Below are 71238 nucleotides of genomic sequence, written 5' to 3' on the forward strand. Positions count from 1 at the left end.
GAGGATGAGATAGAGAGAGAGAGAGAGAGGAGATGCTCATCCTGAACCATGTTGAGCAGGTGAACTTCTTCCTCCTCCGTCGTCTCCTCGGTGTGAGGACCAAGGGTACAGAGAAGCAAGGGAAGGTGTCAAAACTGACCAAGGCTGAGATACTCATGCTGAATATAGGTTCTATGTCGACTGGTGCAAAAGTGGTCGCCGTGAAAAATGATTTAGCTAAGCTTCAGCTGACCTCACCTGTTTGCACAAGTAAAGGAGAGAAGGTGGCCTTGAGTAGGCGAATCGAGAAGCATTGGCGCCTTATTGGTTGGGGTCAGATCCAGGCTGGACTCACACTAGACGTTCCTCCTTGCCTCATCTAAGATAGAAAGAAAGCAAGGCAAAGATAATCAGAACTTAGAAAGAGAAGCCAAGAGAGAGTTTAGAGAGAGAGAAGTGGGTTGGGAGAGAACAGTTGGGGACTATTTTCGTGAGGTGGAGAAGAAAACCTGAGAGAAAATTTGAGAGGACTACGTTTTGATGGTGTGATTTAGTTATCTTTTTCTATTGCAGATTTTGGTTTCGTGGATTTTTGAATGATTTAAGAGTTAGTTTACTGACGGGAATGCCTAGAAGTTCTCACATCTTTTTCTTGAGATTTATTGCACCTACATTTTTTAATGGTTTTGGTCAATGTGACATGGCCATGGTTTTTGGTGCTAGTCGATGTAAAAGGACCCGCCACCCATGTTTGATACTTTCATTAAATTTTTTTTATTGAAATGTCATCACATATAACATATATTTTTAAAATTTAACCTAAAATTTCTCCTCCTCCCTTGTTTAAATGAGGCAAATCTACAAATTTTTTTGTTTCAAAAGCTAATTTTGGAGTAAATGATTTGACATTGACACTCTTATACATGCATATCCAAGGGATTAAACTGATGAGCCGCACTATGAAATTGTAGGAGAGAGAAGTTGAGCAAGGATTAAGGCGTGAAACAAGCGTATCAAAATACGAGTTCGGTTTTATGTTAGGGAGGTAAGCTATTAAAGCTATTTTCTTACTTAAGTAATTGATTGTGAAATTTAAGGTGAAGGGAAAAGATTTTTACATGATCTCTATTAATTTTAAAAAAGCATATGATAGGGTACCTGAAGTTTAATTTGGTGGGGTGTTGAAAAGAAAATGAGTTACTGGAGACATAGTTTTGATCGATGAGAGTAGAGGCGTCGGCAGTACAAAGTTAGAATGTGGGAGGGATACTCTAGAATCTAAATGGTTCAAAATTAATTGGATTAAAATAAAATATATAAAATATAAGTTTAGTAATAATAGGAGTAGAAACGATGGAGTAGTTAAGGTTGATGGTGAAGAAATATCTTACGATTGAAGAAGATGTATATACAATTAGAGCTGGGTGGACAAAGTGGAGATGCACATTTAGAGTTTTATGTGATCGTTGCATAGCATTGTGACTTAAGGGAAAGTTCTATAAAACGGTTGTAAGAATAGTCATATTTTACGGGATCGAATGTTGGGCGGTCAAGAAACAATATCCATAGGATGAGCATAGTGAAGATGATGATGTTGAGATAGATGAGTGACAATACAAGGAAGGATAGAATTCATAATGAGTACATACGAGGCAACTTAGATGTGACTTCAATAAACGATAAAATGAAGAAAAGTAGATCTATATGGGTTGGCCATGTACATTGTAGACATAATATAGTACCGGTTAGGATGTACAATTTAGTTCAAATAGAATGGCTCTAAAAGGGCAAAGAGAAAGTCTAAAAAAAATTGATAGAAATGATAACTTTTAGTCTTATTGAGAGTATGACCTTTGATAGAGAAAAATAGAGAAACATAATTAATGTAACCGAAATAATTGAGATACAACAGGATGATGATGATAATAATATATGCAGGTCCCATGTTGATATATGTATATCTTCGTAATATAGGTTTTAGTACACAAGCATACATGGACACAAATACTTGTGCGTTAGGGATAATAAAACTTCCCTTTCTTCAATATCCTTGGTGAATTCACTATTATGAGAAGGAGAAGTTTTATGAGTCGATGGACCCGCAAGCATCAATCTTTAATATGAACGTTGTGTGCACGGTTTTAAAATAACATATATACCGAGTGTCAAAAACCCCTAAAAGAAGCACATTTTTTTTTAAAAAAAAAAATTTAATTTTTTCATATTCATGATCACCTTGGCCTAGATCGTGTATCCCTAGAATTTTGAATAAAAAATCCATCTTAAGGGGCACATGTGTACATATGAGTTGTCCCACTCATAGAAACTCCATCCCTTTTGAAAATGGCCATGATAATTTTGGATGGTTCACAATTAATCATAACCATTAGATGTTAAATTGGATGGTTGCATTTATTCAATTGACTAAGCTCAAATTTTGGAAGAAATTTTTTTTGAACTTTGTGGCACACCCAAGCTATCAGATTTCGCATCCGATGTTTATAAGTAATTGTGACCTTCTTGTAGCAAAAGTAAATAGTCTCATTGTATACAATCCCTTATTTTATGTTTAGAAGAGGTTGTATACAATGAGACTATTTATAAAAGAGATCTGGAATGCTCCCATTGAAAATGTGAGGCCCAATTTAAGAAAATATTCTGTTTCATCAATTTACAAAGGGTGAGGTTTGTATAAGGCATCAATCATAAATTATCAAGGCTTACCTCAAAATTATGTCAAAAGATGCAGTTTCAGTACTTGAAAGTCATGGAATGGCATGAAAATCTGTTGTTACTTCTAATTGTGAAATTTAAAGCTCTAAAAACGATGCACATTGAACATATTTATAAATTACTAGAATTTTTTAAAATGAACTGTCTAGATAATAAGATACACCATTTTTATAACTTAAAATCTTTTTTTTTTTTATACATCCATACATTTCAAGGACGATATTATCAATTCGAGGGTTATCTAGCATGAAACATATTTTCCGGTGCGACTTTAGTTCAATAGTATAAGGTTACCACCTCATATAAACATTTTCCTTTTACAAATGGCAGTTGTTTTTCTTGAGAGCCTTGCTTGCTGTGAGAACCTTCCTAATAAATAAAGTTTGAATTTTGAAACACGGTGTGAGCCATCATTTGTTTCTATTTCTATTGCTTCTACTCATTGCTATGGAACTTTGTTTAATCAATTGGTGGAGAATGAGAACCAAATCATAATTTATTCCGTGGGGAATTGGACAACTCCAAAGGACAATGGAAAAGCCATAATCCTTGGGTTAATTTTTTTCCCCTTTTGTCTATAATTCATTGTAGGTCATTAACACATGAGAAGTAGAGGGAATGAAAAGAAACTTTTATTTACTATGAAACAACAGAGAGAAAGAAAATTACTTTTCAAAATCCATCAACTTAAATTATTAACTTTTCAAATTAATAGGCTTCACAATATAAAATTCTAAAAAAATAAGTGTGGTTTTTAATCTTGTAAATGCAGGAAAATTTATATAGACAGATTCCTATTTCGTGTTTAGGAGAAGAATCATCATCATCATTATCCAATTCTTAGTTCAAGTATTTGAGGTTGGCTATATGAATTTTGTTTTTTCATTTTTTTTTTATTTTTTATCAATAGGTTCAAAATTCATAATAACATGCAATATTTTTGGACTTGAGATTGGTTAAGAAAGAAGGATATTAACCAAAATTTCCATTTACTTCTTGATTATGCTTCTCATTTGGCTAGTAACCTTGGATGCGGTTTGTATAAAGCCTAAGCCATATGAAAAAAAAGAAGTAAAACATCACCTCAAAACCTCCTCAAGAAAACACTTTAGGCATGGAAGGAAAACTGTTATAATGGCTCTAAAATCAATTTCTACCACCAATTATAGCTTAAAAAGCGATATAGATCTTCTAGATCCATGGACACTTGAAAATTGGCGATTTACCTAATTTGTAATATAGACATTTTTTTCGGGTTTGAACTCGTTGTTTTTCACATCCATAATAATCAAAGTTGATATGCTAAATTTGAAGGCTTTTCGACACCGAACAACAATTCTAGTGACATTTGAAAACGAGGATTTGTAGTTTTCACAGGCCTTGGTTAGCATTTGTTAAGATAAGCTCCGACCCTATTTCTCAATAGTGGTGAAAAAAGCCATTGATATGAAAAACTATTATAGGATTGTATATTATAAGACTATTGATCTTTCTTAGAGGGTTAAAACTATTATAGGATTGTATATTACAAGACTATTGATCTTTCTTAGGGTGTGTCACGAAGTTCGAGATTTTATTTTTATTATAAAATTATTATAGGATTTTTATTTTTATTATATGATTGTATACAATCACCCGATTTGAAATCTGAAGGACAAAAGTAATTGTGACGAAAGTAAACGATCTCTTTGCATATTTATCCAACTATTATGACGATGACACACATCTTAAGATCTTTCTATTTTTATTATTGTTTTTCCTTTTGGAAAGACAAGGCAAAGCCTAATATCCCTATAAAATTACCCAAAATGATATATATATATATATATATATATAGTAAACAAATCTCTAGTAAAATTATGACATGAGTGTGAGACTTGACTTTGCTAGATATTTGTACCAACTTTAATTGTGATCCTTTGGGGATCCTACATTCGTGAGTGGAAGAGAGTCCTATAGGATCATTTCTCATATATATATATATATATATATATATATAGGGAAATGACCTTGTGAGACCCTCCCACACCCATGTATGTAGGACCCCAAAGATCACCATTAAATTTGGCACAGATCTCTAGAAAAATCAAGTCCCACACCAATGTGATAACTTTTCTAAAGATCCGTAACACATTTAATGGTGATCCTTTGAGGTCATACACACATGGGTGTGGGAAGGGTCTCATAGGATCATTATATATATATATATATAAACTCTTGAGTGTTGCATAAAAAGTCCCTTTATTTTCTTTTCCCAAATAAATGTTTGAATTGTTTCATGATCACCAGCTGATGAAACGTTTGGTGACTTAATGAGAAGAGGGTATTCTGCCAAAAATTTTCAGAATCACCAGTAATCCCCACAAGAGCAGATCCCATCTCTGAAACGATGGAAGCGATTTGCATCCCTCACGACGATCTCCCTCTCTTCCACCTTCGAAATGAACTTGGTGGCATTGTGGCAATCTCCACACACACGCAAGTTCTTAAAAATTTGAATCTGCATTCCATGGGCTGTGCTGATGATCCCGAATGCGATTGCCAACCTTTCATTGTGGCTATTGAGAATGTTCTCCTTCTCATCTTCCTCGACATCCTGCAATACATAGCTGAAATCCGGGACATAACCGATGCTCTTGATCCGTCCCAGCAATGATTCGAGCTTGTCATATATCTCTTCGAATCGAGGGTGAGATCTACTTCCAGTGAAGAAAACATGGACATGGCTACTCACCTCGATTGAGCTCCAACCGGGGGTTTTCTTCAGTCCTTGCTCCATTGCTAGAGACCTCACCTTCGCCACCCCCTCCCATTTAGAGGCAGTGGCATAGATATTTGACATTAAAACATAGTAGCCGACATTTTGCGGGTCTAGTTTAAACAGTTTTTTTGAAACATGCCCTGCCAATTTGAGGTCCCCATGAATTCTACAAGCCCCAAGGAGAGCACCCCAGACACTGGCATCGGGCCTCATCGGCATGCTATTTATGAGGTCATGGGCGGCCTCGAGCCGCCCTGCCCGGCCTAGAAGATCCACCATACATGCATAGTGTTTGCATGTGGGGGCAACATTATGGTCATGTAGCAACTTATCAAAGCAACGTTGGCCTTGATCGACCAGTCCGGCATGGCTACAAGCTGAGAGCACGGAGACAAATGTGACATGGTCTGGTTTCACGCCTTCTTTTTGCATCTCTTCAAACAGTTTGAGGGTTTTGTGGCCATGGCCATGAACCCCATGTCCAGAGATGATGGCGTTCCATGGGACCGAGCTCTTCTTTGGAACATGCTCAAATAGACATGACGCCTCATTCAATCTCCCACATTTCGCATACATATCAATGAGGCAGGTGCCCACAAAAAGGTCAGACTCCAAGCCCATTCTAACTGCGAGTCCATGGATTCGTAGCCCTTGTTGGAATGCCCCAACATGGGAGCACGCAGGAAGAACACTCACCAGTGTACCCTGGTCTGGTGGAAAGCCACTGCATTGTAACATTCGATTGTACAATTCGATAGACTCCTCGGCCAGCCCATTCTGCGCATATCCGGTGATCATTGTATTCCACGATACTACGTCTCTACGAGGCATCTCCTCGAAAGCTTTTCTCGCGTCTTCAGTCCTTCCAGCCTTCGCATACATATCCACAATCGCATTGCCAACAAACACGTCCTCTCGCTCAAACCTATGCCTCATGATGTAACCATGAACCGACCGACCCCTTAAGCAATCCCCAATCAGCACGCATGCTGAAGCCAGACTTACGATGGTCAGTTCGTCAGGCGAGAATCCATCACATTTCATCTCAGCATACAAATCAAGGGTGGAGAGCGGGTCACCCTCTTGCTCATAGGCCGATATCAAAGCATTCCAAGAAACCACATCTCTCTGTTCCATCTCATCAAATACTTGTTGGGCATCAGCAAGAAACCCACATTTCGCATACATGTCAATCAGAGCGTTAGAGACGTATATGTCTCCCACCAGGCCGCACTTCTCGCTGCACCCATGCACCAATCTGCCCCTCATAACATCACCTATCGGGGGGAATGCAGGGAGCACAGAGGCGACCGTAACTGAATCCAAGTGCAGCCCACTGGACAATGCTGCTGCCCTCATCTCCTCAAACAGTCCGACAGCCTCTGCTGCCTGCCCATTCTGGCAATACGCAGAAATCATCGCATTCCAAGCACCAATATCCCTCACAGGCATCTCATCAAACGCTTGGCGTGCATCATCGAGTGCCCTGCACTTTGCATACATGTGCACAAGCGAGGAGGCCACGAATACATCTACCTTGCAGCCCGCCTTGAAAGCCCAGGAGTGCAAGGCACTGCCATGACGGAGGTCGAGCAATGCAGCACAGGCCTTGAGGACCGCGGGGAAAGTGAAGCGGTCGGGTGATGGCGGAGCGAGGCGGGAGAATATGCGGAGGGCATCGAGGGGGGAATTGAGGCGGACACAAGCAGAGATGGCGGAGTTGTAGGTGAAGACGTTCTTGTCCGGGAGGGAGCGGAAGGAGAGGAGAGAGAGGGGGAGGTTTCCGAGGAAGGCGTAGAGGCTGATGAGTTTGGTGGCGACGATGGGGCTGCGGGAGCGGCCGGAGACAAGAAGGAAAGCGTGGAGCTGGCGTGCATGGTGGGTGGTGCTGCATGCACCAAAGAGATCCATGGCTCTCGCGGTGGTGGGGGCGCCATGTGATGGTCGTGGTGGCGGTGGTGCATGGGAGGTGAGTAGAGAGAGAGAGCACGAGGCATGGTGCTTCACCGCAACCATAAAAGCCTCATTGGAAGTTTTGGAGCTAGTAAAACCCCTATTCTTTATCTCATGCAGTACTAATAAACTTATCGTAGATAAATTTTTTATGTTGTAAGCCTTATTCTAGATTAATCCATATGATTTATAAGTATGCAGGGAATAATGGGTTAAACTTTTAATAATATGAGCAATTTATAAGTATGCAGGGAATAATGGGTTAAACTTTTAATAATATGAGCAAATTATGTCAAGAAACTTGTGGTTGTTGCTGTAAATTATGAGTACCACCAAGACGGCTTAATTTTTTTTTCCTTAGTTGCCTTTCTATCTGGCAATCGCAACACCGGACAACATATCTAATTCTAATTTCAAATGTAAGGAAGTGCTCGTATTATTGAACAACTAGCTTTATTTCAAATGAAATGAGGGCTCGTATTATTGGACAACTAGCTTTTTTGTTAAGCGGTGTAATTATGATAAGAGTTGTAGTTCCTTGCTGTTTGGTGTTTGTATTACTGAACAACTCTCTGAAATACATCGACGTGTTTGTATCACCGAACAACTCTCTAGAATCTCCCAAAGCCGAGCAACCATCTAAATCCACAACCACATGCATTGGGCCCTTTGATCACGTAGGTTTAACATGGCATCATTTTCAATTCATTTTGTTATTTTTTTTAGGGTGCAGTTTGTGAAGAGCCAAAGTTCTAAACAATCAAAGTAGAGCACACCTTTAAATAATGTCGAGAAATGTAGTTTCAATACTGAAAATCTTTGTGATAGCCTTAAAATATATTTTTATTCTAATTATAAAATTTAAAACTTCAAAAAATGTTGTAGATCGAGCATATCTATGAAAACTTGGAAATATTGAAATTTGACAATAAAAAAATGCATTAGAAGATGCACTATTTTCAAAACTTGAAATCCATTTCTTTCTCATGTCCATGCATCTTGATGTCGAGATGATCAATTTGAGAATATTTGGGCATCAAAACAACGTTTTCTATTGAAATTGCATCTTGATGTCGAGATGATCAATTTGAGAATATTGACGCATCATAACAACCTTTTCTATTGAATTTTTTTGAGGTGAGTTCTAATTTGATTGTTTAGAGTCTCGGCTCTATGTAATTTTTTTTTTTTTTTTTTTTTATTAATCAGGAAGAACACTAAGAAGAATTCACCAAAAAATAAAAAAATAAAAAATCACGAAGGCGTTCCCTGCGAATGTTCATCATCTTCATTTCCTACAGAACCACCCCATTTCTTAATTCGGTTTTCCGCAACAGAAGCCTGCATATATCCAAAGTTTACTAAAATTACTGCAAATCCGATCCTTTGCACCTCGAGGGAGACAATTAAACAGTTTGTATGTCTGTGACAATCAAAATACTTAATTCTTGATCTGGGTTCATGATCTAAAGAAATTGGGTAATTTTGCTGTTTGCTAAAACATGAGATATTCCTTGCATGTTGTTTGGAACTCTATGACAGTAAACCATCCACCTAATCTATTCCATATTATAAATGATTCTATAGTTCAGCCTACCCAAGTTCACATGAAACAGTAGTGAACCCCTTTTATTATGGGGCAAATTCTAGCATATCTTATGTTATATAAGATTTGCTTATTTGTTTTCAGAAATCTTAGTAGAAAACTGACCTAGTATGGGTTACTTCATACCAACTTCCAAAGGTATTTTAGCGGTATTTAAACTTCCACATAATATATTTCAATATTTTCAGGAAAATCAATCAATATATAGATTGTCTCCACATTATTGGAAAAATCATCTGTTCTAACCGGTAACCACCCGGTTAGATCGGAACCGGCCATTGTTTTGGCTGGTTTTGGTGACTGACTGGGTATTTTTTAAAAAATTACATAAAATCCCAAAAAATAAGAGATTTTGTTTGTAATGTATTTTTTAATGTTTTTGATCACTATGGAAAAAAATGGAAATTGTTGTGGTCATTAATATTTATTTTTATATTTTCTCTGTTTTTTTAAATTTTTTTAAAAAATACCTTTGGGTACAAATCAATTATTTAACATTTTTATTTTTTTTCATTAATTTTCAACTTTATTTGGATGTACATTGTTTAATGATCCTTTAAATATACTATTCATAATCTATTACATTTTTTTTTGTGTATTTTTTTAACACCTTTTTAACCGCCCGGGACTTGCCTTGTTATAATGGTTGAACTAGCCGATTTACCGATTAGGCCGGTTGAACCGCTTCCATGCCATGTCCAGTTAACTGTACCAGTTCGATTTTTCCTACACTGGTCTATCCTCTTTTCTATTTTCCTTAATGAAAACTGAAAGCAACTTAATATAGATTCACTATGAGAGAGAGAGAATGGTCCGGTTGACTTGACGAGGTCGACCTAATCTGGATCCATATGTGGACCTGGATATTGGATCTGGTTGGTCGGGCTCAGGTCTATTTGACGTGGGTCCATGTCCATCCTAGACCTCATTGGGTAGGTTCAGTGAACTCCAACCAACAGGACCTGATTACACAGCCGGGACAAGGTTGACTCGAGCCCGACCCGACCCGACCCATATACTCCACTAAGATAGAGAGAACATTAGGATTAAGAAATTAATGCATCACCTCTTTCTTCCAGTCAGTGCATGCTGTCAATATTGCCAAGATTATGGTCTGCAAGATTGTCCCACCAATCAGCCCTCCCCAGAGACCCTAACAGAGAACCCAAAGTTATGACATGAACATACTTAATATCTTGTAATATCAGAAAGAAATGGAGGAAAAACTCATAATCACTATATTTTGACTGCTATACCAGCAACCCAAGATTGAATTTATAGCCCAAGATGCAGCCAAGAGGCAGCCCAACAATATAATAGCACCCCACATTGATATAAGCAATCAAAGCTTGCCAACCAGCTCCAATGGCAACCCCTGTCCAATGATTAAAACACTCATCAATGCATAAAAAACTGCTGAAAATAAGGCAAACTATCTCTACTTCATTTGAGAAAGAGAGAAATGAGAAGTGGACTTTTAGGAACCTGCTAGAACTGGTTGCAAGCTGTTTAAGATCAGTGTGGATGCCAATAAGCCTGAAATCTTTGTGGCTTCCTTCTTTACTGCTGAGCTATTAGTGAAAAGTGAAGGAAATTCATTTCTGGTTATTAAGATCACAGCCATACATACAATGCCTACTGCAATTGAGGTCACAGAGACCACATAAACCGCAAGTTTAGCCTTTCTGTAATTTCCGGCCCCGAGCTCATTCGATACTCTCACTCTAGGACACAATAAACACCAAAATATCAGTTCAATATTAGAGAATTACCAAATGTGAATATTAAGGATGACTTGTTCTATATCCAAATTGGTATATACTTTTTGTGATTATCTTTCAGTCAATGAAATAACTTAATTACCAATTAAGAATGTAAGTTGAAAGCGGAATTATCAGTCAGATAATCAGGAGACTGAGTGTTATTGTGAGATTTCTTTTGTATTAACTTTTGAAATCATTTCATTTCATTTTTTTATTAATAATATAATGGAATAATCGTCCTTTTAAAAAAAAATCAATTATGTGGCATTTGTATGACTTCGAATTTTCTATAAACACTATTTTCATCCCGACAATCAATGCCAAAAAGATAGAAATTGAATTTGCACTCTAAAGGTCGAATTAATCCTTTTAAACCATGATTCCAAACCATCTATTGGGTAGAAATTGCGATTGATGCTTTTAAGAAATTGTCCATCTACTGATGAATTTACCATCTGTAAAGTCTGGAATAAAAAGAAAATTCCCGATAAGGCATAGATCTAATTGTCCCAGGATGCATTTCTGAAATTTTTTTTTTTTTTTAAAGTGGTTCATTATAGTGTACTTTAGAAAAATAGGCTCATACCGATGCCCCTAGCATAATTTTTGAAAGTGTATTTCAAGATATTAGTATAAAATTATTGCATAAAATCAATCTCCCATATATGTAGGGTGTGGTTTCTATAAGGATGCAACCTTAAACAATCCAATTAAGGTGTACCTCCAAATTTTGTCATAACAACTAATTTTGGTGTAAGAAATTATTAGGATTATCTGAAAATCTATTTTTATATCTAATTATAAAATTTTAAATTCCAATAATGGTTAAAATCAAGTAGATCCGTAAACATATGAAAATCTTAAAAATGGATGGTTTAGATAATGTGTTGTAAGATGCACTATTTTTGGTACTCAAAATATATTTTTTTGTCGTATTCATACATTTCCATGTCGAGATGATCAACTAGAAGGGTTTTCAATATTAAAACAACCTTCTCCAATAGAGTTCTGAGGTGCATCTATATTTCTACATTTTAAGGTTACAACCTTATATAAACTTTTTCCTTTAGAAAATCATGTTTGTGGTATTTGTATGACCTCAAAACTTGAACACACCCTATCTTCATCTTAATAATAAATGTAAAAAAAAAAAAATTCAATTTGCACCCTAGATATTCTCAAAATGAGTATCCTTCAACAATGAATCTGGACCATCCATTTCATGATTTCCATGATCAACACTTTTAAAAATCCAAAATTATTTTTTTCTTTTAATATTGTTCATCTAATGATAATATAGCCATCTAAGAAATTTAGAAAGGGTGAGAATCCTTCTAAAACCTAGATCTAAGCGTCTCACTTAAATTGAGCTAAATAAACACTTTTGAGTGTAGGTGTATTTTCAATTTTTTCTTCTTTATGATTTTTCATTGGAATGAAAAAAGTGTACATTTAATAATGGGAAAAGATGTTGAGCGCTCAGGTGCGTACTGCTACAGTAAATGCCCACCACCCAGATTGAATCTGCGCCAATCTGACGATCACAGATGTCCGATAGTGTTTGAATTTTAAATTTTTTTTTTCTACAATTCCAAATCATTTGAAATTTTAGACGTGTGTTATTTAAAAATAGGTAAATCTACTAAAAAAATATCAAAATAAATTTTTACATGAAAGAAATTGACCAAAATACCTCAAAAACGTTTCGTGGGGTATTTTGGTTAATTTCTTTTCGCCAATTATTTTTGTTTATATTTTTATTAGGTGAGTTTTAATGAGAAGAACACACGTCTAAAATTTCAAATGATTTGGATTTGTAGGAAAAAATTAAAATTCAAACACTATTGGACATCCGTGAGCGTCAAATCGACCACAAAATGCATATGGGCGTACAGTAGTGACTCCCTTTAATAACTGGGGCCGAACAATTGGTCCTAATATAGTTTCCGAATGCTTTTTCATTATATTGCTATAGAACCGTTGCACGAAATGGCTCTCATATATATATATATATATATATATATATATATATTTCTCCAATCCGGGTCAGGCTCAAACCCTATCGGTTCACATCCAACCCGACCAGGATCCCAACCCGTTTATTGGCCTAGTTTCGAGTGGGTTACCCTATAGCTGCATTGAATCCAAGTGAAATCATCATATGCCATCCAACAATGTTCATGCTGCCAAAACAATTAAAGAAAGTCAGTGGAGATAATAAATCTCTAAAGATATAATCACAATATCAGTAAGAAAAAAGGAGTGGCGAGTTTTTACCAGACAGACATGGCATCGACTTCTATCTCAGGGTTCGAAAGGTGGCCAACCAAGACAACGAGTATCATCATGTACCAGAATTCCAAACTAAACATTCATACAAGAAGTTAATCAAGACCCAAAATAAATAAGTAAATAAATTGAATTAGACATTAGTAAAAAAATTTATTTTGATTTTGAAAAAATCTCTCTCTCTCATATTCTTATTTATGTTAGGTGCATAGTATACAATTCATGCAAGCAAAATAAGGAACATTAAGCTGGCATTGGCTAGGTGGCTTAGGCTACAAAATGCTGCTTGAGGGTTGGGAATGGGCCGGGACGGCCTTGGCCCTAGCCCTGCCCTAGTCCCTATGGAGCGGGCCCATCTGATCCTGACAAGGCCAAAGAGGCCGGGAAAATAAAAAAGAAAATAAATCAAGTGAATGTAAAGAAAAAGAGGGTCTGGCTATGGCCCGGCCCGGGATAGTCATCTCGTGGCTATGGCCAGACCCGCCCCGATTGGCCATTGGGCCACATTTTATGGCTGAAGCCGTAGTTTTCTAGAGCTGGGCCGACCAGGTCGGGCCCAACTACCCAGCCCATGGCTTCCTAGGAATGGCCTCTAGGCCTGGGTCGTCAAGGTGGCAGATTTATACATCATAACATCCAGAGTTTCATTTCCTACCAAGATCCCAAGTTAACCTTTAATGAGAAAAAAACACAAAAAAGAAGAAAAAGGAACAACTCCATAAAATTGCTCACCATAACATAACACCAGAAGCTAAGGACAATTTGAAAAACCCAAAAAGATCTCGAAAGGCTAGCCATGAAAATCCAGTCCAAGAACCAGGGCAATAGCCTGCAACTATGTAGCTGAATTGGCCTAAAACATGAATCCACCATGCTAGATTTAGACTGATTGCTCCTCCAGCTAAACTCCATTTCAGCTTTAATATAAGCAACCAGCTAAGAAACACATGAAACACAAGCACACTCCCTGCCATAACAGCCATGACCATGACCTTCCTTTGAGATTGAAGAAACTTTTGTATTGGGAAATAGACTGCATAAGCATACAACTGAGGAAGCATCCATAAAGCGAATTTGCCTGCAAATTATGGGAAAATTAAATTATAATTGGTTACAGTGCCAAATGACATTTTTTGTCATTTTTTTGTATTGCATTTTTTATTGGGGACAGTGATCTATGAGACCTTTTATCATTATTATAAGGAGTTTACAATCACTTCTAGCTATTAGATATCAAATTGGATATGACTTGAGGTGCGTCATGAAGTTCAAAAAATATATTTGGATTTTGAATCTAGTCAATCACACATTTACCTCTACCAATTTTAAATCCGATGGACAAGAGTAAATGTGATCTTTTTGTACTAAAAGTAAATAGTCTAAATTAGGCTCTTGAGTTCATAGTTCAGGTTCTTTCAATAGATTGGGAGGCGGGGGAAAGAGAGTCTATCAAAGAAGGTATCATCTGAATTATTATTTTTGAAAAAATTTGCTTCGTAGAACAAATATCAATCTCTAATCGAACAAATATCAATCTCTAATCGATGAAAAATGTTAATGAACAGTTGAAAATTGCTACTTCCTAGGATCGAAAATATAGTTTCCCAGATATGTTTCCTACAAAAAGAAATGAATTCTCCTAGGAATCCCAAGTGGGTTAGAAAATAAGGGAAATGCTTTCCTAAGAACTCATTTTCCTGTTAAATCAATTTACTTTAGAAATACGTTCCAGAAAATATTTACCTCGCTCTCCTCTATGTACATTTCTGTTTTGGAAAATATCAACAGGTCAAAACCCTTTACAATATCATTATGTCAAATGATTCAAATTAACGTTACTTTAATTTTCATTTTACTCAAGTATCTCCTCAAAACATATTTTTAAAATATTCAAATTTTTTTTATTTATGGCTAGAAATCCTCAACAAGTAAGAGCATTTTAGTAATTTGATCTATCCTAAACAAGCAAACTTATTCCTGTTATTTAGTTGGGCCTTTTAGGTGTAATAAATTATTAAAATGTCCCTACTTTTTTTAAAGTTTCAGACCTTGATTATGCCAGAAAATAATTGGATTTCCGTAACTCGAAGCATTGGATTTGATAAAAACAATTTGTTTTCTTGCAAGTAGATCTAAGAAGTGGTTTTTTATTTTTTTCAACCTCAATTTTGAAAAGGAAAAAGTTTATATAGTGCCGATGCTTTAAACAGTCAAATTAAAGCCCACCTCAAAAATTTCACTAGAAGAGGTTGTTTTGATGCCCAAATATCCTGAAATTGATAATCTGGACATCAAGATGCATTGACATGAAAAATAAAAAGATTTCGAGTTTTTGAAATAGTGCATCTTGAAATGCATTTTTGGACCGTCAATTTTCAATATTTTCAAATTTTTATAGAACTACTCAATCTACATTAGTTTTGAAGCTTTAAATTTTATAATTAAAGATGAAGATATATTTTAAGGCTATTACAAAGATTTCCAATATTGAAACCACATTTTTCAATACTATTTGAAGGTACGATTGTTTAGAGCGTCGGTACCCTTTTGAAAAACTTCGCTTTCTTCAAATCTGGTCTATATTTGACGAAATATTAAACCCTGGGTGTATCTTTGCATTCGTGATCTAAGTCTAACCATAGGCTAGTTCTTTTACAAAAACAAAAAAAAAAGGGGTGGTTTATAGATTCTAAATTCAAAATTTCCATTAATTTTAAAAATTTGGAAACGAAAACTATTTTGGGGAGTTTCTATTGGGGTTGCATGAGGAAGGTTTAGCAAGGATTTCAAGTCTCAATTCGTAAATAGCACAAAGATCAGGAAATTGGCCTCGAATTTCATGTACATTCCTCTTTTTTCAATTTAAAGCCATAAATTTATTTATTTTTGTTATTTCAATTATAATGATTTGTACTTTATTTGATATTTTGCTTTAAGTTTTTTAGAGTTTATGATTTATTCTCTTTTTTATCTTTATTTTCTTCGTACTTTTCGTTGTTTTACAAGCCAATAACGTCAACTTTTTTATTTCATATTATATATATATTTTTCAATTTTTAAAAATATTTTCTCATGTTTGCAATTCTTTTTCATTTACCTTTTAGACAAGGTTTCTATGAGGCCGGCGACTCATCTATTTAAATGCGGTCTCTCTCCAAAATCTATTTTAGAGAGAGATTTTGGATTCAAAACTTTAGGGAATAAAAATCTCAATTCTCAAACACGATGAGTATGAGTTCTTTAAAAAAAAAAAAAAAAAAAATTGATGTAGTTCTAACACCGTCTATCTGAAACTTAGATGGGATGACCGGTTTTCAACATCCATCTTGTAGATGAATGTTTAGTGCACTAGGGAATGCTACTGTAGAAGTGAGTCCCTTAAATGCGCACACTTCTTTCTCTCATTTTTTTGGCCTTTTTCAAGCTCTCCTCTGTTTGAATGTTGGTTTGTTTGTTTTTTTTAAAATGACCATATTGCCCCTGTTCAGGAGAGGGGCATATTTGAGAATGGGGTGACCAAAACTTGCCTGTTAATTCTGATATCTCATTAGATTGTCCGAAAAGTCTAAGTATTGGAGGAGAGAAGATATAGATGAAAGTGAGGAGTATGCTAGTCCCTAGAAGTATAATCCATGATCGTTGCATGTATACTCCAAGCATTCGTGGTCTCCCTGCTCCAAACGCTTGCCCTGACAATGTCTCTAGAGCACTTCCCATACCCAACTGCAAAAAATGAATTAAAAAATAAGAAATAAAAATAAAAAAACAATTCATGAACTAAAACTACAAATAATTTTCTTTTATTTTTTTAGCAAGATCATGAATTTTATGGATCATAGAAAAAGACAATGATTACAATGGCAGCGAATCACCAGCTACAACCTTTACGGAAAGCATACTCTGATCCACATGAACATGATATAATATGGTCATAAAGGCTCGTCATCACCATCCAATCAATGGGTTGGAGGGTGGTGGAGTGAGAAACTTTCCCTGATAATGTCTCGGAGCACTTCCTAGCCAACTAAAGAAAAACAAAACTAAACTAAACTAAAATAATAAACTAATTTTGAGTCTATCCTTATAACACCCATGATCATGGTAATAAAAAAACATATAGGTGATCACCATCAAATTAATGGGTTGGATGCTGATGGATTGGGAGTTGGGTGTACATAGCGAATAATAGATTTTATGTTTAGATAGACTTGTTCTCTCACCATCATCGTCGAACCTATTGATGTGATGATGATGGACCCTTTCACCATATGGTTTCGATAATCAATGGGCTTATAGTATACATTCCCTTGTTTATAATACCCAGTTAGTTGAAACAATATTTTCAAAATAATCAAAAAATATGAAAACTAAAGGAAAAGTATATAATGAGATCATTTACCTTTGGTACAAGGTGGTCATAATTAATCTTGACCATTGGATGTGAAATTGGGTGGATGCATTTATTTCATTAGCCAAGTTCAAAGTTCAAAAGAAATTTTTTCGAACTTTGTGATAGATCCAAGCTATCAGATTTTTCGGATGGTTGTAAATACTTATGACCTCCTTGTACCTAAAGTAAATGGTCTCATTGTGTACTATTCCAAAACTAAAATGTTGTGGAATTGATGTTATCATTAAATAGATGTGTGGTTCGATTCCTATGGCTTGCAAGCATTTTATTTAAGTTAAAATATTACAAATGTTAACGTGCTAGTTGAGATGTACTTAAAATTGTAATATTTTTGGATTGCAATTCAAAAATCTTGTGAAATAGATTTGAACTGTTTGGACAACCATAAGATTTTACTAGATTTTTAGATTGAAATAAAAAATACTGCAGTATCAAAGCAAAAGTTACCATAAAAAAAAATTCAAGTCAGACTTGAATTTTTTATTTTATTTTATAAAAGTACTGCTCTCTCACCCCTTGCAAACCCCACCTTGTCACTCAACAACCCACACCGTGAAACCTCATAAGCTCCAAATTTACTCTCTCCCTTTAAACTACTTCAGTCCGAAATCTACTCTCTCTCTGAACTACTTATAGTGAGAGAGCTCCTCTTTTTCTCTCTTGAGCTCCTCTTTCTCTCTCTAGAACCAATCTCTCGAGAGCTCATCTTTCTCTATCTAGAACCCGTGTCTAGAGAGCTCATCTTTTTCTCTCTAGAACTAGTGTCTTGAGAGCTCCTCTTTCTCTCTCTAGAACTAGTGTCTTGAGAGCTCCTCTTTCTCTCTTTAACACCGTAAAACATATTGCATTGTGACCTGCCACATTACTGGGAGAAACAAGCTAGGGTTTCCAGGTATCTTGTATTGATATCTGAACGGGTTTCAAGGGCAGAGTCTTGAGAAGAATCGAAGTCTGATAGCTTCACAATTTTACAATCGAAGCATTATAAAAAGGTTGTTTTGAGCTTCGATGAAGCCATTCATGGTGGGAGTTCAAAGCTTGCAAAAAGATTTCCAAGATCATCCGGATATTGTTCCAAAAATAATTGTTTTCGAAAACATCTTGTTTTTACAAAAACAAACCCCTTTAGGAAAGCTCATGTTTTTGCAAAAACAGTGGAGATCATCTGGAGCTTGCAAAAATAATTCAAAAAACAATTCCAAATTTATTCTCTCTCGATATCATTCTCTACCTATAAATTCTTTTTTGTAAAAAGATTGTTTAAATTTTTTTTTGTAAAGAGATTGTTTTCCACTGAGCTTGCACCTCGTCTACCTATAAAAAGATTTCTTTCCAATGAGCTTGCGCCTCCTCTACAGGTAAATCCCCTTCTTGTTGAGGAAGAGAATCGCAGAGAGAAAAATAGACTTTAACACCCAAACGGCTTTATAGGAAAATAAAAAAAAGGCTTGGTATTTTTTGCAATTGGTATTTGAAAAACTGTAATTTTATTGAATAAAGGTTTTTTTATTTCAAAACAGCTTTATAAGATAAGAAAAAAGGCTTGGTATTTTTTGTAATTGGTATTTGAAAAACTGTAATATTATTGAATAACGGTTTCTTTATTTCAAAAAGGACAAAAATATTATAGCACTAGAGTTTGCAATGAGGACCTTGTGTGCAATAGGTCACACGTTCAAACCCCCAATAAGCCTAATTGCCTGCTTGGATGACAACTAATTTTATCTAAAATGTAGTATCTTATCTAAAATTAATTTGGTATGAGCAATGTTATATTATTAGTTGTTTAGTATATATCTTGGATCATGTATAATGTTATTTAAATATTTAACCTTTCAGTGATTTCCATCTGCTTTTAAATTTGTTTTTTCCACGAACATATGATATTAAAAAATTACTCTGAATATAGTAAAAGCAAATTTTTTAAAAAAATTGACTTATATATAAAATTGCATATAAGTTTTATCCCACATAACTTTACAATGAACACAGCCAAACAATACATAACTTGTTATCGGGATTAACCTTATCGAAAGAGTCTTACCAACGATGACAAGTACATACAAATAGAACCTTAAGTAACTAAAGCCCTAGAACTTGATACAATTTTGTTGGTTGCAAGGGCAAAAATAGAGTTTAAAGAGTCAGACCCAGAGTCGAACATATCATGGGTCCAAGCCTAAGTCCACCTTCCTTTCACGAGGAGATTGGAATCCGCAACGTGACAAGTACATTTTACCTAATAAGAAATTTAAACATATTCTTTTTTTAATTTATAAAAATAAAAAAGACTGAATACAAAAAGAAACATCAAGCGGGGTTCATGAGGAGATTGCAACCTACAACATGACGCATTCTACTCAACAGCAAGCAATTTAAACATAAAACTAAACTTGAGTGTTTGAAGGAATGCACGAAATGACGAGCAATAGCCGCATATTAAGTAAAGTAAAGAAGCACTTCAAAAATCTATCGGAAAAGGTTGTTATAATGTTGAAAAACCTTATAATCGATCATCTCGATGTCGAGATGGATGAATATGAAAAAGAAATGTTTTGAGATTCAAAAATAGTACATCTTGCAACACATTATCTAGACCGTCTATTTTCAACATTTTCATATTATAAAAATAGATTTTCAGGTAATCTTAAAAATTCTTTACACCAAAATTACATACATATTATGATAAAATTGAGAGGGACGGGTAGATTGTTTAAGGTTGCAAGCTTATAGAACCAGACCATACCATGACACCAAATGAGAAGCCGGCTATAACGGAGTTTTCAATAGAGAAGACGGCGAGCTCGGTTGTGCCAACATGGCCCAAGAATGTTTGGGTGACTGCTCCTAGAGAGAATTGGCATATGCTTGTGAATATAATTGGCCCTGCTATCTTCCATAGTCTCTTTGACTCTTCCACTGATTTTCTCACGACCCTCTCTTCCCCCACCAACAGTGGACTTTCCATTCTCTCTCACTCTCTCTGTTCTGTGAACTTCAAACTTCAAAGTGGGTTTTCTATACTGGAAAAGTGTTTCATGCGGGTTTTATTTGTAGGGGTTATATGTCTGGTCTCTCAAAAGTAGATTTGATTTATTCGCTTTGGCAGCATGGACCTTTTTAGTTTTGGCCTGACATGGCCAGGGAAAGGCATCAAAAACAATTAGGTTGTATCTTTATTTTCATTTACATTCTTCCCAATGATTTAATGCCTAAACATTTATACCTCTCTCCTAAGTTAATTGTTAAACATCTACACCTCTCTCTCTCTCTCTAGATTGTTCTCAACTGCAGTTCTTATCAGATGACTAGTCGTTGGCTTGCGAAAGAGGAGCAATACGACGTTTTCTCACTCGTTATTTCCTTGGCTGGTTTTCTTTCCATTGTCTTGTCACAATCAAAGATTCATCTCTCTCTCTCTCTCTCATCAGTATTTTCTCTCTCTAAACAATGGATGAGATTCGCCTTTCATTATCTACCTCCGTTGCAGAGTGTGGAACGTTAGATGGAATCACTATTGGAACAACCGGCCCATCCAACTGCTGCTGACTGCCCCCGAATCGGACACTGTTTGGTTTTGGTTTTAAGCGATCTTGATGATCGATCGGTATTTAAAAAAAAAATTCAAAAAAATATATATCAATTTTTAAAAAATAAAGAATTTGATTTGTAATGTATTTTTTTTTTTTTTACATTATGGTAAATAATAAAAAGGGTGTGGTTTCTATAAGGTTGCAACCCGACCCAACTAGGTGCACCTTCAAATTTTATCATAAGATATAATTTTGATGTGAAATGTTATTAGCATTATCTCAAAATCTATTTTTATATCTAATTATAAAATTTTAAATTTCAAAATTGGTTAAAATTAAGTAGATCTACAAACATATGAAAATCTTGAAAATGGACGGTGTAGATAATATGTCGTAAGATGCACTATTTGAGACTCAAAATCTTTTTATTTTTCATAGTCATACATTTTGATGCCGAGATGATCAATCACTGTGTTTTTCAACATTAAAATAACATTTTCCGATGGATTTTGAGGTGCATCCGTAGTTCTAATATTTTAAGGTTGCAACCTTATATAAACTTTTTCCATAATAAAAATAGTTTTAGTTTTTAATACTCACTTTAATTCAAAAATTGATTCGTTAAAATCCATTTTTTCGTTAATTTTCAACTTCATTTGAATGTGTTTTATTTTAATCATTTTTTATAGGGTACGTATGTATAGAGTCAGGGCTCTAAACAATCCAATCAGAGCCCACCTTCAAATAGTATCTAGAGAAATGGTTTCAATATTCAAAAGTTTTGTAATAGCCTTAAATTATATTTTCATCGTTAGTTATAAAATTTAAAGCTTCAAAAATAGTGTTAGATCGAGCAAATCTATATAAATTTAAAAATCTCGAAAATTGACGGTCCAAAAATACGTTACAAGATGCATTATTTCCAAAACTTAGAAATCCATTTTTTTCTCATGTCCATACATCTTGATGTCGAGATGATCAATTTTATGGTATTTGGACATCAAAACAACCTCTTCTAGTGAAAGTTTTGATATAGGCTCTAATTTGATTATTTAGAGTCTAGGCTCTATATAAAATTTTCCCTTCTTTATATGGTTTTCATATTTTAATAGTTTTTTTTTATCTTCTTAATTTTTTCAATTTTTGACTTCGCAGGACATGCACAATTGGAACCGTTGAATCGACCGGTTTACCGGTTAAACCACTTCCAAGCCCATATTCCATTAACCGTTCCGATTCAATTTTGTGAAACACTGAATGGAATGCATAACGTGACTTCTGGATTGATGAGATTCACGGGATGGGCTGCGCCTTTGATTATGTACCTCCGCTGCAAGGCGTAGAACGTTGGATGGAATAAATAACGGGACTTCCAGTGGATGTAATTCCCATTTGAGAATCTTAATTTTAAACCACTGCCTTACCGTCTAGTGATTTAAAAATCGTTGTATCCATAGATTGGGAGTCGATTGTGATTGAATAAGCTTTCTAGAAGGTATCCGTACCGACTAGTCATCTTAAAATTTGACTGATATGTTTTTGAAGCTTTTTTAATGCTTTTAGAGATAGTTTTAGTAGATCATCATCATTATCAAAGTTTTTTTCCAACTAATTGAAATCGGCTACAACAATCTTGATTGACTATTTTGTTTTACTAAAGGCTATACTCTCAAATTAGGGCTGATAATGGACCCAAACCAGACCTAAACCCAACGGGTATACTCGACAAGAGTCCGGGTATGGGTCCAAGTTTTGAATCCTTGGGTACGGTCCAGGTTCAATAAATGATACTCGAACAGTCCCGGGTTTGGGTACGGTTATAGCGATACCCAATCTATGGGGACCCGGACCGTAGTTATTATATATAAATTGGTTTTTGCTTTATTATTTTATATGATTTAATTTTTAGGAAAAATAGCCTCTAATTATGTGTTTCTTTGTTCATATTAGCCCTTTGGATTAACCAAAATCCCTTGCACCCCCTCAAGTTTAAAACTTTGAAATCATTAGCCCCCTCTAATTATGTTTCTATTTGTTCTTTTCACAAATTTGATTTCTTTCTTTTACAAAATGCCAAACCTATACATTAGTCATCTATATTTTTTTTTTGCTACTAGATTTACAAATTTTATTGATGATAATAATAATAGTTATTATAATTAATTAATAATTATAATAATAACAATACTAATAAAAATAATATATTAATTATTAAATATTTCATCTCTTATAGGTATTTTGATATTTTTTTTAATAAATAAATAAATAATAATAATTCATTAACGATGGTAACAAATATCTTGATTAATCATGTTTCAAGTTCAAAAGATATTGATGTAATCGTAAAATAGGTCATAATATTAAAAAAAAATTCAGTTTCCTTTCATGCCTAAATTTATAGAGTGGGATCCAAGGAGGTAAGATTAGTTTTAGGCAATGGAAGAGAAAGTGAAGGGAGAATTTTGTAAAATAAAAAGATTAAATTAGTAAAAAAACAAAAAAAAACACAATTAGATGACTAATGGATCCAAAAAATTAAATTTGTGGAGGTACAAGGGATTTTAGTAAACCCGTTGCCACCCCTACTCTCAATGAGATCATAGATCCTCTATCTTTTCTATCGCACCAACAAGCTCATTTTTGTTCTAGCAAAAAGGCATTTGTAGTAAATACACAACCTAGGGTGCGTTTGACACGGAGTGAAAGGGACTCTCCCATAAATTATAAAAGACTACAAAATTTGTGAGGGGGGTGAATAATATGTACCGTCCAATTTGAACGTTGCAAATATTGCGACATGGGGCCTTGACAAAAAATACTTTTCTATAAATTAAAACAATTGTTTTTAAAAAGTGAACACCAATAATAATTTATCTTCAGTATATAAAATATGAGCAGGTTCGTGACTAGGTGGCAATCAAAAAATTCATCTTACGTTTAGAGTTTGGTTCGGATGAAAAATAAAGAGAACTAAGTTAAGTTGGGATGGAAAGAATTAGCATGACACCATTTGCGTGATTCAAATTCATGGTATACACATTGCATATAATGTAGTGAGCGAACTAATGATAACAACATAGCATAGAAGCTAACCAAGGGTATATGATCTCTCATCACAAACTTTTATCAAGAACTCAAATTTTAATTTTTTTTTTTTTAAAATATAATTTTAAAGGTAGATCCCCATATTTAGTATATATAAAATACTGTTAATAAATTTTTTTCTTCACGAATCAAGTATATATGGTTGCACTTTTGACAGTATATATTCATATCTTCCATCTTCCACGTGTTTGGGGGAGTGGTATACAACAATAAATGAACTATAAAAATTAATTTTCATTATTCCAAAGTAACTATTATTATTTTGAGAATATTGTAAAAGACAATATTCTCCTTATCTTTAATAATATACAAGTATATACTATTTGATTTCGCATTCTATTGTTATTATCATATTGATTCATTATTAATTTTGTATAATAATTAAAATCGAGAATATAAAATGTAATTACAAATTTTATGCAATTAAATTAAGAAAGGTGTTAAATATATTATACTTTTGAAATTCAAATTTTTATTTAAAAGCCAAAATAAACTAAAATTTATAATTTGGTATTAAAAATTATAGTCTCATTTTGATAGAATATTTCACAAATTTTAAATGAAACAATATAATGATCCTATGAGACCCTCCCTCACCCATGTGTGTAGGACTCCAAAGGATCACTATTAAATTTGGCACAAATCTCCAAAAAAGTCAAGTTTCACACCTATGTAATAACTTTTCTAGAGCTATGTGCCAAATTTAATGGTGATCCTTTGGGGTCCTACACACATGGGTGTGGAGGGTTTCATAGGATCGTTACTCTTAAAAAAATTATGCATGTTATAAATTTTTCATTCATGTTACTTATCACTGTATCATTTGAAAGCTATAAATTTTATATAAACAGTTTATATTTATTCATTTTTATGTTATTTTTAGGGAAACTTTTGTATATAATCCTAATTTCTCGTATTATTTCATGGTAGATCATTTTTCTATTTTTCTTTCAAGCGACTTTTGATCATAAAAATTAGCTCCAACAAATCTTTTTATACCATTTCAACCTAAAAACTTTTTTTTTATGGGTAGAAGGGAAAAAGATGGCTAAAAAAGTTTTTGAGATGAAATGGTATAAAATGATTTGTTGGGACTAATTTTTATGGTAAAAAAGTCAATAAAAGTGGGTGATAAGAGATGAGGGGTAGAGTGAATCCTTAGGGATTCCTTATGCAGCTTGAAAGAAAAACAGAAAGATGGTCTGGCATAAAACAATATGAGAAATTAGGGTTTTATATGAAATTTTTCCTTATTTTTAACCTTTATAATTTGAAGGTTGTGAATTGTATATATGGTCAAAATGTGTCTCCCAAATAATGAATCTAGACCGTTCATTTGATAAATTCAAGATCTTGGCATTTATAAATTCAAATTCAAAATTTTCTTTTTCACCGTTATTAATCTAATGATAATAAAACTATCTAAAAATTTTGATAAGAAAAAAGATTATTCTAAAGCCTAGATCTACACATCACCAAAATAGACGGCCTATGTTAATTGGGCTAAAAAAACACTTTTTAGGTTGTGTTTTCATTTTTTTTTTTTTTTTTGTGATTGTTCATTAGAATGAAGAGAGTATATATTTGAACATTTGGATCAAACAAATGTTCAAACAAATAGTCCTAATGAATTTGTCTAGAGTTAACAGCCCTCAAAAATACAAATGTTAATGTTTATTTGGGTCATTGATCTCCTTCAACATGGCCTTTGAGAATGGGGTTGAGGTGGTAATACTAATACCACATGTGCCTCTACTAAGGTATAGGCTTCTCACCTGATGCATTAAAAAAACCGCTAATGATTTGAAAAAGGGGTAAAAACTCATCATCCCCACTAAATTGCCAAAAAAAAAAAAATCATCCACCATATCCACCGTCTATTTAGGGAAATGGACTATCAACATTTGGAGTGGCAATTCCAGGTCAGACCCGATCAAACTAGGTCTAACATAGACCAGGCAGGTCCAAGTCATGTGGACCTAGACCCGACTTGTCGGGTCAAGTTGGATGTAGTTATATATTTTATAATATATATTTCATATTTAACATATTTTAGACACCTAGTTGGGCTGGGTTGGTTTGACCCCAACACAAACCCAAACCCAACCCAACAGGGTCCATGCTGCACCCAAACCCAGACCCAAGCCTGATTTGCCAAGTCCAACACTTGGAACAAGACCAAACCCAGTTTGGGTCGACTAACCTGATTGCTAATTCATATCACCATGATGAACGCCCACAACCACCATTAATGATCAGTGAATGCCCATACCACGTACCACGCACCACATACCATTTGTGTATCATATACTCCCCTCGATGTTATTTAACAAGCTTCTAAAGAAAAGAAAGGGATTGTATACTATAAGACATTTTGTTTTGAAGAGGTCACAATTGTTAAGAGCCATCAACTTGGATAGCTTTTAATGTATCACAAAGTTTAATATTTTTTTGAAACTTTAAGTCTAGTCAATAACACACTCGCTTCCCCAGATTTGAAATCTAAAGAACAAGGGTCATTGTGAACACTTTGGATTAAAAGTTAACGGTCTCTCTGTACTTTTCCCTAGAAAAATACCAAGTAATAATATGAGAAGCACCCTAAACTTCAGCATTGAGTTTAAAAGGCGAGAAAATCCAAAGAGTGAAGATCATTTGTTCAGTAATGTAAAGCATATGATTTCCACGAGTCGATAAAAATTAGCTTACAAGGATCAAGGCATCTATTCACCAAAAAGTACAAGGATCGTGACATCTCGATCCTTTATTTTAAGGCTGATCTGTGAATGAGTTGTTCAGATACCAAAATCCAGCCGTCCATGGAAATATTACAAAAATGAAGACTATTCATCACTTGTTTTCATCAAAATTGGTTCGAAATATATAATCCTCACCCTCTAGTTCCTCCTGTAATAAACAAATTGAAGGTGCAACGATCTTGATCCCATTGCTCTTTGATGTTCTCTTCCCCTGAAGCACACCTCAAAAACCAAAAACAGTTTAATTTACTTGAAGAACATTTGAAACCAAAAAACAAAATCCGTGTATGGTAATGATGGTGATGACGACGACAACTAGATGATGGTGATGATGATGATCCATGGTAAACATAAGGCATACTTTGCGTTTAAGATAAAATGGTGTAAACGTTGTTCAATTAGAGAGTACACCCAACATTCTAAAAGGTCATACATGTTACTAAACCTATCAATTGCTATAGTTGGCATTGCAGCTCGTATACCCTAGTTACTAAGCCAAGACGGCAAACACTGTAGGGGCAATTAAATTGAAAGATTATACATACCAACCTTTTTCAACACATAAAAAAAATAATGAAATCCGTCACCGAATGTTTTCCAATCAAGGGACCAAAGGAACTCTTCTGCTTCAAAGAACGGCCGCCTGAAGTGTGGCTGTTATTGATTCATTAAAAATGATAAATTCATAGTTACAAAAAATAGTTGAAGCAAATAAACAGCAATAAAAATCCCTAGATGCATACTCATGTACACTCTACACTGCCTCTCACTACATTGCCCACGTCATTAAGTAAATCTCTCTCTCTCTCTCTCTCTATAAATTCTATGGTAACCAATTTACGTAGGGAGGGAGAAGGGTAGGAAGCATACCTGTCCAAAAGATATAGAAACAAATATTCCATCTGTTTTCAGAACTCTGTGAACACCTCTAAGCGTGGCCATCACTTTGCTTACAGTTGCAGGGTGTGGATCCCATGGATCACCACTGTCCACGAATAGTAAATCCTTCATATATAAAATAATTTACATGCTTAACTCAAGAAAGGTAATGCATTAAGACAAGCTATAAGTATCTATAATAAAGAGTAACATCATGGCACAGAAAATAAGCAAAGGTCAGCAACTACAATATCGTATAACACACCATGGTTCCCTTCTCGATGACGAAATCATAACATCCATCTCCAAATGGAAGGTCTAGCATGTCAGCTTCAACCACTTTGATACCTGCACCAATGAAGCACTTGCCTTAACAAAGAATGGAAAGAAACTAGCAACAGCTACAAAAATCACAAAACTCCTCTCACATACTTTTTATATAGAATTTACCTGTTATACTTTAACATATCAAAAATCCCACCCTCAGTTCACGATCAGAAACAAATAAAGAGACTGGCAATAACCACAATATTACACATTTTTATGGAGAATTACAAGTTTACTTTTACATCAGAGACCCAAATATCTCAACCCCCTAATTCAAGATTCCAACCCACCAAAAGATGTCCTCAACATTAAGAAAAACTCTAAATATTTTTGTTGGTCTCAACCTTTCAAAGATATTGACATTTACCTTTTAGTAAAGGAAAGTAAAAGATAAAGACATTTAATAAACATTGGCATAGGCCCCATATTTCACATGACAAGAGGAGCAACCTGATTCTCTGAGACCTCCCATTCACATTCTCAGGTGATACAAGAATGCAGATCTTTCAAGCAAATGTACCAATTTATCAAGGATAACAAGCTTTATATTGGATGCTGGATTTATTTCCTGCATTAGAGAAACTAAGCAATGTTCAAATATTTCTGAAATATCCTACTCAGGTTTACCAACCAATACACCAAATATGTCCAACTTCAGTTCATAAGCACGTGCTTTTGAAATTCATTAAGCTCATTTCCATGCTTCATTACTGACAGCCCCATGACTTCCAAAACATCTGTCCTATCCACCCAAGAACTCCACTCTATAAGCCCATATACTCCTACAATTTTTTTTTTTTCAAAGCTGTTAACTGTGCTATATCAAAGAAGAGGAGAATACAATGAAAAAGAGGGGGGGGAAGACCACCCACTAGATGGGGGTTCTAGCCCAAAAAATAGGCAATCCACAAAGTGGTGGTTCTATACAAAAAAATGGGGAAAACCCAGTACATATGCACATGTAAAAACAAAAATACAATGGTCCCCTAGAGGTAACATAAGGGTTCCCAAAAATCAGATCATGCTTGAGAGAGCTCCATTTTTAGGTAGTGCGTCCGCTTGGGCATTGGATTCCTGCTAGCCTCCAATAGACAACCGTATTGGATTCATTCTCTCTTTCTCTCTCTCTCTCTCTCTCTCTCTCTCCTTTTTGTTTACTGAGTTGTATACCTCTTAGAATAGTTCCTAGTTCATACTCACTTTGTTAGTATTTTCAGAACCCAACCTTTCTTATAAGCATGACCCGGAAAAATTATCTTAGTTTCCTACTTTATCCCATGATGCATTTCCACTTCTCCCAAGGGGAAATCCTTACATTGATGCTTGTTTTCAGTAGATCTCAGATGGAATAACAATCACGCAAGTGTTTTGCATACAAGGCATAGGGAGGAGAAGCCAATTAAGGCAAATACAATGTAACAAGAAGAATATGGTTTCAGGGTTTTTCTACAGGAGGATCAAAGACGCTGAACTTGGGGTTTTAAGTTCATCTTTTGCAGATACAATCCATTTTTATCTTTTGATGGGTGGTGTGATTTCATTCATTTGAATAAAAGAACATAGCAATTTTAAATACATTACAATACGAAAAAAGGTAGAAAATCGTATATAACAATAACTAACTTAATAAGAAGATGTTGAAGAAGAAACTAGCTCATGAAAGAGGAGATAATCACCTTGAGGACAGCAAACTCCCCAAAACACTTTTCCAGACAAGCCCAGAAAATGTTAGAGTCCCTAACTTAGTAATTGAGGGTGAAGATAATAAGCAACCAGCCACCAACTAATGAGGATCCTGTCGTTGGCGACAGAAACATATCTAAATAATAAGTTTCTAGAGAATGCATCCTTCCTCTAAGGGGCGATAGCATTGAGGGGTCTGCAGTGGATGTTTTGAGAGCATGCATCCTCTAGTGGGTAAAGCATTAAGGACACTATGTAATTTTGAAAGAATGGGGGACCATAGCAGTCAGGTAAACAATGCCATGAGAGGACACAAAGTTCCCCACTGAAAGTTTTTGGCTTTGAATGGGGCATTCGCATGGTTTAGCGGGGTATTCTTTTCTATTATTTGAAAAGTTTCACTTCACATAAATTGAAGCCCCAATTTACCTATTTATTCAGCAAGAAAAGTTATTTCTCCAAAACCCCACACACTTGAAACACTCAACAAGAATGCTCATTTTCTAAAGCAGATTATCCTAACCATACAGAAGCACATAAATACAGGAAAATGATAGAGGTGATAAAATCGAATACGCATGCTCAAAGACATGCAATTTATCTACACATTTTCCTCTAGCTTTTACAAATATTAATATAGCTAAAAGCCTACAACAGCATAATAAAACTGTCTTATAGGAATATGTCATTTCAAAAATAACTAATCATTTGCTACGGATGACTACATGACTGAGCGTGTAACACATACCATGATATCCCATGGATTCCACCCATTTCTGCAGCTTTTCCACAGCAACCTTTGAAAGATCCGTGCATGTTATGTCAGTGATCCCATCTCTGTACAAGCCTTCACACAAGTGGGAGCTACCACAACCAATCTCCAGTACCTGCATTTTTTCCATAGTTATCACAGGGTGTGCACTCATAAATGGCTGATAGAATACATACAAGGGAACAGAACAGAGAACTCAATACTTAGTAATCCACCCAATTTGTATTGAGATCAAGAAATCATTAAGTTCTGGAAAACATGGAATATGAGTAATAGACAATCTACGAAAAACAGAAAGTTAGGGATTTGAATAGATGCTAAGAAGCACCAAATAAAAATAATGATTAATGGACAAACCCAATTAAAAAGATATTAACAAATCACAGAATCAAAAATATTGGCAGCGGACAAAGATAGCCATAAAGGATTAATTTTGTACAAAAAGAAAAAAATGATTAATTTCCGCTGCAAACATTCATTTATCATAAAGTTGAGTAAAATTGTAAAAATAAAAATTTTCATCTCCAACCACTCTGTACCTGAAATAGAATAAATGAACAGGAAAGAACAAGAGAAATAAATAAATTTTGGAGAGAACTTACAGAGTGAGTAGCTTTTACATGTTCTCGAAGCAGATGCTCGAAATGGGAGTAGTCCTTTAACCATTCATAGTTATCCTCTGATGAAAACCGCTGATCCCTAATTAGAAAATTTAAAAAAAAAAAATCGAAGCAAATAGCATGAGCAAAAAATAAAAAATAACTAAATGGAGGGAAAATCTCCATAGAACTTCCAGTCACGAATGAAAATCAAACCAGTAGTTAGGTTGGAGGTAATCTAGAACGGCAGATGGAATAGAAGAAGGGTCCTGCTTATCACTCTTCGTCTGTGGAGCTGAATCTGAACTATTTCCCTCCATTGATTGTGAAGCCTGAAACCCTATTTTTTTGAAGTCTGAATGTTGTGGTGGGATTTTCGGGGCATGTTTTTTTGTAACATAAGATGATCCACATGGCTTGAATAATAGTATGGTCACAAGAAGTAATCACCGTCACATCTAACATGTTGTGGACTACAGTTTATGCCTTTATGGACTAATATAACATCTCTGCCGTTGAGTTACTGGTAGGCGGTGATGATCCTATGATAAGATGATGGTTTGTGTGCATTTTTCTTTGCTGGCGATGACACCACAACAGCACAACATTAATAAGGGGAAATTTATCAAAATGCAATTAATTTATAACTATTTAATATTTTATTCTTTTTCAAGTATTCCAACTTAATTATGTGTAGTTTAATGGGAAGTTTGAAATTAATTAAAAAAATATGTAAATTGATCAATTGGTCTAAAAAAAGGTGATGACCTCAAACTTTCTCTTAACCCGTCCTTGGGTACGGAGCCAACCTAAAACTTTGCCAAAATTTCTATGAATCTACGGACGGATCATGATCCGTGTAGCCAACCCCAAATTATTGAGAAAAGTCTGATGATGATGATGACGAGGTAAATTGATCAATAATTCATCTCAGGAGTGCATTTTGTTAAATTTCCTTAACAAGACACTTCTAATGCCCTTGAGCTTCACATTTTTTTTCTTTTCTTCTTCTCAACTTGTTTTTTCTTTCATATTGAGTTTTGATCACATATTTTAAAACCCATAATGAGGTTTTGGGTTGGCCCTCTTTTCTTTTTCTCAACTTGTTTTTTCTTTCATTTTGAGTTTTGATCACATATTTTAAAACCCAGAATGAGGTTTTGGGTTGGCCCTCCAGTGTACCGATCTGAATTGGCCAAGACCCAATATCTGCGCACTGTAGTTTTCATGTTTCCTATCTTTTGGACTAGTCTCCCCTAGCCACTATGCCCCAAACCCATTCCCGAAAAATAAAGAAACAAATTTACATGGAGAAATGGAGATGATAACTAGATATCATCTAGCAAGATGCTAGAACCAAGAGATTCTCTCAACACCCACCATCATTGGCCACACCATCAGTCTGCATGAGGAAATAGGCTTTGTTAGTTCCCTTTTTGTTTCCAGGCTTGCTATTTACTACAAAGCAGACTTTAAAAAGATTTAGGTCTGACTGGGGATTCAACACAAGTTGGAGTGAATTTGGTACCTGGTGTTTTTGGAATGAAAAGAACCCTAAACCAGGAGTCTCCCGTTTTCATAATTTTTCACTATAAATGTTTCTCAGTCCTACTTAGGCTTTTTGAGAAGGAAACAAGGGGACTCAGCCTCGGGGCACTGGCAAGTGTTAGTGTCCGAATTTTTGAACATTGCCACAGTAGTAAAAATGATTTGATCTTCAGTGTTACTAAAACTAAACTTGTACTAGATTAGCTAGGGCAACAATTTTACTGTTTTAGTTGAACAGTCATACCAATTTTGGTTATCATCACCTTAGAAATAAGATTTTATTTGGACACAGTAGATGTAAATGCATATAATGTGTCCATAAACACAAACCCGGAAACCTTTATATTAAAAAGACATGGACATTTGTGTCAGCATCTAACATGAGTGTCAAATATGTCAACCTATAAGTAGCTTTTCAGAAACTACATCTCAATACATAATTTAACATCTCAATACATAATTTAATGAACGGAGAGGTGGGTTTTAGGTAGCATCCAAGGACCTTTATATTGAGATGTTAATTGAAAAATTTAACATGAAGTATCCACGTTTCATATGGTTGGACCTGGCTGTATCCTTTGTGTGTCAACGTATGCCAAAAACTGTAGGACACATGCCCACGGTATACAGTATTTTGCAGGCAAAGGATGATTCTGTCATTGAAATGAGAAGCAACATGAGCTGATTTCTAAGATGTTTTGACTTTGTCACATTTTCTAAATTCAGAGCTTCTAGATGTAGAATTTCCATTGAAAACAGTCTGCATTTTAAGAGTATCACATATGCACCATACTTACATGCTATCATGGATGTATTGGTTATGAGGATACACATATTAACATATGAATATTTTCCTCCGTTTTTTTACATTGTAAATCCCATTTAATAGGAATAACATCTAGCATTTTACATGGGTCTAGTTCAAGAACTTAGTTCAGCCAGTCGGTCCCATCCCATTTTAATAATATGGGTCATCAAGCCATTTTAATAGTATGGGTCATCATTCTGCATGGCCATGCAGCCTTGTATGTAATCCATTCTTCATACTGTACAATTGAACTATGGAAACCTTGGACAGCAGAGATGCTGAATTAGAAGATGGGTCACATATAACGGCCAATATTCAAATTACATAAATTGTATATGACAAAACACCACAAATTTGTAATAATCTTTTTGCGGATAAAGAATTGCCTCTTGAAATTTCCACAGCACAAATACATGCCAAGTCCAAAACCATGAAATTCAGTACAGGCTCTAAGATCATTTCATAAAAGCAAAGCCCATGATATTCTCACCATGCTTTGGTTATAACACCACCTCAAAATTTCTTTGGTAATGGGCATGGTGAGCTTGGAGGCTTCAAATCCTCGTATCTGTTATACACATGAAGTATCCATACCTTAGTTTCCTTGTTGATGTCTACTAAGAGGAAATATAAATGATATATAGTAGTCAAAACTAAAATAAGATTACGACTAAAGAGGAAGGATATCAAAACACAATCGTATCCTTACATTGTGAAAGGTGAAGGTGGTCTGGATAATTTTTTTTGTTCAGTTTCATGAGGGGAGGCATTTATTATAATGGGCTCTCCCATGGAAGGGGGTTGTGGGGGTATTAGTTTCTAGGGAAGGAGGCTTTTGAGCTAAAGAAGCATTTGGGGCCTTCGAAGAGGGTGAAGTTGGTGGCTTGAAGTCTTGGTATTTGCAAAACATATTACATGGTCATGACAAACTGACGAGCAAGCCAATATATGCATGCATACATACATGCTTGCATGCGTACACACAATGCATGCATGCGTGCATGCAAGTTTCTTGTAGACTAATTAAGCTCACTTATTAAGCATAACTTATTGATGGGGTCATTAATCCAGATGCACAAATAACGCAATTTTGAATTAAGGGACGTGTTTACTTTTGTATCACTGTTTACCTGTTGCGCTAATCTCCAACCATCTACGATTGGGAACAGATGATGGATATAACCTTGGAGTACCATATAGCATAGCATAGCATAGTCTATAAGCTAATACATAGTTTGCAATAAATAGAAGGAAAGTAATAGAGGAATGAAAAACCTACACAGGGTAAGGTGAAAGTGGCCTTGAATTATTTATCTGAGGTTGCTCAATTTGCTTTGAAATAATAGGTTTTGGTGTTGATTCAGGTAGCTCAGTTAGTGCTGATGGCTCAGATGGTGGATTATTACTTGTGGATCCTTCCTGGGAATCTCCATATTTAAAAGAGCTTGGAGTAGGGGTAGGTGAGGTTGGTGGTTTTAAGTCCTCATAAGTGCATATACAAGCTGGTTAATAGTGTCCAATAACTGATTAAGATATCGTTTTCACAATAAGACAACATCAAAAGAAGGATAATGACGAGTAAAAACTGAGAGAGAGAGAGAGAGAGAGAGAGAGAGAGAGAGAGAGAGGAGTTTTGTAACCTTTTACATCTGAGGTCTACATTCATTGTCTGGTCATAAGAAAACCTTACACAGTATAAGGTGAAAGTGGTCTAGATTTCTGACGTGGAGCTTCGATGACTTCATTCTCTATAATTGAGCTGGGCACTGTTATGGTTGTCCCAACTTGAGCTGGCATTGAAGGTTCAGGTGGTGCTGCAGTTTTCACATGTGCTTCCTTGGGCCAAGTAGAACCAGAGCTTGGGGTTGGAGTTGGAGATGTTGGTGGTTTCAAATCCTCATATCTTCAAAAGCCCACAATTAATCACTAAAATCCATCAGTAACAAAATGGGGAAATATACTATTGTCCAGTGGGATGTGGAAAACCATAGACCATAGAGGTTGTGACCAATTGATGAAATGAAGAACAGTAATGGAGGGGAGTTGGGCCAACCATGGGGACCATGCCCTGTTTCAGTGTGTCCCACTATATCTGTCACTGTCCATTTCATTGAATGTTGATAAGACCCCATTGTAAGAGTGCTGAACAGGTAAGGTCGACCCAACGAACCACCTCGTTAACCTGACCTGAGTCCAGGTCTGGACCGTAACACTGGACCTGGAGCAGGTCCAGCAGATCTAGACCCCACTAGGTCTGGCTCCAGCCCAGGCCCATCCAAGCTGGGGTTGAGGCAACCAATATGTGTGCTTGTTTGTGTTTATTCCGGACGGGGTCCACCTATCCTGTTTTCAGGGCTATGCCAATGGACAAATGTGTTTCATTGTCCTTTGTATATTTTCCCTTGAAGAAAAAAGTACATGAGTTTCAACTCACAAATCATAAGAGAGCGACAGAGAGAGAGAGAGAGGAAGAAACTTTCAAACTGACACTGTGAAAGGAGATAAAGGCCTCGTGGCTTGTGAACTTTGCACCACTTCCTTTTGAACCACACTAGGAGTTGGGGGATCTGTTGTGGTAAACTGAGTGGTGGAGGGAACTGGTCCTGGAATATCCTACACAAACAATATCCAAAAACATAAGCTGTCATGCCCATGCCCTATTGAATAGCCTCAACAGGATAATACGATATACTTCAATAGTTTAACTAATCCTTAGAAAATAGTTGTACAAGAGATATTACATTGATGAAGCATACAACTGAACACCCAGAGAGGGGAGATAATTCCACACAACTCAAATTCACATTCGAGGGGGATCCCCATTAGATCCATATAAAGCCATCTAGAAAAGATCTTACCAGGAAAGTTCATTGCAGCTACTATTTCAATATTCATGTATGTGAAGCCAAGTAAGAAGGAAGAGCCTTCAAGGTCCACCGTGAAATGCGCTAACTTGCTTTGACCTCCATGAAGTTCATCTTAAATTTTAGTACTCCCAACTTAAGTTAGTGCGCATGAAACCACAGGAAAAATAGGAAGGCATCACCAAAATTTTCAGATGTAGCCTATGGGAGTGGGGGTGCTAGTCAGGTAACCTGCCTAGTTTCACCAACCTACGTCTGGATCTAGTCTTAGAAACTGGACCCAGCAGATCAGGTCCAGGTCATACATATCCAAATCTAAAGGGGTTCAAGTCCAACATAGACTTTTCTGGGTTGGGTTCAGTGACCTTACTTGGACCCGACCCAGTTTTGTATGTGTTTGTGCGTGTATGTGGTTGTGGACCTGATCAATCCACCTGATCAACCACCAGGGTCTGTGTCCAGATTGGACTCTACTAGATTGAGGTCAACTCAACTTGAATGCGATTTATTAGAGCCCCATATGGGACTTCTGAGGCTATTCATTTCCTTCCTATGTTGTAAACAGGTTTCAAGTTTAGATGGTAGCATGGTGGAGGTGTCAAAAACACCTCCTTGCATGAGTCCTAATGGAGATCAAAGTTGAGATTAATATTGCTCCACATTCAGAGACTCCTTCAATATCCTTGAGGAAGCATGCTAACTCACTAAATCTGACCTCCATGTAGACTTGCTTAAGGAAATGTGTGAGACATCTCCATCACAATATGGCCAACCTCAAATCATGTCTGCCATATAAGGTGGTGCATGGCCACAAAATGCCATAAGCTTGGATTGAGAAACTTAATTATCATATTAGACAATTGGATTTCACAAGAGCGTCCATGATCACTCGAAGTTCATTCTTCGCATCACTCACCTCAAGGATATATGTTCTTTACAAGTGATGATACCCTGGGGATTACTTTGCTTGAAATACTACACTTCAGAATATGTTTTCTAGACAATGGATAATGGCATTCAATAGGATTCTCAGGGTATGGATATGGTGAGCAAATCTATTGGGTGCAATGTTACTTTAACATAAAATATGCTCTTGACTTTAAGTTAGAAGCCAACATCAAAGCTCTGACATGTGCACACTCAAGAGTCAAGACCGGTGTTTAAGACACAACTGAGTCACTTGGACCCAGCAGGGTGCCGGTCCATGATGAAAAGCGCTGAAACTCAGGCGAGTTCTGATTTAGAATACCGCCAGGGGCAAAAGTAAATTCTTGAATCACAATCATGACTTTATCTTAAGTTCCACTATTTATTGATTATTGACTAGTTGTCTAGTATCACCTTGTAGCATCACATCCAGATGCTTCTCATCGAGTTAATAATGGAACTTATTGTTTTTCGACTTAATGAAGCCCTAGGAATGGGCTCAAGACCAAGGTCAGGGTGGCGGGCGCTACAACGTGACATATTGAGTTCCATTCCTATTAGGGGTAGTAGACCCCTTCCCCACTAAACTACCCCGCCCCCCAAAAAAAAAAAAACTTAAATGAAACTCTTACACAGCACAGCCCATCAAATGATGGTATGAGCAATGATGCAATGTTTTATCTTAAGCTGATGATATGATCATGAAAAGCACCATCATATTAATGAGAGACTTCTCTCAACTAAAACAACAAGAAATGCATTGAGGAACCAAGATGATAAATGGGATGAGTAATTTATTCATTTGTTACCTTCAGTGGAACCTTTTGTGCACCTTGAGGGGGGACCTTCGAGAGAAGTTCTCCCATAGGAAGCAGTGGGGCTGTTGTTTCTGCAATCACCTCCACAACTTTATTGCAAGAAAGGTCCCTGTTCTTTGCCATGAATGCCATTAATTCTGCCACCTGAATGATAGATCCATATTTTCCATTAATAAAATAGTACTTCCAAGATTTCAATAATAGAAAGAGATATGAATGGCAAAAAAGAGTCCCAAACAGCATTTAAGCCACACAAAATTCAACAAGGCAATAACTTTTAAGCTATGAGTAGAGGGAAAGGTTTCTATGCTTCCCCTACAGCATAGAAGATCTATCCTCCCGCTACCATCCAGCCGTCCAATTTTGATAAAGAGAGCCACTCACCGTTTGATCTTAGATTCGACGTCTCAAAATATTTTATTTTTAGTTTTTTTATACAAATTGTATGAATATGAAATTTGGTACGTACCATCTTCTCATTAGGGCGCACCTATAAAAAATATTACAAATAATTTTTCGATAAAATATAATGACCAAAATACCACTTGAACCTTTCAGGGGTATTTTGGTCATTTTATTTTATTGAAAATATTTTTTTTTATATTTTTCATCAGTGCGAGTTTAATAGAGGAATGGACGTCTAAATTTTGGTTTCAAAATAGCTTATAGAAAGAAATTAAAAATAAAATAGTGTAGAGACGTGACATTGTGATTGGGGCAATCTTAGCCCTCCATTCAAAATGGACGGTTGGATAAGGGGAGGATAGAACTTTTATGCTGTAGGGGAAGCATAGAAAGCTTGCCCATGAGTAGAATGTGTAAGTGTAAAGAAGTGGAGAGAGCTGCTTGGAAGGAACTGGTTATTCTTTCTCAGAGCAAGGATGAAAACAAAGTCAAAGGTCATAGAAGATTATATTGCTTTAGTATCATCTGTAATATATTTTATTTCCCCTACTATTTCTTGGGATATTATTTTCTTAAGTCTCTATTGGACTTAATATCTTTATTGTTGAAACGAAGCCTTCATATCACAAATGCATATTTTCAGCATTAAAGGTTTTAAATTACCAGAAAATGATAAATTTATACCTGAAGATTTGACACTTGTCCTCCAAAATAAGTGTCTTCTTTTGCAAGGACTATATTATGTGTTTCCTTATATGCATCAGTAGGACGCTCCATTCCTCCTGGTCTCACAATCTGAATAATGAAACATAATAAAGTTTGAAAGAAATAAATAATGCTGGGTACTTCTCTTGCACCACCACCATATGGATCGTGCAATGACAGAGTCCATTAGGTTTACCATCAAATGCTAAGATGGACAATGATCGACAGAAAGTGGGACCCACCAGAATCGAGCAGGAAACAAATGGTGGGTCTACAGTAATGGCCTTAGTGGACGATAGTTTTTATAGTCTACAGTAAAAGAAAAATCACAAAAGGTAGAGCTGAAGTTCTTGAGAAGGACAGATTACAATCAGCTAAGAAACATTGTTTATAATAAAGAACCTTGGACTTACAGTGAAAGGAAGGCCACTGGCCATCAATGCTTCTTCTGCCTTCCTTTTCCAAATTAAGACTCCCCAGAACAAGCTGTTGACAAGAACTTAGATCAGACCATAAAAATTTCGCAACTCAAGACTGCCGTTATCCATGATTATCTTAATATATCTCATACTTTTATGCTCACTTATTGCTAGTTCTCCCGATGTATTATATAGAGGAGAACATATCACTTCCACAGATTTGATGTATTCTTTCATCTTTTCTAATTGTGACTTCATTTGTACCATAAATATGTGTTATTTATGAAGGCATTTTGATAAGATCAAGAAGAGGTCACTGCAGGCTTTATGACCATGAATGCTTAATATGAGACCTACAAAGATCTTAGGATCATTTGATATTTACGCCAAATTTTTTGGCACTATAAATAGCATAAGCATAGATCTCCATAAATCTTACTTTAGAATCGCTGCGGGGAAACCAACTTTGTTTGTCCCCAAAGATGTGAGCAAAATGAAGTTCTCAACTTTAGCAACAGTGGCTGCATATTGAGGCAGGATAGTTTTGTCAATGAATTTCCACGAAGAAACACCAGAATCTTTTTAATTAAAATTTTAAATGAATCAGAAGGAAAACAAAGAAAGAATAAAGAACACTAGACCTCAGAAAAAGTATTAATTATGTGCTGCAGAATGGGAAAGTCCCAGACTATGGTCTATGTTACTCCAACAGGAAATCCACCATACGTTCTGATGACAGATGGAAATGATTAATTTCACTTGAGTAAATGTCCTGGTAGGACCTAGAACTCTTAATCTCCACTGTCCATCATTCAAGATTGGGTGGTGGGGCTGTTTTGGAATACCATATAACATATCCTCAGAAACTCAAAATTTAGGCCATGATATCAAGCACAAGCATAAATTCAGAGGAAACCTATTTAACTAACTAGCAATTAATTGAATACGAGGAAATTATGGTTCAAAGACATGAAGGACAGTGACAGAGAGAATTGGATCCTGGGATCATTATAGTTCAGAGCAGGGCATGCCTCCAATGGTGGATTCATATCAAGTCATCACCATCTATCATTTCATGGGGCGATGGGTATCCATTGAGTTGTAGTTTTCACATTCCTGGGTTATAGTACACATTCCCTTGAATATTTACAGCAAAAAATAATCTTTAACCACCTACAAACCCATTAGCCATAACAAATGATTGGTTGAAGGCCAGAATACCTGCATCAATAAGGTTCTTGGTAGCTTGATAATCAATACGATAAGGTCCAGTTATGTCAAATACCTCCTTCTCACTTGCACCTATGCAGCATATAATTACAGAGGCATTGCCTATTGCTGGTCCAATCTCATTGGGTTTCTCCAAGTCACATTCAACAATGTCAAGCTTCTCTACAATTGGGCTGAACACAATTGTCTGTTATTTATATTAGAAATGAATATAACCCTTTGCCTCAGATAACTCTATAATTAAGTTTCTATTCTGAATTCAATTTCTATTTAGTTCCTTTTAAGAGTTCTCTGACAACCTATGGTAAAAGATGCAAACCGTGATTGTGGCATTCTCTTCTCTTACGTTGAATTCCCCGAAGCACTTGTCTCCACATCATCAATCTTCAGTCTTTGAAAAATCTGCAAAAGCCCTAAGTTTTTTTAAAACGAATAGTCCAATACATTGAGCCTAAGCGATTCAGCAAGAATTGCCTCTCTCTCTCTCTCTCTCACACACACACACACACACAATAAGTAAAAGAAAAAAGAAAATCGCTTAAAATAATCTGCAGTACCACTTCCTCCGCTTTCTGCCTGCTCCTAACTCCAGCTCTTACGTGAAAACCAAGTTTTACGAGCTGACTGAAGAAAATGTCAATGCAGGAGAAGTTAAAGACCAAATGGCACAAAAAGCTCATAGAAAAACTTCACAAATATAAATAAAACTGCTACCTCACAGTACGAGAACCAACTCTACCAGTAGCACCAGCAACAAATGCGAGGTTGTCATCCTTTTCCTGGTTCCTGCTTTGAACAATATTCTTAACTTCTTGAGGAGTACCTTGTGATGGCCCTGTAGCAAGCAATGCATTAATGAATACTTCGAGGAAGAGACTATATTCAGAGGAAGGTATACCACAATCCAATTGGAAAGTATACTACAATTCAGTTGGTGTATCACTACCTATGGAAATCACTGTCCATTGGCGTCATCACCATCCATTGAAATAATGGATACTGATGGAGAGAGAATGAGACCCAATATTGGGGTCATGTCCTTTTCTGGTAAACGACATGCCCCCCATCAACATCTATCATTTCACGGGGTGGTGATGGCCTGAATGGAGTATGGTTTTCCTTGTTCTCTGATTCTTTTATACATACCATCACTATAATCAAAGCCGAATAAAGAAGAGATAGCCTGCAATAGTTCATCAAAGAACATCTAATCCATATTAAGCTTATGGCTGAGTCCGACCACCGCAAAGTAAAAACTATTGAAGTCGCGAACTCAAAATCTATCGAAAAAGTGATTTTCCAAATTTTTACATGTTTTAGACGTACTGTAAGCAATCATGTATCATGTTTCTGTTGCACCTTAGCATGCTAACGATATAAGAGGGAAAAAAGAAAGAAAGAAAAGAAGACTTGAATTATTATCCAAATCAACATCAGGAGTTCCTCCCAATACTTAGAGAAAATTGTCAGACTAAGGTTGAGAAACTCAAAAAATTGTTAGAATAAGATTGAGAAACTCATCTTCTAATTGATTGTATTGACCCATAATTTTTTTTATCCCATGTAAGAACTAACAGGTGACAATTTTCTAACGACTTTTATATGATCTTAATGCTTTGTAGGACCCCTTCAAAGGAAAAAAAAAAATTAAAAATTAAAAATTAAAATTTTTTGTGTACAATTCATGGACGTCTTCATCAAAATCACATACACAGGAGTTCAGACTTCAGACTGAGGTTTAATTAAAACTGAAGTCATAGATCACTACATAATTGAGCACAAGCCATTCTTCTAAAACTGATAACATGTGCCAAATTAGCGATCAAATAAAAAGAAACCCATTTCCTATCTAAAAGCAAACTAAGAAATTTAATCAATTTTAGGAGTAAAACATCCATAGTATCCACAGACCACAAAGATAAAATCTTAAAATAAAATAAAATAAAAACTATGATAAACTACTATTTTTTAATTGTCTAAACCAGTGTGCTGGGATTCGCCTCAGTCAGGGGACTAGGCCCTTGGCCGAGGCGAATTACTCGGCTGTGTCCAACACATGGCCTTTTGGCCCTAAATTTTTTTTTTGTAAAAAAGCAAAATTTTAAAAATTAAAAATGTAATAAAAGTAAATTGAAACCCGAAAAAAGCTTTAAAATATAGAGAAAATTGGATTTAGAAAAAGCCAGTACAGTTTTTGTACATTTTAGAAAATCCAGAAAAAAGGAAAATACAAAAATAGTGATTATAGCAAAAAAAAAAAAAAAAAAAAAAAACACTCACCAATCATCGCAAAATACTTTCAAATCACATACAAGATTATACACTTATCCAAGTTGTGCACCCAACTTGGGGAAGCATTGCCTCGCCCGTAAAGCCATGCCAAGTTACTCTCCCGAGACCGAGTGGGCTCAGGCGAGTCATGGCACACTTTAAACTTTAAAATGCAAAGTGGGTAGAGATCAAATTCGCATACTTAGCTGCAGTTCACTGATTAATGGAGGAAAACTCACACTCTGATAAGGAAAACACACACACTCTGATAGGATCGGTAGTCACTTATTTCCTATCCAAACTTCAACTAATAAATTTAGAACAAAACGTCCATAATTTCTTGAGAGAGAAAACCTAAAAACAAATGTTATACATCATTAAGTAAGTTTGAATTGTTTAAAATACAAATTGGTTAAGAGGGAATCACCACACTTAAAAATAGATTCATAATGCACATTCTGACTGTCTTGGAAATAAAAAGCAACCCATTTCTTACAAAACATCCACTCCTAAATTTGATAACTTTACAAGCAAAACATCCACAAATCCTAGACAGAGAAATACTTGGAACTTAAAATACAAAAAACCCATCAATTTGAATTATTTAAAATGCCATAGGGATGAAAAAGGGGAATGGAGAAAGACCCATGTAGTGAAAACTGAAAGAATGGATAACCTGAAGCTTGAGCTCTGGAAACATAAAATTTGAGCTTTCTTGTTTGTGGGCATGTTTGAATTCTGGGAATTGTGAGAAAATGAGGAGAGAGAAAGGAAGTTTTCTCCAATGTAAAGCTTTCTATGGGCACTAGGGATGAGAAAGAAGATGAGGGAACAGAGGAGAGCGCCATTGCCTCTCTCTCTCTCTGCTCAATCAGCTTTTACTACAAAATATTCGCTTTCTAGGGACAAATTAAAGCCATGAAAATGGGGTTTTATTATTTTTTAAAAATTTCTTAACGAAATATTTTTGTGCCAACGTGGCACCTCCAGGTCCTTATTATCCTGATATGGTGAGTCCTACTTGGCAAGTGACAGAGGGGAAATCTCGGCTATATTTCCGATCTATGTAACGGAAATATATCGGTAGTATATCGGAAAGCCAAAAAGTCGTTACTAATTTATGAGAAATTTATAAAAAGTACAACTATTTAATATTTTATCTAAATATTTTAATTTAATTTCAAAATACACATGAACATAGTTAAAATAGGTCAAATATTAATGTATTTTGATAAATTTTTCTATTTAGTTTTTGGCTGAACCAAAATACAAGAAATAGGGTCAAAGAGGAGCACCGGAAAAGTACACAGTAAAAAAAAAAAAAAAATGTGATTGTTGAATTTGACTCAAAATAACATTGTTAAGAAAATGGGTGTAACCGCATTAAGCAAAATCCTCCATAACAGGATTTTCTTAACTCTGTAATTTTGAGACAAATTCAACAATCACATTTCTTTTGTTTTGCACTGAGTATTTTTCCAGTGCTTTAAATAGTGATTAAAAATTTCCGATTAAATAGCCATTAATTTTTTTTCACTAAGTATTTTTCCTACCCTTTGCTTTAAATAGCGATTAAAAATTGGCTTCTTATGGGAAGTTTGTAATGTTATCAAAACAAACATACACTATCTTATGTAATGCATATTTCCCTTAGGCCCGTTTCGCTCATTGATCCGGGAGTCACTTTTTCTTAAAAAACCGGGCCAAATGTATTTGGTTAGCTTAGAATTGACATTTCCATTAGAAATGAGGTTTTTGTGAGATTATTGAATCCTCATTTTAAGTTTAAATTTTGGAAATTTCAATTCCACCAAAAAATGACATTTCATGGAAATGATCCACTTTGCTGCTCAAGAACAAACAAAATATTAAAAATTTAGATAGAGAAACTATATCAAATTTTGAATCGAGAAAACATATTAAAATTTTAGAGATGAAAACTATATCAAATTTTAGAGAGAGAAAGTATAATAAATTTTTTAGAGAGAGAATATACAAAAAAAATTCGTGGGAGAAACTACCTCAAATTTATTTAGAGAGATAAATTATCTCAAATATTAAATTTTAGAGAGATAATTAATCTTAAAATTTTAGAGAGAAAAAATACATTAAATTTTAGATAGAGGAACTACTTAAAATTTCTTAGAGATAAATATCTCAAAACATTTAGAGAGAGAAATTATCTCATATTTTTAGTTTTAGAGAAAGAGCATATTAAAATTTTAGAGATTAAAAACTATATCAAATTTTAGATAGAGAAACAACCATAAAATATTTAGAGAGAGAAACTATATCTAATTTTAAGTTTTAGAGAGAGAAAATATCTTAAAACTTTAGAGAGAAAAACTATATCAAATTTTAGATAGAGAAAGTACTTGAAATATTTAGAGAGCAAAACTATTTAAAAATTTTAGATAGATTAAACTATCTCAAATTTTAAATTTTAGAGAGAGAAAGTACATTAAAATTTTATAGAGAGAAACTATCTCAAATTTTAAATTTTAGAGAGAAAAAATATCTTAAAACTTTAGAGAGGGAAACTATATCAAATTTTCGATAGAAAAAATACCTAAAATTTTAAAAGAGAGAAACTATTTGAAAATTTTTAGATAGAAAAACTATCTCAAATTTTAAGTGTAGAGAGAAAAATTATATTAAAATTTTAGAGAGAAGCAACTTGAAAATTTTCGAGAGTAAACTATTTCAAAATTTAAGTTTTAGAGAGAGAAAGCATCTTAAAATTTTAAAAAGAGTAACTATATCAAATTTTAGAGTGAGAAAGTACTTAAAATTTCTTAGAGAGATAACCTATCTTAAAATTTTTAGAAAGAAATTATCTCAAAATTTAAGTTTTAGATAGAGAAAGTACCTTAAAATTTTAGAGAGAGAAGTTATATCATATTTTAGAGAGAGAAACTACCTGAAATTGTTTAGAAAGAGAAACTATATGGAATTGTTTAGAGAGAGAAACTATCTCAAATTTTTTATAAAGAGAAACCATTTCAAATTTTAAGTTTTAGAGAGAGAAAACATATCAAAATTTTAGAAAGAGAAACTATATCAAATTTTAGAGAGAGAGAGAGTATATAAAAAAATGTAAAGATAGAAACTATCTCATAAGTTTTAGAAAGAGAAACTATTTCAAATTTTAAGTTCTTGAAAGAGAGTATATAAATTTTAAAGAGAAAAACTATCTCAAAATTTTGAGAAACAGAGAGAATTTGTATTTTCAAAAAAAAGTTATTCCAAACAATCCAAATATGGAATTTGCATTTTTTTCATTTCTACCGGATGCGATCCAAACAGGAAATTGACACTTCTAGAAAATCTCAATTCCAAAAAATCTCAATTCCAAAATTGACTTTTCCTAATATTGAGAAATTCATATATCCAAACGAGCACTTAGAGGAAATGATATGCCATGGGACATGAGCATTGTTGAATAATTCATGGACGGTCCAGATGTCTGTTTCCACAATCCCGTCACATTTGGACAGTCTAGGTAAGTTCATAATCATCATAGTCCGATTAAGGAATGTGGATCCTACCTTTTTCTTTAAATAGCAATTAAAAAATAATTTTATAAGAAATTTTTTTATTTTTTTATTTTTTTATTTCCTATAAGACTCAAACCTAGGATCCAGCACCAAATTAAAAATTGCCCATGTAAATTGGAAATCGAACCATATTGAAATCAATGTTAAACTCATAGGTTCCTTTTTAGAACTGATTCCTAGTCCTATTTGAAGGGACTCACCTCTCTTAGAAAATCAGGAGGGCATGTCAAGGTATCCACTAACCCCGATAGGCTAAACCACCAATTCCTACCTAATCTAATTTTTCAATACTTCAATTTTAAATATTTTGAAATACAAAAATATTTTAATACTTTTTAGATTGAGAATTGTCGATCCGAACAACCCAACATTAGGCCGTTTCACCGACCGCTTCCGGTTTCATACTATGTCATCTGCTTATGGTAGCAACCACCCCGTTTCGACTGGCCATAATTTATGCTTAGGAGCCCTCTGACCAATTTGGGCTACCTATGATCTTAGTTATCAAGACCGGATTAGACCCAACAAGTCTGACCATTTCAAAATTGCCTGATGCTAGTTTTGGTCTAGTCTAAAATAAACATAGGAGTTGATAAAAAACTGATCAATATTGGTTGGTCTGAGTGGCTAGTTTTGTTTGGTCAAATTGACGAAAACATGTGTACGATTTTTGTAATGTATGTTATATTTTAAAGTATTTTCGTTTTTTTGTATTGGTAAAATCCAATCTAGCAGTTTGATCAACAGTTGGACCGATATTAACTAATAAGATCCCTTAACAATTTGATGGCCTGTACGATCATGCTTGTGCAAGGATTAAGTTGAGATTTTTTAACAAATAAAAATATTTTTAATGAATAAAATCACGAGATTGTATATTATAAGGTCATTCATTTTTTTGGTACAAGGAGGTTACAAATTACTTTTAGCCAATGGTTTAAAAAACGGATCGGTGACCCGGATCGGGTTTCCAAAAAACCTATCCGGATCGGTGAATCGGCGATCCGGATTGAGAATCGGGTGAATCGGTCAGAATAAAGCTTAAAAAAAATTCGAAAAAATTATTAAAATTCATTATAAATATTGTTTTTTAGGAATTTAATAAAAAATGAGGGTACTCCATTAAGAATTTTCATGTTTTTGAATGAATATGCGAATATTGATATGTTCTTTCCCTGCATGAACCGCCATTCAGCATTTAATTTACAGTATTTCGTGCTCATCCCTACACTGTTGCTGTTGGGACTCGATATGTGAATAATATGGCTAGGATAGGGTGGCCTCAGAATCATCATCTCTCTCGTTTTCTCTTTGAATAATATGGATTAAAAAATAAATAAATAAATTTTCAAAAAAATCGATCATGGATTAAAAAAAAAATCACAAATTTTCAAAAAATTCTATCATGGATTACAAAAAAAAATTCGATCACGGATTAAACAAAAAAAATCACAAATTTTCAAAAAATTCAATCATGGATTACATAAAATTCGATCATGGATTACATAAAATTCGATCATGGATTACAAAAAAAAACAAACAAAAAAAACAAACAAAAAAAAACAAAAAATTCAATCGTGGATTACAAAAAAAGAAAAAAATAGTTCGATCATGGATTACAAAAAATTCAATCATGAATTACAAAAAACTCTATCATGGGTTACAAAAAAAGCAAAAAACAAAAAATTCAATCATGGATTACAAAAAAAAAAACAAACATTTCGATCATGGATTACAAAAAAAAAACAAACATTTCGATCATGTATTACAAAACATTCGATCATGGATTACAAAAAATTCTATCATGGGTTACAAAAAAAAAAAAAAAAACAAAAAAATCGATCATGGATTACAAGAAAAGAAAACAAACATTTCGATCATGGATTACAAAAAATTTTATTATGGGTTACAAAAAACCAAAAAATTCGATCATGGATTATAAAAAAACAAAAACAATTCGATCATGGATTACAAAAAAATCGATCAAGTATTCCAAAAAAATCTATCATGGATTACAAAAAAAAAAAAAAAAAAAAAAAAAAAAAAAAACCATACAGAATCGCCTATTCACTGTTCGGACTCGCCGATTCCGTACAGTGAATCGGCGATTCACTGTACAGAATCGTCAGGTTCTCTCTAGAACCGGATGATTTCCGATTTTTTTTGAGGATCCGGTCCCTTTTCACGATTTTCCGAGTCGAACCGGGCGAGTCCGGTTCGACTCGGCGTTTTTTAAAACGCTGCTTTTAGCCATTGGATATGAAATCCAATAAATGAAAAAGTGTCACAACATTCGAAAAAATTTATTTTGGATTTCGTGCTCAAGTAATAATATATAGTTAACCACCCAATTTCAAATCTAACAATCAATGATGATTGTGACATCCTTATATCAAAAGTAAATAATTCTACTTACATTTCCTATAACTACACCTTGCAACAAAAAAAAAACAAAACAGACACTCATGTAATGCTCACGAAACACGGACTTTCCTATTTTATTATAATGGAACGATGCCAAAAACTTTAATAGTATTTTAACATTATTTTCTTTGATTGTATATTATAGGACCATTTTTTTTTGGTACAAAGAGGTAATAATTGCTCTTAGACATTGGATGTGAAATCATACATATTGAAATGTTCAGAACATTGGATAAACTTTATTTGGAATTTTGTGGATAGTCAATAATAATCTCGAATCACCTGATTTCACATCTAACGGTCAACAATGTTGACCTCCTTATGCCAAAAGTAAATCGCCTTATTTTATTTATTTCCTACTTTAAATGTAGTACAATGAGATCATAGATTTTCGAATTGCTTCCCTCGAAGGTCTTTTTTTTGTTACATTTCCTGTTTTTTAGACTCTATGTAGCATTAATGTAAAGCTAGAACTTCGGAAGGATGCTCTAGAATCTAAATATCTTAAAATTAGTCGAACTAAGATAAAGTATATGGAATGCAAGTTTAGCAATAATAGGAGTAGAAATGAGGAACTAGTTAAGATTAATAGTTAGAAAATACCTAAAAATGATTATTTTCTATGTCTTGGGTTAATAATCAAGGAGAATGGAGAGATTGAGATAGAGTTGGGTGCATGAAGTGGAACTGCGTATCCGGAATTTTATATTTCGCTGCATACCCATGAAAATGAAGGAGAAGTTTTATAAGACGGTTGTAAGACTAGCCATGCCTTTTATGGGACGGAATGTTAGACAATCAAGATACAACATATCCATAGGATGAGTATAGTTGGGATGAAGAAATTGAGATCGATGAGTGGCAAGACAATAAATGATAAAATTCATTAATGAATATATTCGAAAGAAATTAAGGACAGTTCCAATAGACAATAAGATGAGAGAAAGTAGACTTAGGTAGGCTGACTATATACAATGTATACTTAATACAATATTGATTGGGAAGAGCTATTTGGTTCAAGTGGAAGGCTCTAAAATGGATAAAAGGGAAGGGCTAAAAGAACATGAACGAAATTAGTAAGAAGAGATATGGTGACTTAGGGTCCGATTGAGGTTATGGTCATTGATAGAGTAGAATGGTAGAATAGAGTTTATGTAGCCAACATCAAATAGTTGTGATACGGCATGGATGTTGATGAAGATAATCATATTTTCCATTGCTGCCGTTTTTCTTTGTTAGTTCATTTTTTTTTGTTTTCTTGGTTAAATGTCGATTTTCCAAAATATAACGGTCATTACTGTTTTAAAATGGAAGCAACTAGTCCCATTACAACAGTGATTTTATGCAACGATCGTATAGTAATATGATACAACTTTTAAAAACCATGTTAGGGTTATTTATTTAATCTAAGGTTTGAAATATCCACTATTTTGATTCTAATGAACAATCACAAAAAGGAAAAATTGAAAATGCAACCTAGAAAATATTTTTTAGCCCAATTCACATAGGCCGTCTATTTTGGTGAGATACTTAAATCTAGGCCTTAGAAGGATTTTTTTTTTACCAATTTTTTTAGATGGCTTTATTATGATTAGATAAATAATGTTAAAAAAAATAAAAATGATTTTGAGTTTGTAAAGGCTAATATCTTGAAATTCACCAAATGAATGGTCTGGATTCATTGTTAGAGGGGACTCATTTTGACCATATCTAATGTTCAAATTGAACTTTTTTTTTTTGAGGATTGATTATTAAGATAAAGGGAGTGTGTGCAAATTTTTTAGTGTATAAAATTTTGGGTCATACAAATACCACAAATATAGTTTTTTAAAAGTGTCGTTGCATTTTACTAATGAAACAACCATTTCATTAAATCATTGCCCTCTACTTTTCATACCCATGGTTACATTGGGTATACTGTGTTAAATCCTCCTTGCTTTCTAAACCATGTTTAAAAAGGTGGCATTACTCTTATGAAAATACTATGAGCCTGGTGCCGTTACCATTATGTTTATTGAAAGAACAAACTTTTACCATTACAGGAAACTATAGTGGGTTCCCAAAATAGGTAGTTAGGGTGACGAGTGCTGGATCATGATGTCTAAAGTTTCATTCTCACCCGATGTTGAAAAAGTCGGCCGATTAATCAAGAAAATCACGAATCTTATTGTCGATCTTACTATTTTTGAATAATATTTTTGACTATTATGTAATATGTAATTTTTTTCAATTACTTGTTTATGGAAAAAATACTGCCTTACGTGCCTATAATATTTTTTTGTTTTACTTATTTTTCGAAAGGGTGAGGTTTAAGAAGGCCGAGGCCATAAACAATCAAAGACCTTCAAATAGTGCCAGTATATGTTGTTTCAATATCATAAATCTTTATGATGGCTTGAAAAATTATTTTTATCTTTAATTATAAAATTCAAAGTTAAAAAATAGTATAGATTGAGCAGATCTATGAACACTTGAATAGCTTGAAAATTGACGGTCTAGATAATACACTATAAGATGTACTATTCTCAAGACTTGAAATCTATTTTTTCTCATGTCTATATATTTTGAGATCGAGATGATCAAATTGAAGACTTTTCAGCATCAAATCAATCTTTTCTAATGAATTTTTCTGGTGCACTTTAATTTGATTGTTTAATACCTCACCTTTATATAAACTTTTTTCTTTTCTAAATTATGAGCATTTTAGCCCAAGATGGAATCGATTCAAATTCTTTTAGCATCCCATTCCCATGCAACATCCATAATTATTCACAAGGGAGCCATGATTGGTGTAAACTTTTTCAAGGTCATAGTTCTCAAAAGAAGGACCAAAAAAGTCATGATACATCATTCCTTGGTCCCAACAAATAGAAGAGAATATTTTTTAATAAAATGTCTAAATTACACCCTTGTTCTTTTCTTGTATCTCTAGATTCTACGTAACATGCTATCTTTTGATATAGTTCGAACTTTATTAATTTTGTACCAAGATTTTTTCATGTCATTTAACCTAAAAGCTGCTAGGGTACGAAAATGTTTTCTTGGCAAAGCCAAAACGAGAGATGTTATTTTCTCATGGTTTACCAAACCTCTAAGGATTAATTGGTTTGTGCTTGACGATCAGTAACCCCTTGTCTCACCCAAACAAAAAAAAAAAAAACTATTAGGCTCATATATTGTATACCTACTCCCTCGGGCTGAAGACCTAGTTGGGATGATTTTTGTTGATCTAAAATTTCGAGATCTATCTAATTATCATCCGATGATCATTTTTATGAAACAAAATTGGATTTAGAGTTCTTGAATAACTATATCATACCTTCTGAGGGTGGTTGGTATTCAATTGGTAGGACGTGAAATTCGGTTTTTTTTTTTTGTTGGAGGCATATAAAAAGGTCGACCCGGCATGGGTTTGAGCCTGGACCCAAAAATTAGAACCGTTGGGCCGGGTCTGGTTCCCTATGACCTTGATCAAACCTAGGTCTCAGTTCCATATTGATATATTATAAATAACAAAGTTCATTTTTCTTTTTATCTAGGCTGATCCAGATACCGATACCCGACATGAATTGGGGTCGAGACTTGGAACCAGTCGGGTGAGGATCACACTGCTAGCCAGTCCGAGAGGTAGATTGAGCCTGGACACTACAAATTCAAAATTTCGAGGGAGTAAGAAGGGGCGTGGCATGTAAAAGAGAGACAAACAATAGGTATAAAATACAAATTCTCACCTCAGGAGAGAAGCAAGTACATGGCATATATACGGCAGGCCATGTCCTAGAAGGGAAGAAAGAGAAACATAAAACGCAAGGAGTAAGGGAGAAACAGAAACATAAAGTAGAAGAGAGAGAAACTGGCCAATGCATGAGGTCGAAGAGAGAGATGCAACAGGGAGCATTGGCGTTCAAAAGCAAAAGCAGAAAGCGAAAAAGAAGAAAGGAAGAGAGAGAGAGAGACAGGGCGCAATGGATGATGGTGAACATGCTTTGGAACGGAGCTCGACAATGGGGAAATTCGAGCAATTTGCAGTTGCTTACACCCATAAAGCAAAGACACTCCCACCTGGTAAAGTAATTCTTTTGCGCCCACAACCCTCTCCTTTCCCCCGTGTAAATCATTTCAGGAAATCCCCTCCTTTTTCTCTCTCTAGACCGCCATTATTGGATACCTCCCATAGAGGACAGGAATTCCTATCCTGAATGATTAGAACACGGTTCCAGACCAACCCACATGCTCGAGAAAACAGTAATCAGAACATTGAATCAGTTTCAGAGAAACCCACTTCTGAAAATTCCATTTCTTTCTCTCTCTAGGAATGGTAGGTCATTTTCACTTTCGAAACTCCAATATTTTCTCTCTCTTTGGGAATGGTGGGGTTGTTTTGTTGGTTCTTAATTGGTTTTGGGGTTGAACAGTTAGTGTTTTTTCAGAAGCCCACCTGGAAAAGCTCCTCTTTTCTCTCTCTAGATCGGTGTTTTGCTGTGTAACCCAGTCATTTGATTCTGGCTTTTAAAAAGGAAAGGTGGGTAATTTTGGTGCTTCTTAATTGCTCTCTCTCTTGCTCTCACTCTCTGTAAATTGTTGTGTGGATGCCTGCGTTAGTTATTGCACACAGCTGCAGATCAGCCTTCTTTTCGGTCCATGCGAAAATTATACATTCGAATAGTTGCAGAGAAAACCTTAGTTTTTCAAAAGCAAAGAGGAGTGTTCTACTTTCTTGGAATTCCTCTTTATCATAATTTATCCAAAAGCTCATCTTCCAAATCTTGTGTTTTCTTGTCCATTAATCATCAGTAAAATTTCAAACCAACCAAACAAACAAATAAAAAAGGAATAAACTGGAAACTTCTGGTTTCCAAGAAAAATTCAAAACTCTGTTTTTGCATAAGATGGTTAATATACATATTTCTTAACTGGCTCCAGAATCGGAGTTCTCTTTCTGCAGTTATATCAGAAACTCCTGTTTTTTTTTTTCTTTACTTTTCTTTGAAACCTTATTATTCTACTCGGGCTCCAACCGAAGCACTTTTTTTTTTTTTTGTGAATGATACCAAGAGAAACATTCTTTAAGCTCTTTTTTCTTTTCCTTGCTGATTTTAGTGTTATAAGGCTTGACCAGAGCAGAAGCTGGTCTAAGAAGATCAGACCCTTTCAATTTTCAATGAAGAATGTGCTTTGATCTTGAATCTTGCTTCATTTTCCGTCAGCTTTAGGTCAATAGAGAGAAACCCAAGTTTTAAAATGGATGAATTTAGTGTGAAAAGGCTTGAACAAACCCATACCCGGCTTAGAAATGTTCCAATCGCTGTAACCCCTGAAGGCTTCTGGTGTTGCCCCTCCCCTGTTGTTTTCCCAAAGACTATCAAAGTTCAAAACCCAAACCCTAGACACAAACAGACTCCAAAGCTCCAAAAAATCCCTTCTCAAAACAAAAACCACCACCCATCAAGCCAAAACCAGAAACCAACTACCCCTTTTGTCAAGCAGAGGTCAGTTTCTGATAACCTGAGAAACTTGGGCTCTGAAGCTTGTGGTTTCAGTCCATCAGTGGTTAGTGAGAGAATGCCAAAACCAAGGCCTGAGAATTTTCAGCAAAAGAGGGTCTCAGTTGAATTTAGTGAGCCTGAAACCAGTGACATGATTGTGATTTTATTGGGGAAGCATGGCTTATCCGTGAGGATGAGAGTTCATAGAAATATTCTTGCGATAAATAGCACTTATTTTGCAGAGAAGCTCTCTCAGTTGTTGGGTCCTCCATTTTGTGTTGAAATTGGGGAGTGTGAGGATGTGGAGAGTTTTGTGGAGACTGTTGGGTTGATGTACTGCAAGGACGTGAAACAGAGGTTGGTCAAGCAAAGCATTCCTCGTGTTCTCCGTATTCTCAAGGTATGAGTATGTTAATTTTATTTTACTTTTTCTTTTTTATAGATGAATCAGATCATTTTTCTTTAGTCTTATGCCATGAATTTTGAAGCTATGTTTTGAGTGCTTGAAGATTAGAATGTGGATTATTTTCCTTTTCTTTTCTGCTGATATGGTTTCTGATTCTGATCTCATAATAAGCAGTTTGATAGTAGCATTGTTATGTTGCTTTGTTGGATATTGATGCCCTGTTTCATTTCTTTATTTGTTAGTGCTTATTTGAAGGGCATAAACTTAGTTATGCAATGCTGGTTTTTAATTTTCAGAAATCTATCTAAATTCTTGAAATAAATTTTTTTACACCAAATGTTGTACCGGATGTTTGAAACATTGTAAAAGACTAATAATGTTAATGAGTGCTTTTTTTTTTTTCTCTTTACAATCATTTTTTTCTTTTTCTGGTCTTCTCTATGTAAGATAATTACTGAGAAAATCTAAGGGCACAAGAAAAGTATGGCACAAGAAAAGGCTAGTGCATGGGAAACCATGGCACAAGAAAAGGAAAGTGGGCCAACTTGCACAAGGGATTATTTTGTCATGTAAGGTGGCATCGGCTCCTTGTTTTTGGAATAAATGCCATTAGGTGCACCCTTGATCATGTAAACACTACTTTATTGCTTGTTTTCATCTAAATCTATGTAAACATCAGTTATTTTGATAAAATTTTATCTAAATTTTTTATTGGAAATGGATTTTTCTATACAATTGCTTAACTTATTACTTTGCATTGATTTATTTAATTTATTTGCTCAACTTAATGTTACTCTATCCTGGTCTGGATATATTCCCTGATTATATGTACTAATTGTGCAATGTTCCATGTAGAATTTGCCATCTGATAATGGAGTATCACACTAACCATGCTTGTATGCAGCATAGAATCGAGACATAGTTATTTAGTCTTGAATAGTCTATTCTGGCATCAGTTCTGGTCATTTTAATGTTGATTTTGTATTTTTTTTTTTTTTGGGGGGAGTTCAGTGGTAGGAATCAACCTTGAGAAGTAGCATGTTGAATTTGTATGTTAAAGTGCTAAAACATCACTATAAGGGTACAAGCTGGTTGTAATCTACAATATACACATCCACATGTCCATAAATCAAATTATTAAAGATGTATACTATAGATCGAAAGCTATGGAAAACCATAGTGCATTAGGTTCATCACCATTTGATAAACTGGGCCATGATGGAGAGAGAGTGAAATTTACAGGAACATGAGACTGGCTCTGACTCCATCACCTCTTATCATTTAATTGAACATTCCTGATGCTGAGTGGGCTATGTTTTCCACAATTCATTGGGTTGTAATATTCTTTCCTGTTTGAGATATATCTGTTTCCAAACAATTTAAGCTATTTTTATTACTTTTTTTCAAAAGATTTCTTCCCTTCCATGTTAGCTCTCAACTTACCAGCCTGTTGAATCTCAGTTATTGCTTATGCCATGATAGCACTCTATGACTAAAGCAATGTTTGGTTCCCAGGTTTCAGATTTCCTTGGCTTCCAATTAGCTCTCCAAACATGTCTCGAATACTTGGAAGCGGTTCCATGGGTAGGAGAAGAAGAGGAAAAGGTAGTCTCTTCCATTCTGCAGCTCAAAGCCGATATACTCGCATCGTCCCCCATTCTCAAAAGAATAACCCCTGAACTGAACAGCAACCCCCATGATCTCCTTTCTCACATATTACAGCTAATTGTCAAAGGAAATGAGGAGAAAGGTCGAAGAGAGATGAAATCCTTGGTGTCAAGGCTTCTTAGAGAAAATAACCTCTCAAATCCAAGCTCAGATGATATATACAACAAGTACCTCTATGATACCTGCCAAACTTGCCTTAAAACTCTCCTTTTCCTCTTTTCTCAAGAAGCTGACTCCAAATTCACAGGCATTACCAAAGACCCAATAGGCAAGATCAGTAAGGAAAGAGTAGACTCAAGAGAGAGAAGAGAGACCGATATCATAGACTCAAATGTGAAGATTTCTACTAGTGAAATCATAGACCCATGCATGAAGATTACTGCTAGTGAAATCACAGACCCAAGAGTGGAGGAGATTAGTATTAGTGAAACCATAGACCCAAGCTTGAGAATTACTAGTAGTGATACCATAGAGCCAAGAGTGAAGACTAATAGTAGTGAAACCATAGACCCCAAAAAAGGATCAGTAGTGCAACAAATTTCACTGCAAGCTGATAACCTCCTGTGGTTGGTTGAGATCCTCATCGATCGATTAGCTGCCGATGAATTCGTTGTCATGTGGACGTCTCAGCACCACCTGGCCGACCTCCACCCAAGGCTTCCAATAGCATCACGCCACCTGGCAAGCCATATCACAGCTAGGATTTGTATAGCTATAGGGAAAGGAGAGGTTGTGGCCTCAAGAGAAGCAAGATGTTCACTTTTTGATACTTGGTTTCAGCCGTTGATAGAGGACTACGGATGGTTAAAACATGCTTGTAGGTCATTTGATCGGAGGGCAGTGGAAGAAGGGGTGGGCAGGACAATTCTCACATTGCCACTTGAGGACCAGAGGAGGATATTTGTCAGCTGGTTGAATAGTTTCTTAAAGTTTGGAGATAGTTGTCCAAATTTGCAGGGGGCCTTTGAGGTGTGGTGGAGGAGAGCATTTGTAAGGCCCTATGTGGGTGAGGATAGACATGGGGTGTTAAGGCTAGATGGGGTGGTGGCAATGAGGTAGGTGTGGGGTTAGAGAGAGAGACATAGAGAGAGGTGTGGAGGTGTGGTTTGGATGTTTTGTGTGCAGTTACAAAGAGGAGGTGGTGCTTTACCTAAGTTTGAAATTGAGTGACTCTAGTGGAGGTCCTAATTCATGTATTCAAAGAGATTTATATGTTGGCATGTGAATGAAGATAAAGTGCAATTTGGTATTTTGATGTTTTGATAAACTATTTAGGGCACATCATGGCTAGGTGCTTTTGCTGATAGATTGGATGAATTTAAAATTATTTAAGATTGGCACCTTAAATCTCAAGGCTCTCACAAGGATTTTTCGCACTGAAAGTCCCCTCTTTAATTACAATTTGGTTGGTGGTGCACCTTATTTTGATTGTTTAAGGTTGGCACTTTATGCGAAATTTGCCTAAAAAGAATAATTACTGTAGGAAAGAACGCATCACCCCAGCTGATAGATGTCAACTGTGGACGGATGGAGCGTGTTGTGGTCCTCTGATAGCTGGTCAAAAATTTTGAAGATTTCCAAGTATAGAGTGACACCTCAGTTGTGCACAAATCTAATGGCTGGGGTAATGTGTTTATTCTACAGTTTTTAACTGCGCTCATTTAATACTTTCGAGCTCCAAAACTGGTGTAGATCTTAAGACCTTAGGGTCTTGGAAACATGGTACGGTTTGTCCAATAAGAAATAGAGCAAGATGAATTATTTTCGAGGTTCTTAATCTATTTTCCGATTCCATGATTGCTTTTTTGTTCAGGTGTCCAATATGTCTAGTTTGTAATAAAACTATTTATATTTGGTATAAGAAGGTCATAACTACCCGGAGCAATCAAATGTTAACCCGCTTAAAGGTACACCTTCAGTAGTCCATATCTAAGGGTCATTTTCGACTTCTTGAAAGGTAAACGACATCGATGCATACTCTCTCTTTTTGTATATTTATTTGAGATTTCCTTTTTATTTTCTTTTGATTCAAGTTTCTGTTTTATTTTGTGTTCATTATCTTCTCTTTATTCTTGCAAGTCTTTGTACTGTCTCATTGTGCTTTTTTTGTCCCTTTTGTTTTGTATTTATTAGTATTCGAAACTTGAGATTTATTTCTTTAGTTAATCTCAATTTTTTTGTTTCATAATAAATCAAGATTCTGTTTAGAGAGAGTTTACAATCTAAAAATCCTCTGGTTTTCTTTAGTCCCACATTGCACTGTTGCAAGTGGTTATGGAACAGCTTCATTGACAACTGGTTCTCTTTGGGTACTTTCAAATATTTTGATTATGTTATGTACGAGAATTGTGTTTGGGCATCGGTGGTTAGGGGGGTCGATGCCTCAATACAACGTCCCATGCTCCATTAATACTTTAACCCACTTTTTTTTTTTTTTTGGGTAAATCAGTGGGGATTACAGGTCTTTAACCCACTTTTTTTTTTTTTTTTGGGTGGATGAGTGGGGACTACAAGCCCTTACCTATTTTTAGAAATAATTAGTGGTTTTTGATGGAAACCTAGACTGATAGCTGAAGTTCATGTGGTGCTACCACTACGACCTCAACCCCATTCCCACCTTAACTCTTCTTAATAACAAATTTGGAGTACAGTGAATAAGAGGTATGGGCAATCTGCATTGGAAGGATTAGTACCCTGAATCCTAACCTACAGAACACCTTACCTAGGTAAACTGAGAGCCCCTCAAGCGTACTAGACTCAAAAGACAACCCTTTCCACTAGTCCACTCGGAGAACTTGAAACCAACCCTCGAAATTCCAGATACTGTAACCCCTCCAAAACTCATCCAATTGAGGCAACTTGAAATGTAATTTGCAGAAAACATCGTAAACTTTCAAACGATCCAAGAATTACTTAATTTCAATGCAAGATTTGACAGTTGGGGCCAAAATAAATTTGTTTATAAAAATTTTAGGGGTCCTATGTGCGACGCATGGCGCTTCACTGAACTTATTTGACCTAATTTTTTCAAGAGGCTTAGGGCTCGTGATGTGGACAATGCCAATTAAGTCCATGGACACTCATGGCTCACAATGCGGTCCGAGTCGCTTGCAAGGCTAACCAAAGTCTCCATGTGTTAGAGGGCATTTACAGACCCAAGGCTCTATAAATAACCCTTGAACCCTGAGGTTTTGAGCCCTTGACCTTTCTTTGGCCCTTTGACGATTTTGCTCCTCAGATCCTAGAAAACTTAGGACTATATAACCCTAAACCTAAGAGTCTAAAAACTAGGAACTTTAGCATGACCTAGAGTCCCTTGAAAACCCTAGATCAAACTCTTCGAGACCGCAAACAAAGTCCTCATGGCCTAATCTATGCCGTACGCTTAGGAAATCCTAGCCAACCCTAAGATTCCTGTCTCCAAGTACTCGTAAGCTCCCCTAAACTTAAAACTCTAAAAACAATTATGTTTGGAGCATCTTTAACTTGATCACTCTTAATGACAAAGGAAAAGGTGGCTCCACACCGCCTTTTGTCCGATCCTAGCCCTAATTTCGGGTACCCGGTCTAAGGGCCCAACTCGAGCGAGTCACCTATTTCCTTTCGTTTCCTTTAATTTTTATTTCATGGCATTGCTTGCTTAGTGGTAAATTTCCTTGTTTTTCAACTTTTTTCAAATTCATAAGACTTTGGCAAACCTCTAGCCGGCGCGGTTGCTGGACCATAGGAAGTAAACTGTGAGGTATGATTTCTAGTCTATAATTTGACAGAACCCATCCTTTACTATTTTTATTTGTTTTGATTTAGTTACATGCAATTCAAGGCAGATGAGACTTCTGATTCTTCTCAGATTTTTTGCGTGTAAACAAGAAGAAAATTAATTTTGGTTTTCTAATGGCAACAACCTATATTACTTTCAATTGTGTTCTGCTTACATAGGAAAGAGAAAATATAATCTCAGTTTTTTTTTTTTTGTCAATTTATGAATCTTGTGGAGTCCATGCCTTTCTTTCTTTCCTTAAATGATGGGCTCGCTCCAAACATTATCTGTCTAGAAGACAAGGCCTATGCCGCACTTTGTCTCTCTAAAGGACAGGACCCCCATATCCATTCTCTCTCATGGCAATCGAGGACCCAAGCCCCCCACACCCTCTAGAAGCTGGGGGACATGTCCCCTAAGAGAGAAATGTAAAGGCCCTTCTCTTGTTGAAGTTTTGGTGCCTTAGAAGTACACAACTTGCCCAAAAAAGAAAGGATAACTTTTGGAGTTTTCTCGGGAGGCATTCGCCTATTTTCGGTTCATAGACCACATGACTATAGAGCATTTTCCTATCATTGCTTTTAAAAAAACCTATTCGTGGGGAACTATTCTTTATAAGCATGGTCACCCTCCTTCTATGATCTTCAAGAGACTTGCATATAAGGAGGTCATTTTCTGCAGTGCATAGTCCTCGTAAGCCCTACTGAAGGGAGACACTACACCTCCAAAAGGCTTCTATTGAGTCAACTCACAATATAAATCCATATTTTTCCTAAGAACTTAGTCAAAATAATAATTTTTGAATATTATTTGGTTTTCTATTTCATTAAAGATCTACAAAGATATTATGGATAGAGATAGCTAGCAAGAAGCCAAAATAATACAAAATAAAAAGACTAAAGAAAAATTATGGATAGAGCCTATAAAGAAACACCTGCCCTTGTCGTCAGATCTCGTCCACAATCTTCTCTATAAACATGGATGAAAGAAACAATTCTTCCTCGGATAAGATCCTGTAAACTCATCCCATATTTGCCTCAATGCCCAGGGAATTTTCTGCAGTCCATTGCATCATTGAATCACATTCAAAGCAACTCACAATCTTCTTCCCTTCCAATAGTTGCCCAAAAATCCGCTTCATTAACAGTTTTGACCATTGAAGAAAAAATCGGGCATTCTAACAAGTAACCGCTCAGTTAGATTAGAACTGGCAACTAGTCGGTTTCGATTTCGGCCAATTTTGGTGACCGACCGAGTATTTTTTAAAAAATATTAAAAAAATCTTAAAAACTATGGGATTTTGTTTGTAATGTATTTTTTTAAAAATCTTTTTCATCATTATTGCAAGGATTGAAAATTGTTTTGAATATTAATACTTATTTTTATATTTTTTCATCGTTTTTAGAAAGCTTTAAAAATATCCATGGGCACAAATCAATTCTCTTTTAGCTTCATTTGGATGTGCTTTGCTTAATCATTCTTAGAGGGTACAGTTTCCATACATGCATCCGTAGATGTAGAGGTAAGGTGCACCTTCAAATTTTATCATGGTATATAATTTTGATGTAAAATGTTCTTAGGATTATCTCAAAATATATTTTTATATCTAATTATAAAATTTTAAAAACATATGAAAACCTTGAAAATGGATGGTTTAGATAATATGTTGTAAAATGCACTATTTAAGAGACTTAAAATCTTTTTATTTTTCATAGCCATACATATCGATGTCGAGATGATCAATCAAAGGGTTTTTCAACATTAAAACTACCTTTTCAGATGGATTTTTTAGGGGCATCTGTAGTTCTATGGTAGCATCCTTATATAATTTTTTTCCTTCTTTAAATATACATTTCATATTTTATTGGGTTTTTTTTGTATTTGTTTTAATTTTTTCAACACTTTTTTAACCACCCGGGACTTGCCTAGTTAGAACGATTGAATCGACTGCTTTACTAGTTAGGCTGGTTAAATTACTTCCGGACCTATATCCGATTAACCATTCCGGTTCGATTTTTCCTATAATTGGTTTTGACTCCAAACGGATCATAATATTGAATTCGCATAATCCCGCTATAGTCTGGAACTTATCCCCTGAATCCAACTAAACCTAGGTTACCTAATGGGCTACCATAAAGGTCTTGCAATATAAGAAGTCGGAATTTCATGGAGCATGTAAAGCAAATCATAACTTGGTACACATCTAAATTCCTTTCAAGAGAAGCCCAATTAACAATGCATCCTCTAAATTTTTCTTTTAAGATAACAAACCTATAGAATATTACCATCAAACATCTCTTATTTTTCTTCTTCCACACCTTGTAGAATAGTACACACACAATGATCTTCCACAATACAGCTCATTGACTGAACAACAGGTAACTTGTGGATGGGTGGGAAATCGGTAGGGTGGACCATGGACCTGAGAGGATGACCTGACTGGGTTTGGGTTTGGACCCAGACAATAGACCCAGCTGGTCGGGTCTGGGTCCACTTGATCTTGACCCAACCAGCTCGGGTTCGAGTTTGCATCTAGTTTGGATCTTATCAAGTCAAGCCTGGTCTAGGTTGGGGTTAATCTGACCCGACCCTTATATTAATATATAATATATGTGCATAATATTAACTATATAGTATAAAATATATAAAATAATATTTTATATGTTCTAGATCCTGGCCTAACTTAGACCTGTTTGGGTTGGGCTTGACGCGGGCCTGACCCAACCCATTCCCACCCCTATAAATGGAGTAAGAGGTCACTGGTTTCCTCATTTTGTTTGTGTAAAATATACACATCAGCAATGACTTAAGATCTCAATGGTTAACAATTTTAACGACGGCTTAGGGGTGGCAATGGATCCGGTCCCGACTGGGTCTAGGTACAGGTCCAAGAATTGGACCCTGCAGGTCGGGTTCTCCATGTGGACCCGATCCAGGCCCAATCTGAATGGTATTTTTATATAAATAATAGTTAATATATAATATTTTAATTAATTAATATTTAAATCAATATAACTATATATTTTTAATAATATATATATATATATATTATTTTTGGGTCCAGTCGGATCCAGGTCTTATATTTTTTTCGATTCTGGGTCCAGCCAAACCTTGAGCTGGACCTAACCTGATTCGTTGCCACCCCTACAAGTCTACAGCCGTTTCAATTTAACCATGTGGAATGGGTGAATACCATAACATCGCTATCTTCGCATTCTTCCATCTTGGTCGAAATAATTCACCTTCAAATAATTCAATCTTTTTATTTTTTTTATTTTAATTTTTCAATAACCAAAAGATTTTATGCTAATCGAGAAGTATGATGTTCATTTACTTCCTCATTAACACTCAATCTAGGAGTACTTTTAGGACTCTCAATTTTTGGATGTAACCTCCTCAATCCAAAAACTAACTTAAGAAAGGAGATTTCCCAAATGGCATTTTCTATGTACTTAAAAAAAGATAGACTTTTTTTTTTAGGTATTTCAATGGGGAAGTGGGGAAGATGGGATCCTACCCGTTTATTCAAATAGTTTAGGAGTTAGTGCTTTTGAATGTGTTAGTCAGTTGATATAAGTGGAAAAAAAGGTAATGTTTTGAAATTGAATAAAGACCGTTGAATTTTTGAAAATCGTGATCGACGTGTTATAAAACTTCAAATTTTTGAAAATAATCATCTAGTTGTTTCTTAGGAGCTTCCCAAAATTTCATGCTGAAAAAATCCTCATTGTATGTCTTCTACTTGAGAGTGAAGATATGGTACATTATTATAGGAACATAGCATACGCGCTCTTTGCTACATTTTTGAGTCAGATCTCCTCAGATTTCAATATCGTGATAGATCAATGTTTTGACTCGGTTTCCCGAGGACCAAGTCGAACCAAGATTCCGATTCTCGAATCGATGCTTCTAAAAGTGAAGTCAGAGTCAAGGTCCCGAGGCGCCAAAGGTAAGCGAAGGGTACCGCGTTGGATGAACTTTCAACATGATTTCCATTTTCAAGACCATCAAGAGTCAGATTTCCAAAAGATATAACTATTATCACTGGAAGCTTTTTTTTTTCACATGATATGAGGAAAGCACTTTTAAAACATGATTAAAGACAATCATGTAACTTTCTATTAAAAAACAAAATCTACATCCTTATATATATAAAAAAAATCTACCTAACAATGAAAAAGGAAAACCTGAAAATCTACATGCAACTACACGAACTCTATCTTTTCACCATTTCTACTCGATTCAAATAGGAGCTTCGGGCCTAGAAAGAGAGAGAGAGAAATCTTGATATGTTGTCAATTTATTTAGAAAATTTGAAGAAAGATAATACAAGTCACCCTCGTCTATGGAGCTATAATAGCGGATGGCTCTGATTGACACTGGGTCATTTCTAAGGGTTAGATCTTCAAATTTAAATTGAAATTTTGAGAACACATGCACCTCATCTAAGTACGCGAAAAAATAAAAGCCAACGATAAAGTAAGAAAAAGGGCAACATATGTCCATCATTGCTTTCCAATGCAGCTGCATAAGTATGTGGGCTCTCCGGCTTATATTATACTATGCGAGAATCCGGCCAAAACATTAGAACTAGAATTTACAAGATTTTTTAAAGGAAAAAGTTTATATAAAGCTGAGACTCTAAACAATCAAATGAGAGCCCACCTCAAAATTTCACTAGAAGATATTGTTTTGATGCCCAAATATCCTCAAATTGATCATCTCGATATCAAGATGTATGGGCACAAGAAAAAAATAGATTTCAAGTTTCAAAAATAGTGTATCTTGTAACGCATTTTTTGACCATTAATTTTCAAGATTTCATAGATCTGCTTGATTTGCACTATTTTTTAAGCTTTCAATTTTATAATTAAAGATGAAAATATATTTTAAGGCTATCATAAAGATTTCCAGGATTGAAACCACATTTCTCGACACGATTTGAAGGTGTGCTTTACTTTGATTGTTTATAGCCTCGGCTCTATACAATACTCACCCATATGTAAATGCTGCTTCACACTCGGGGGCTTAAACTGTTTCATAGATTGGGCAACTCAGAATATGTCCAAAACATTAGGACTAGGCCGAGCTTTAGGCGCCTAAACTTTAGGAGAATATTTGGATAGTGCCTCAAATGCGACAACAAAGTCTTTAGTATGGTTTTCCATATTAACACTATAAGGAAATTGACATATAGATCTTGTCAAACTATAAAAACCCTAATATCTCTCTTTCTTTGTTTTTATTTGAGGATCAAAGCAACCTGTTAAATCAGGGAGACATGAGGGACCACCTCATGGGTGGAACCCATATTCAACCTGTTATGTAAGAATAATTAGATAATATCTATAGTTTATGTTACAAGTTGATATATTTAAATGCAATGAGGGCTTTTGCTTCTTAAAACATGCAAGAATGTTTCTGAGGAACTATTCATTTATAATGTTAGTGAGAGAAGGCAAGGGGGTAAAAACTGACAGTAGTGCGGGTCGGGTCGGGTTAGGTTAGAAATGCTTGAGGTTTAGTCAAAGCTCTATCAGATGTGGCCAGACAACTCTATGGTCAGAAATAGACTTGGTCAAGTCCAGGTTGATCGGATCTAGAGCTGACCTGATTCGGTCCAGGCTAACCTGAATCCGATTCAACCTGACTTTCAAGTCTATATTTTTGGACCCAAACTCAGGTTTAGAAGCTGAATTTGAAATATTATAAATATAATTTAGGAAAATGTAAAGAATAAGGAAGATGTTGTACATATAATTAGAACTGGGTAGGCAAAATAACGATGTTCAACCGGAATGTTATGTGATCGCCGCATATCAATGAAGCTGAAAGGCAAGTTTTACAAGACAGTTGTGAGAAAAGCTTTGCTCTGTAGAGTGGAATGTTGGGCGGTCAAAAATCAATATACCATATAATGAGAGTAGTGGATACGAGGATATTGAGATGGATGAGTGGCAAGATAAAAAGGGATAAAATTTGAAATGATTACATTCGGAAAAATTTATGTGTGGCACCAATAGGAGATTAGATATGAGAGTAGACTTAGGTCGGTTGTTTACTTGTGGTAAAGACTCACTACAACACCTGTTAGGAGGTATGAGTTACTTCAAATGAAAGGTTTAAAAAGGGCAAAGGCTGAATGAAAGAAAGACCTATGTGATTTTTTACCTGGGAATACATTTTTTTTTTTTTTTTTCACCGCTTTCTTTTGGCAAAAGATCACTTATATGAGGTATTCATTATAATAAGATAAATTTCAAAATAAAATCAACAGAACAATAAAACCTAGATCTTAACAACTTGATGTCATTGAAACAACTATGTACTATGCTTGAGATTAAAAGATAAGATTGCAAGAAACAAAAAGGAAGAGTGCCCGGAGATTACCTCAACCTGGTTTATTAGGTCCTACACCGAGTCGCCACCATACGATGGCACGAGATCAACAGTCTAGCTTCAATCTCGAATCGAAAAAGTAAGTTTAGGCCAAGCTACACCAATAGAACATGAACCCCTTTGATCACAAACTCAAACTCTAGGTGAATTCTCTTAGCAACCTAGTTTGAAAGAGATGGACTCTCTTTGTGCTAAACCTTAAAACCATTAGCCGTAAATCCATATTTGAGAGATATGAGAGAAGAATTCTACAACCTAAACCCTTAGCTTCTTTCATAATGTGAGAGAGAGAGATCAAACATGAGAGAGTTGTGTGTGCCTCGTTTTTGGGATATGAGAAAGAAAGATGAGAATTAGGTACAAGAGATAAAGTGTAGAGATTTTTGGGTAAAGACAATCCCCTTTTATAGGCTCTGAATAAGATTAGGGTTTTTTAGGGTTTTCCTTAGCTTGCCTTTTCTTGTGAGATTGAACTTAGACCGTCGATCAAGGGTGACTTGTGGGGTGAGAGATCCGAGCGATCCATTCCATAGATGGGCCATCAACATTATGGAAGGTGCATGAACCAATACCCTCCTTTCCTAAACCATTTTTCCATCAATATATTTAAATAAATTAAATATCATGCATTCTATAAAATTGGACGACCCATGTCACATATTCCATAAGGATATGTCAAATAATATCAAGTAGATAAAAACTACCAAATATAAATAAGATAAGGTCTATATCAATTCAAATTGACCATATCTCTTTAAAACAAACTTGCTACAAAATAGATAAAGTCATGATTAATATATCCATTCCAAGATTTGACCACATGTCATAAATCAAACTTACTTTATCTTAAAAGCAAACAAGAAAATCCAAAGAGGGTGGGGTGTGTCACCCTTTTGTGATACATGTGGGCTCCCATCCACATGCCACATGGTGGGTCCATGTGCACTATAGGCCTTCATGGAATATTATATAAAATAGTTTTAAAATTTAAATAAAATAATTTAAAATATATATTTGAATTTTTATTCTGTATTTTTATAAGTCCAAAATCACAAATAAAATTTTGAGAGATTCATAAAAATTTAAATAATAAAACTAAAATCATTTCAATAATAAAATGAACACAATTAAATTAATATAATGGGAAAATGATCGATATGGTTTTAGGAATCCAATCTGTAATAACGGGGTACTCCACCTTCAACTGTAGACTACAGACCACACTAGCTTTATCTAACCGACCCACAGTCCAAGCAGGGGCTCATTAGCGGGTCACCAAAGTCAGGTCGATGAATCAATGGGTCGCAATCCCGATATGTGGATTACAGGTTTTCCTCTAAAGACGAGTCAAGGTCACCACGACCTGATGCGACCACAGCTCTATGGCTCATGTGGGTATCTCTCGCACATGCATACGCTTCACCCAAAGTTAGATATCTGGCGTTCTTGAACGATCTATCAATATGCATGCCGTGTGATGGAACATGGATGAGGTTTTGGCCCCCGTCTCAGTAGGCCACCATTACACACAAGAGTCACACAGTCCCTCGGCTCACTCATCCGGGCATGTTCTCCGACCTCATTAAGGGCTAACCCATAAACCCTCATTGGCTCACTCATCCGGGCATGTTCTCCGACCTCATCAAGGGCTAACCCATAAACCCTCATCGGTTTGTTCTTCATGCCTAGATCGTTAAGCACATATCGGTATCAGCAAACCATCATTTGCTTAGTATGGTCCACGAGGGACCACATTCCCACTGAGTTCATGTTCCATTATATCATTTCATTTTACAAGCACTCATAAGGCCTTTAAATGTCACATAAACCCAACACAAAGGTCCTAAATGGTTGAAAATAGTGAAAAAAGATATAGGGACTAATAGTTTCACTAAAAGTATGAACCTTAATAGAGTAAAATAACAAACCAAAAATTATATAACTAATCCCAATTAGTTGGGAAAGACTTCAGACTCTATATATAGATATAGATAGGGAGAGAAATGGGGATGAACTTAAAAGAAGTCTACGGTTGTTGAACCACAAATTGCAAACATTTCAAAGGGATTCACGTATGAGTTTTCAGGATATGACACGTGGGAAGCTAGATACTTTGCCATGCTGTAAAGGTGTCCCTACGTGATCGACACCATGTTCTTTCCCTCCATCAAAGAGTAAAATAATTGAGGGGTACATATCAATGTAACAACCAAGGGAAAGGGAAATAAAATAGTAGATAGAGAGCCTGATTTTTCTATGCGTTGATGTGAACTCAATCAGGCTAGTTGACAATGTCATCATGTTTTGGACGGCTAAGATGATCCAAAAAGTGTGCTGGCTTCCATGACTTTAATCTCAACTGTCCCTCCAACAAACCACAAGATGGAGGACGGATCACTTTCGGTTTACACGCGTAAAAAAGCACACGTGACATCACATGCTTCAACTACTTTCAAAAAGAGCCTTCAATGAAATGGGATAGGATTAGCTTAGCCACCTATGTTTTTCTTTTATTTTGTTTATTATTCAACTATGTTTAAAACAGTCTAGTTGTGCCACCTATGTTCTTGGTGTAAGAAGCAGCTGTTCAAAATGTGGTGAAATAGGTTGAGATCGTCAATTTGGATCGCGAATTGGTTGGGATTAAACTGGTTTTATAATGGTTGTGGAGGTGGTTTCATCCCTTCATTTCACCCACTCATTTTATATTTTCTCCTTTTAAACTTATCTAATGTTTTGTCACCTAACCCCTTTTTCATAAATCTCTATATTAAACTTTTTATTTTTTAATATGTACAGATTACGGATTCCGAACGATAGAGATAAGCAATCCAACGAACGACATAGATCTATAACGTGGGTGATATCAGGGTTTTGAAAAATGAACATTTTGGGAAGTTGCCAAAAACAATGGGGAGTGCATTGAGGTGTATTGTACCATTGACTTTATTCAGTCAAGCGAAGAGAACACCTAGTTTTAGGGATTTTATAACCTGGATTTTCTTTTTTGCGAATTACTTTCATTTGTGCCATGGTTATATAAATCCTCACCTCAAATCCCGTCAAAAAATATGGTTAAGTGCAGGAAAACTTGGAAATCAGTTATCTCTGCCAGAGCCCTAAAAAAGGCTCATTACGCAACATGTTTGCAAATTATGCATTTGAAATAGTAAATTATTTTGCTAGATTATATCATTTTTGGAGCTTGAAATTTCATATTTATGAGTACAAAATTTACAACCACCACAAGGGTTTCCAGAGCCAAAACAATTTACAGTCACCACAACGGTTTCCAGAGCCAAAACTGCATTTTCTAACAAGATTTTGAGGTGCATCTTTACCAAATTTCCTAGAACTGCAGCTTCAACAAAACCACACCCATTTTCAAAATGATATTTGATTGACATTCCTAATTGATTTCTAGTACGAGCAAGAAAAATTATTTGAGCTAAAATTCATGACCATTGTGGATTTTCCAACCAATGAAGGTTCCATTGTGAATCACTGTGGGGGGATAATATTTGAGGCATTTGGACCCCCAATATGGTGTTTGAGCTCGGACCAAATCTACAATTTGGTCTCACGCCACCACCCAATATTTTCCCAACCGAGCTAGTGAATCCGCATAGTCATTTGCTTCCCTGTAGACATGCTGATAGGAAACAACCAAGTTATCTGCAACCTTTAAAATTTGTAACCACGAACTGTGGAGAATCCAGGTCTGTTATTTGGTGCACCATCTAATGACATCTAAAGAATTCCCTTTCACAATACAACTCACTCCCAACTGTCTAAAAGGTTGCAACCTTAAAACAATCCAATTAAGGTGCACCTCCAAATTTTATCATAACATATAATTTTGGTGCAAATAATTATTCGGATTATCTCAAAATCTATTTATATATCTAATTATAAAATTTTAAACTTCAAAATAGAGAAAATCAAGTAGATCTATAAATATATGAAAATCTTGAAAATGGATGGTCTAGATAATGTGTTGTAAGATGTACTATTTTTGGGACTCAAAATCTTTATATATATATATATATACATCTCATTGTCAAGATGGTCAATTAGAGGGTTTTTCAATATTAAAACAACCTTTTCCGATGGATTTTGTCAAGATGGTCAATTAGAGGGTTTTTCAATATTAAAACAACCTTTTCTGATGGATTTTGAGGTATATATGTAATTCTACATTTTAAGATTGCAACCTTGTTATATTCGTTTTCCTCTTTTTTTATTTTTTATTTCTTTGAATATATTTTGCTCCGCTTTGCCTGGTCTTGGATTGGGCAAGGTTGGGTCTGGGGCATGGGCCCATTTGGCTTGGTCCAAGCACAGCTAGCCCTTATCTTGAGTCACTAGTCACCACTAAAATCAATTACACG

At 35.2% G+C, this 71238-nt stretch overlaps 6 protein-coding genes across 25 annotated transcripts in view; 2 read left to right on the forward strand and 4 right to left on the reverse strand.

Moving 5' to 3' along the window:
- Window positions 1-1136, forward strand: part of LOC18445961 (uncharacterized) — an 18338-nt gene extending 17202 nt beyond the window's left edge. For 4 of the 6 annotated variants that reach the window (XR_016048416.1, XM_088856823.1, XM_006856087.4 and 1 more), the window contains one exon: window positions 60-635. Coding sequence is in view for 5 of the 6 variants with exons in the window: in XM_088856823.1 (XP_088712949.1) it covers window positions 60-362 (303 nt within the window). In the remaining variant the exon portion in view is untranslated. Of the gene's footprint in view, window positions 1-59; window positions 636-950 lie in introns of those variants that run through there. The other 2 variants (XM_088856824.1, XM_088856825.1) reach the window with 1 other exon arrangement.
- Window positions 1137-4936: 3800 nt separating this feature from the next.
- On the reverse strand, window positions 4937-7489 carry EMB2758 (Tetratricopeptide repeat (TPR)-like superfamily protein). Its single transcript, XM_011629421.3, has one exon. It carries the CDS (start codon window positions 7487-7489, stop codon window positions 5060-5062), a length of 2430 nt encoding a protein of 809 aa, XP_011627723.3. The 3' UTR covers window positions 4937-5059.
- On the reverse strand, window positions 4937-20517 carry LOC18445959 (MATE efflux family protein). Of its 2 annotated transcripts, XM_020674527.2 has the most exons (10): window positions 20242-20517; window positions 19646-19734; window positions 16612-16807; window positions 13817-14162; window positions 13073-13159; window positions 12922-12978; window positions 10518-10756; window positions 10289-10407; window positions 10099-10185; window positions 4937-8767 (listed from the first exon to the last, which is right to left on the reverse strand). In XM_020674527.2, the coding sequence occupies exons 3-10, from the start codon at window positions 16799-16801 to the stop codon at window positions 8681-8683; spliced, it is 1212 nt and encodes a 403-aa protein (XP_020530186.2). In that variant the 5' UTR covers window positions 16802-16807; window positions 19646-19734; window positions 20242-20517; the 3' UTR covers window positions 4937-8680. The 2 variants fall into 2 exon arrangements, with proteins under 2 accessions (XP_020530186.2, XP_011627721.2); XM_011629419.3 differs by lacking the exon at window positions 19646-19734.
- Window positions 20518-26787: 6270 nt separating this feature from the next.
- Window positions 26788-31731, reverse strand: LOC18445958 (S-adenosyl-L-methionine-dependent methyltransferases superfamily protein). 5 transcript variants are annotated; one of them, XR_016048419.1, is made up of 7 exons: window positions 31369-31731; window positions 31156-31252; window positions 30530-30668; window positions 28037-28119; window positions 27763-27877; window positions 27442-27546; window positions 26788-27103 (listed from the first exon to the last, which is right to left on the reverse strand). XR_016048419.1 is itself a non-coding variant. In XM_088856832.1 (7 exons), exons 3-7 carry the CDS (start codon window positions 30540-30542, stop codon window positions 27031-27033), a joined length of 420 nt encoding a protein of 139 aa, XP_088712958.1. In that variant the 5' UTR covers window positions 30543-30668; window positions 31156-31232; window positions 31369-31731; the 3' UTR covers window positions 26788-27030. The 5 variants fall into 5 exon arrangements, 3 of the variants coding, with proteins under 3 accessions (XP_088712958.1, XP_011627720.1, XP_020530303.1); XR_016048420.1 differs by having other exon boundaries at window positions 26788-27114; XM_088856832.1 differs by having other exon boundaries at window positions 26788-27114; window positions 27763-27897; window positions 31156-31232.
- Window positions 31732-33760: 2029 nt separating this feature from the next.
- TIC62 (NAD(P)-binding Rossmann-fold superfamily protein) lies at window positions 33761-44054 on the reverse strand. 8 transcript variants are annotated; one of them, XR_002282980.2, is made up of 13 exons: window positions 43824-44054; window positions 41591-41711; window positions 41434-41500; window positions 41223-41278; window positions 40868-41049; window positions 40086-40167; window positions 39641-39713; window positions 39207-39317; window positions 38109-38261; window positions 35997-36121; window positions 35199-35411; window positions 34788-35010; window positions 33761-34076 (listed from the first exon to the last, which is right to left on the reverse strand). XR_002282980.2 is itself a non-coding variant. In XM_006856083.4 (12 exons), exons 1-12 carry the CDS (start codon window positions 43993-43995, stop codon window positions 34022-34024), a joined length of 1410 nt encoding a protein of 469 aa, XP_006856145.3. In that variant the 5' UTR covers window positions 43996-44054; the 3' UTR covers window positions 33761-34021. The 8 variants fall into 8 exon arrangements, 5 of the variants coding, with proteins under 5 accessions (XP_006856145.3, XP_088712956.1, XP_088712957.1 ...); XR_016048418.1 differs by having other exon boundaries at window positions 41196-41278; XR_016048417.1 differs by lacking the exon at window positions 34788-35010 and having other exon boundaries at window positions 35199-35909.
- A 9009-nt stretch (window positions 44055-53063) lies between these two features.
- Window positions 53064-57937, forward strand: LOC18445956 (BTB/POZ domain-containing protein At3g50780). 3 transcript variants are annotated; one of them, XM_088856833.1, is made up of 3 exons: window positions 53064-53650; window positions 54857-55014; window positions 56536-57937. In XM_088856833.1, exons 2-3 carry the CDS (start codon window positions 54946-54948, stop codon window positions 57745-57747), a joined length of 1281 nt encoding a protein of 426 aa, XP_088712959.1. In that variant the 5' UTR covers window positions 53064-53650; window positions 54857-54945; the 3' UTR covers window positions 57748-57937. The 3 variants fall into 3 exon arrangements, with proteins under 3 accessions (XP_088712959.1, XP_020530318.2, XP_006856144.1); XM_020674659.2 differs by having other exon boundaries at window positions 53064-53193; XM_006856082.4 differs by having other exon boundaries at window positions 53064-55014.
- Window positions 57938-71238: the final 13301 nt, after the last annotated feature.

The sequence above is a fragment of the Amborella trichopoda genome, chromosome 13, assembly GCF_054954075.1.
Source record: "Amborella trichopoda isolate Santa Cruz 75 chromosome 13, AtrichopodaSantaCruz75HAP2 v2.0, whole genome shotgun sequence".
Taxonomy (NCBI): Eukaryota; Viridiplantae; Streptophyta; class Magnoliopsida; order Amborellales; family Amborellaceae; genus Amborella; species Amborella trichopoda.

What these genes read in the sequence shown, in the direction of transcription:
- LOC18445959 (XM_011629419.3), bottom strand. Translation starts at nt 20,463, where the DNA reads ATGGAAAGTCCACTGTTGGTGGGGGAAGAGAGGGTCGTGAGAAAATCA. An exon ending in GTCGATGCCATGTCTGTCTG is followed by an intron (nt 12,979 to 13,072) that starts GTAAAAACTCGC and finishes TTGTTTTGGCAG; the next exon opens with CATGAACATTGTTGGATGGC. An exon ending in GGATTCAATGCAGCTATAGG is followed by an intron (nt 10,757 to 12,921) that starts GTAACCCACTCG and finishes ATTGTGTCCTAG; the next exon opens with AGTGAGAGTATCGAATGAGC.
- LOC18445958 (XM_011629418.3), bottom strand. Translation starts at nt 31,472, where the DNA reads ATGGAGGGAAATAGTTCAGATTCAGCTCCACAGACGAAGAGTGATAAG. An exon ending in TTTCTATATCTTTTGGACAG is followed by an intron (nt 27,547 to 27,762) that starts GTATGCTTCCTA and finishes AATCAATAACAG; the next exon opens with CCACACTTCAGGCGGCCGTT. An exon ending in TTTTTTATGTGTTGAAAAAG is followed by an intron (nt 27,104 to 27,441) that starts GTTGGTATGTAT and finishes GGTGTGCTTCAG; the next exon opens with GGGAAGAGAACATCAAAGAG.
- LOC18445956 (XM_006856082.4), top strand. Translation starts at nt 54,370, where the DNA reads ATGGATGAATTTAGTGTGAAAAGGCTTGAACAAACCCATACCCGGCTT. An exon ending in GTGTTCTCCGTATTCTCAAG is followed by an intron (nt 55,015 to 56,535) that starts GTATGAGTATGT and finishes TTTGGTTCCCAG; the next exon opens with GTTTCAGATTTCCTTGGCTT.
- TIC62 (XM_006856083.4), bottom strand. Translation starts at nt 43,995, where the DNA reads ATGGCGCTCTCCTCTGTTCCCTCATCTTCTTTCTCATCCCTAGTGCCC. An exon ending in GTTGGTTCTCGTACTGTGAG is followed by an intron (nt 41,501 to 41,590) that starts GTAGCAGTTTTA and finishes CATTTTCTTCAG; the next exon opens with TCAGCTCGTAAAACTTGGTT. An exon ending in CAAGAACCTTATTGATGCAG is followed by an intron (nt 40,168 to 40,867) that starts GTATTCTGGCCT and finishes CTCAATATGCAG; the next exon opens with CCACTGTTGCTAAAGTTGAG.
- EMB2758 (XM_011629421.3), bottom strand. Translation starts at nt 7,489, where the DNA reads ATGGTTGCGGTGAAGCACCATGCCTCGTGCTCTCTCTCTCTACTCACC.